Source organism: Bufo bufo, chromosome 2 (genome assembly GCF_905171765.1).
Source record: "Bufo bufo chromosome 2, aBufBuf1.1, whole genome shotgun sequence".
Classification (NCBI taxonomy): domain Eukaryota; kingdom Metazoa; phylum Chordata; class Amphibia; order Anura; family Bufonidae; genus Bufo; species Bufo bufo.
In genome coordinates this window covers 253,643,825-253,715,913 of record NC_053390.1, presented here as the reverse complement: position 1 = coordinate 253,715,913, position 72,089 = coordinate 253,643,825, and the positions used below count along the sequence as shown (strand labels likewise).

Sequence of the window (72,089 nt, the reverse complement as noted above, 5' to 3'; positions counted from 1 at the left end):
GGGGCCACACCGCCTGTAAATGATTCAACCAGCATGCACAGCACTTCGGCTCTTTCCTTTGAGGAACTTTCCAATCTTTCTTACATGCAACAATGCCGTCCCTTACAGAACGAAGAAGAAGATAATAATAATTTTGCACACAATTTTGTTACATCTAACCGTGACTTCTATCCTGTGCAGTCACGGTCTCCTGTGTTAGATCGTTTCCAGGAACTTGTAGAAAGGGACTTGGTCAGCTTAAATAATAAAGTGTCCTCACAGGCTATTGCTCAGAAATGTGACAATTTGTCTCACAAAGAAAATAGGGCTCTCAAAGAGCTGATGCTTCTGAAGGATATTGTCATTAAACAGGCGGACAAGGGTGGGGCTGTGGTGGTCCTAGATAGTTACATTTACAAAAAGCAAAACCTCGCTATGTTAGAGTATAATAGTACCTACCTTGAGCTCGACCACAACCCCACCCCCATTTATCAACAGGAGATGCTGCGACTATTGACTCATGGCTTGGAAGATGGTTTCATTAACCAAAAACAACTGGACTATATATTTATCCCACATCTAGTGGTTCCAATTTTCCATTCCCTACCAAAAATTCATAAGGGAGGTTTCCCTCCAGCCCTGAGGCCCATAGTCGCTGGCATAGGCTCCTTACCTGGCTATCTGTGGGATACTAGAGCAGTGCTGCAAGCATTCTATGATTTTAGATGGGAACAGCACTTCTCTTGGATCACAGCGGATGTTACATCCTTATACACGGTGATCCCTCACAATTTGGCTATGGTTTCCTTAGCTTGGTTTTTGAATGTCTATTCTGACTTTTCTCCTACTTTCCAGGATTTTGTTTGTCGGGTTGTGCTTTTTCTGTTAAAACATAATGTCTTTATGTTCTCGCAACGTTACTTTTTGCCATTGACAGGAGTTTCCATGGGGGCTAAATTTTTGCCCTCCATGGCAAACATTTATATGGCATGGTGGGAATGTCACTTTTTATTTTCAGCTGATAATCCTTGGAGTGGCTCCCTGAGATGGTACGGTCGCTATATCGATGACCTGCTGTTCGTGTGGTCAGGCGATTCTGCGGCCGTGCCATCTTTTGGGACCTTTCTCAATAATAAAATTCACAGAAACGTTAGAAAGGAAGTTTTACGTCCACTAAATGTATAAAACTATCTGCCTGAATAGACGTATGGGAGAAAATAATAAATAATTTATTAATTCATATAATAAAACGGGAAACTGAATATCACATCTGTGATAGGACGACAATTTTAGACAGCAATGGTTATTATTGAGAAAGGTATAAAACTATCTGCCTGAATAGACGTATGGGAGAAAATAATAAATAATTTATTAATTCATATAATAAAACGGGAAACTGAATATCACATCTGTGACTATCAGGCTTCCAGACTCAGGTGAAGTGGTGTAGGAGTGGGATTAAATCCACACCACAACCTAAGAGTCCGGACTAAATCCCTATCCAGCTAGCACGTAGTTGCTAATATATACAGCCATCACAGCGCCGAATGCCTCGACACGCACAAGTGTGAGGCTGTTCTGCTTTACAGGCAAAAAAGTTAAATAGAGATTCTCGCTCCTGATGAATTGTGGCTCATATGCCATAGCGAAACGCGTTGAGCCGGTGATCTTGTCCTCTGACACGGCTCTCCAGGCAGGGTGTCAATATACACCAAGCAGCGCAACAGCTGACTTGGTGGTTTACATATGGTCTGTGATTCTGGCCTATACCTCAGGGTTAAGGCAGGCTGATGGAGATAGCTGAGTGAGCGTCCACAACTTGGCATCTGGTGGATGCTTTACCCTTACAGGGATTTAATTTCACTCGCCAGCTACCTCACATTGCCCAGCCAGGCAGGTCCACATATGATGCACCTGAGTCTGGTTTAATTATATGAACCGTGTCTTGTTCCCTTGCCAGCATATATTAGCAACTACGTGCTAGCTGGATAGGGATTTAGTCCGGACTCCTAGGTTGTGGTGTGGATTTAATCCCACTCCTACACCCCTTCACCTGAGTCTGGAAGCCTGATAGTCACAGATGTGATATTCAGTTTCCCGTTTTATTATATGAATTAATAAATTATTTATTATTTTCTCCCATACGTCTATTCAGGCAGATAGTTTTATACCTTTCTCAATAATAACCATTGCTGTCTAAAATTCACTATTTTACACGACATTACCACCATTGCCTTCCTTGATCTTTCTTTGGAGAGTGACTCTGCGACTCACCAAGTCCACTCCAGCACCTATCGCAAGGACACGTTAGGTAACACAACTCTCATGGCCACATCTTGCCATCCTCCACATGTGGTCCGTAATATCCCTAAAGGGGAATTTATTCGGGCCAAAAGAAATTGTTCTAAAGATGACAAATTAAAAATGGAAATGGAGACAGTGGCCATGAGACTTGCGGAGCGCAGGTACCCTCCTTGGACCCTAGATCGAGCTAGGGCCAACATATTTAATAGACCCAGAGACAGGCTTGTTTTTCCAGAAAAAGCGCAACCCGACACACTCTCATGTATAAATAGACAAACCAATGCAACCGCAAAAAATGTTCCCTGTTTTGTCACCAACTATAGTTTGGAATTTTCACAAATTTGCGCCATAGTCACTAAACATTTATCTGTTCTAAATTGTGACGAACAGTGGTCTGACATCAGCTCAGCAGGTGTCAGATGCATTGCACGTCGCGCACCGACTATTGCGCAAAAAATTTGCCCAAGTCTTTTCACTGATAGTGACACCAGTAAAAAAGAAAAAAGTGCTTGGCTGAGACACAAAGGCACATTTAAATGCGGCCACCGCATTTGTACGTGCTGCAATTACATTAAAACAGGTTCAGTAGTTGTTTCAACAGCAACTCACAACTCCTTTAATAACAAACAATATGTAAATAGCGACACGAACCATGTGGTGTATTGCATTACTTGGTCTATATGTAGTTTGCAATATATTGGATGCACAACCAATAGTTTAAAAGTCAGAATCTGTAAACACCTTTCAGACATTCCACATACCAGAGAGAGAAATGTTTCAGCGGCCAGTCTACATTTCGCGGTCTCCCATCAGGGAGATACCACAGGTTTTCAGGTTCAGGCCCTAGAAAGGGTTAATCCTCCTGCCAGAGGTGGTGACTATAAGCGTAAGCTCCTTGACAGGGAGTCCTACTGGATTTTTTGTATGGGTTCCCGAGTCCCAGCAGGGTTAAATCGCAAACATGATTTAATCCTGCATTACTGATCTTTGCTCAGATATACTTTAAAACAGTTTATGTGTTTTTTGACATATCCAACTTTTTATTTCTATATGTATCTTTGCTCCTATACTCACATGGCATTTGGATAGTAGGCGGAACCCAATTTGTGTGTCCACTCCTGCTAATCCAAACCACCTGCGAGTGCTAGGAAGTTCAGCTATTTAAGTATGTAACCATTCAGCAACCATTGTGTCATGAATAAGGATCAGTATTAGAGCATCCGAAACATGTAGACCTGCTTGCCGTGTTGGATTGTTTTTTATCCTGTGTTATTTTGGAATAAAGAACAACGTCTTTTTTGGAAAGCTGGACATCCCGTCTTATTTTAATACTTTTTTTGCGGACGGTAAACACGGACAGCAGACGCGGAAAAGAAATGGTTGACTACACCTCTATTTTAACGGCTCCATAGAAATGCATGGGTAACCATCCGATCAGCCAAAAGAAATGGAACAGACGCAGAGAAAAACAACTGTCGTGTGCATGTAGCCTTAAAAGCAAAGAGATTCAAATTTAGAAAACAGTGAATTTTTAAAAATTTTCGTTAACTTTAAAAAAAAATATAGGTGAAATATAGTGACTCAATTTTACCATTAGCATGATGTACAATGTGTCACGAGTAGAGTTGAGCGAACACCTGGATGTTCGGGTTCGAGAAGTTCGGCCGAACTTCCCGGAAATGTTCGGGTTCGGGATCCGAACCCGACCCGAACTTCGTCCCGAACCCGAACCCCATTGAAGTCAATGGGGACCCGAACTTTTTGGCACTAAAAAGGCTGTAAAACAGCCCAGGAAACAGTTAGAGGGCTGCAAAAGGCAGCAACATGTAGGTAAATACCCTGCAAACAAATGTGGATAGGGAAATGAATTAAAATAAAAATAAAATAAATACAAATTAACTAATATCAATTGGACAGAGGTCCCATAGCAGAGAATCTGGCTTCATGTCAGCAGAGAATCAGTCTCTTCATGCCATAGCAGAGAATCTGGCTTCACTTCACCCACCACTGGACAGTCCATTGTCATATATTTAGGCCCCGGCACCCAGGCAGAGGAGAGACTTCCCGTAACAGAGAATCTGGCTTCATGTCAGCAGAGAATCATTCAGTATGTCCTAGCAGAGAATCATGCTTTACGTCACCCAACACTGGAACAGTCCATTGTCAGATATTTAGGCCCAGGCACACAGGCAGAGGAGAGAGGTCCTGTAACAGAGAATCTGGCTTCATGTCAGCAGAGAATCAGTCAGCATGTCCTAGCAGAGAATCATGCTTTACGTCACCCAACACTGGAACAGTCCATTGTCAGATATTTAGGCCCAGGCACCCAGGCAGAGGAGAGAGGTCCCGTAACAGAGAATCTGGCTTCATGTCAGCAGAGAATCAGTCTGCATGTCATAGCAGAGAATCATGCTTTACGTCACCCAACACTGGAACAGTCCATTGTCAGATATTTAGGCCCAGGCACCCAGGCAGAGGAGAGAGGTCCCGTAACAGAGAATCTGGCTTCATGTCAGCAGAGAATCAGTCTGCATGTCATAGCAGAGAATCAGGCTTCATGTCACCCACCACTGGAACAGGCCACTGTCAGATATTTTTAGGCCCCGGCACCCAGGCAGAGGAGAGAGGTCCCATAACAGAGATTCAGGCTTCATGTCAGCAGAGAATCAGTCTTCATGTTATAGCAGAGAATCAGGCTTCACGTCACCCACCACTGGAACAGGCCACTGTCACATATTTAGGCCCAGGCACCCAGGCATAAGAGAGAGGTCCCATAACAGAGATTCAGGCTTCATGTCAGCAGAGAATCAGTCTTCGTGTCATAGCAGAGAATCAGGCTTCACGTCACCCACCACTGGAACAGGCCACTGTCACATATTTAGGCCTAGGCACCCAGGCAGAGGAGAGAGGTCCCATAATAGAGATTCAGGCTTCATGTCAGCAGAGAATCAGTCTTCATGTCATAGCAGAGAATCAGGCTTCATGTCACCCACCACTGGAACAGGCCACTGTCAGATATTTTTAGGCCCCGGCACCCAGACAGAGGAGAGGTTCATTCAACTTTGGGTTGCCCCGCAATATAATAGTAAAATGAAAATAAAAATAGGATTGAATGAGGAAGTGCCCTGGAGTACAATAATATATTGTTAAAGGGAGGTAGTTAATGTCTAATCTGCACAAGGGATGGACAGGTCCAGTGGGATCCATGCCTGGTTCATTTTTATGAACATCAGCTTGTCCACATTGGCTGTAGACAGGCGGCTGCGTTTGTCTGTAATGACGCCCCCTGCCATGCTGAATACACGCTCAGACAAAACGCTGGCCGCCGGGCAGGCCAGCACCTCCAAGGCATAAAAGGCTAGCTCTGGCCACGTGGACAATTTGGAGACCCAGAAGTTGAACGGGGCTGAACCATCAGTCAGTACGTGGAGGGGTGTGCACAGGTACTGTTCCACCATGTTATTGAAATGTTGCCTCCTGCTAACACGTTCCGTATCAGGTGGTGGTGCAGTTAGCTGTGGCGTGGTGACAAAACTTTTCCACATCTCTGCCATGCTAACCCTGCCCTCAGAGGAGCTGGCCGTGACACAGCTGCATTGGCGACCTCTTGCTCCTCCTCTGCCTTCGCCTTGGGCTTCCACTTGTTCCCCTGTGACATTTGGGAATGCTCTCAGTAGCGCGTCTACCAACGTGCGCTTGTACTCGCGCATCTTACTATCACGCTCCAGTGCATGAAGTAAGGTGGGCACATTGTCTTTGTACCGTGGATCCAGCAGGGTGGCAACCCAGTAGTCCGCACACGTTAAAATGTGGGCAACTCTGCTGTCGTTGCGCAGGCACTGCAGCATGTAGTCGCTCATGTGTGCCAGGCTGCCCAGAGGTAAGGACAAGCTGTCCTCTGTGGGAGGCGTATCGTCATCGTCCTGCGTTTCCCCCCAGCCACGCACCAGTGATGGGCCCGAGCTGCGTTGGGTGCCAGCCCGCTGTGAACCTGCTCCTGGGCCACCTCCTCTTCCATCATCGCCCTAAGTGTTTTCTCAAGGAGACATAGAAGTGGTATTGTAACGCTGATAACGGCATCATCGCCACTGGCCATGTTGGTGGAGTACTCGAAACAGCGCAACAGGGCACACAGGTCTCGCATGGAGGCCCAGTCATTTGTGGTGAAGTGGTGCTGTTCCGCAGTGCGACTGACCCGTGCGTGCTGCAGCTGAAACTCCACTATGGCCTGCTGCTGCTGAAACTCCACTATGGCCTGCTGCTGCTCACACAGTCTGTCCAGCATGTGCAAGGTGGAGTTCCACCTGGTGGGCACGTCGCATATGAGGCGGTGAGCGGGAAGCCCAAAGTTACGCTGTAGCGCAGACAGGCGAGCAGCGGCAGGATGTGAACGCCGGAAGCGCGAACAGACGGCCCGCACTTTATGCAGCAGCTCTGACATGTCGGGATAGTTGTGAATAAACTTCTGCACCACCAAATTCAGCACATGCGCCAGGCAAGGGATGTGCGTCAAACCGGCTAGTCCCAGAGCTGCAACGAGATTTCGCCCATTATCGCACACCACCAGGCCAGGCTTGAGGCTCACCGGCAGCAACCACTCGTCGGTCTGTTGTTCTATACCCCGCCACAACTCCTGCGCGGTGTGGGGCCTGTCCCCCAAACATATGAGTTTCAGAACGGCCTGCTGACGTTTACCCCGGGCTGTGCTGAAGTTGGTGGTGAAGGTGTGTGGCTGACTGGATGAGCAGGTGGAAGAAGAGGAGGAGGAAGCTGAGTAGGAGGAGGAGGAGACAGGAGGCAAAGAATGTTGCCCTGCGATCCTTGGCAGCGGAAGGACATGCGCCAAACAGCTCTCCGCCTGGGGCCCAGCCGCCACTACATTTACCCAGTGTGCAGTTAGGGAGATATAGCGTCCCTGGCCGTGCTTACTGGTCCACGTATCTGTGGTTAGGTGGACCTTGCCACAGATGGCGTTGCGCAGTGCACACTTGATTTTATCGGATACTTGGTTGTGCAGGGAAGGCACAGCTCTCTTGGAGAAGTAGTGCTGGCTGGGAACAACATACTGTGGGACAGCAAGCGACATGAGCTGTTTGAAGCTGTCTGTGTCCACCAGCCTAAATGACAGCATTTCATAGGCCAGTAGTTTAGAAATGCTGGCATTCAGGGCTAGGGATCGAGGGTGGCTAGGTGGGAATTTACGCTTTCTCTCAAATGTTTGTGAGATGGAGAGCTGAACGCTGCCGTGTGACATGGTTGAGATGCTTGGTGACGCAGGTGGTGGAGTTGGTGGTACATCCCATGTTTGCTGGGCGGCAGGTGCCAACGTTCCTCCAGAGGCGGAAGCGGCGGCAGCAGCAGAAGAGGCCGAGGCGGCAGCAGCAGAAGAGGTAGCAGGGGAAGCCTGAGTGACTTCCTTGTTTTTAAGGTGTTTACTCCACTGCAGTTCATGCTTTGCATGCAGGTGCCTGGTCATGCAGGTTGTGCTAAGGTTCAGAACGTTAATGCCTCGCTTCAGGCTCTGATGGCACAGCGTGCAAACCACTGGGGTCTTGTCGTCAGCACATTGTTTGAAGAAGTGCCATGCCAGGGAACTCCTTGAAGCTGCCTTTGGGGTGCTCGGTCCCAGATGGCGGCGGTCAGTAGCAGGCGGAGTCTCTTGGCGGAGGGTGTTCTGCTTTTGCCCACTGCTCCCTCTTTGTCTTTTGCTACGCTGTTGGCTCGGTCTTACCACTGCCTCTTCCTCCGAACTGTGAAAGTCAGTGGCACGACCTTCATTCCATGTGGGGTCAAGGACCTCATCGTCCCTTGAATCGTCTTCCACCCAGTCTTGATCCCTGACCTCCTGTTCAGTCTGCACACTGCAGAAAGACGCAGCAGTTGGCACCTGTGTTTTGTCATCATCTGAGACGTGCTGAGGTGGTATTCCCATGTCCTCATCATCAGGAAACATAAGTGGTTAGGGCTAGGTGGATGCCCTTGGTAAACCCTGCCAGCAGAGTCTTCAAACAGCATAAGAGACTGCTGCATAACTTGAAGCTCAGACAGTTTCCCTGATATGCATGGGGGTGATGTGACAGACTGATGGGCTTGGTTTTCATGCGCCATCTGTGCGCTTTCTGCAGAAGACTGGGTGGGAGATAATGTGAACGTGCTGGATGCACTGTCGGCCACCCAATTGACTAATGCCTGTACCTGCTCAGGCCTTACCATCCTTAGAACGGCATTGGGCCCCACCAAATATCCCTGTAAATTCTGGCGGCTACTGGAACCTGAGGTAGTTGGTACACTAGGACGTGTGGCTGTGGCAGAACGGCCACGTCCTCTCCCAGCACCAGAGGGTCCACTAACACCACCACGACCATGTCCGCGTCCCTTACTAGATGTTTTCCTCATTGTTACCGTTCACCACAATAAGAAAAATATTATTCGGGCCAATGTATTGAATTAAAATTCAGGCCTTTTTTTACAGACACCTAACACTAAGTCTATCTGGCTATCTATTTAGGTACCGTATTAGGGCTCTTTCACACCTGCGTTCTTGTCTTCCGGCATAGAGTTCTGTCGTCGGGGCTCTATGCCGGAAGAATCCTGATCAGGATTATCCTAATGCATTCTGAATGGAGAGAAATCCGTTCAGGATGCATCAGGATGTCTTCATTTCCGGAACGGAACGTTTTTTGGCCGGAGAAAATACCGCAGCATGCTGCGCTTTTTGCTCCGGCCAAAAATCCGGAACACTTGCCGCAAGGCCGGATCCGGAATTAATGCCCATTGGAAGGCGTTGATCCGGATCCGGCCTTAAGCTAAACGTCGTTTCGGCGCATTGCCGGAGCCGACATTTAGCTTTTTCAGAGTGGTTACCATGGCTGCCGGGACGCTAAAGTCCTGGCAGCCATGGTAAAGTGTAGTGGGGAGCGGGGGAGCAGTATACTTACCGTCCGTGCGGCTCCCCGGGCGCTCCAGAGTGACGTCAGGGCGCCCCAAGCGCATGGATCACGTGATCGCATGGATCACGTCATCCATGCGCATGGGGCGCTCTGACGTCATTCTGGAGCGCCCCTGGAGCCGCACAGACTGTAAGTATACCGCTCCCCCGCTCCCCGTTCCTACTATGGCAACCAGGACTTTAATAGCGTCCTGGGTGCCATAGTAACACTGAAAGCATTTTGAAGACGGATCCGTCTTCAAATGCTTTCAGTACACTTGTGTTTTTCCGGATCCGGCGGGCACCTCCGGCAACGGAAGTGCACGCCGGATCCCAACAACGCAAGTGTGAAAGAGCCCTTACACTAATACACGCACACCAGTAACGACAGATTTAGCTGAATATAAATGTGAGGCATATTTTTAGGCGCTGGGTGACAGGTATACGTTTAATCACAGAATTAGACTTGGATCTGCACTGTAGCGTGTGTGTTAAGTTTTTGAGAATTACCCTATCAGCACCTTGAATCTAATATACCCTTTTAGGGATAGATTTAAAGTAGGCCTGATACAGCAGAAACCACTAATTTTGAGAATTGCAAATTTGGGAATGGTTTTTCAACCCAGAACAAAAACTGTGCTTTGACGGACAGTAAAACTAACTTGACCAGCTAAAACAGTACAGATTTGGATGAATATCAATGTGAGGTCTATTTTTTAGGCGCTGGGTGACATGTATACGTTTAATCACAGAATTAGACTTGGATCTGCACTGTAGCGTGTGTGTGAAGTTCTTGAGAATTACCCTATCAGCACCTTGAATCTAATATACCCGTTTAGGGAAAGATTTAAAGTAGGCCTGATACAGCAGAAACCACTAATTTTGAGAATTGCAAATTTGGGAATTGTTTTTCAACCCAGAACAAAAACTGTGCTTTGACGGACAGTAAAACTAACTTGACCAGCTAAAACAGTACAGATTTGGATGAATATAAATGTGAGGCCTATTATTTAGGCGCTGGGTGACATGTATACGTTTAATCACAGAATTAGACTTGGATCTGCACTGTAGCGTGTGTGTGAAGTTCTTGAGAATTACCCTATCAGCACCTTGAATCTAATATACCCTTTTAGGGATAGATTTAAAGTAGGCCTGATACAGCAGAAACCACTAATTTTGAGAATTGCAAATTCGGGAATTGTTTTTCAACCCAGAACAAAAACTGTGCTTTGACGGACAGTAAAACTAACAGTACAGATTTGGATGAATATCAATGTGAGGCCTATTTTTTAGGCGCTGGGTGACAGGTATACGTTTAATCACAGAATTAGACTTGGATCTGCACAGTAGCGTGTGTGTGAAGTTTTTGAGAATTACCCTATCAGCACCTTGAATCTAATATACCCTTTTAGGGATAGATTTAAAGTAGGCCTGATACAGCAGAAACCACTAATTTTGAGAATTGCAAATTTGGGAATTGTTTTTCAACCCAGAACAAAAACTGTGCTTTGACGGTCACTAAAAATAACTTGACCAGCTAAAGCAGTAATGACAGATTTGGATTAATATAAATGTGAGGCCTATTTTTTAGGCGCTGGGTGACAGGCTCAACTTGCCCCTGATGTAGTATATGGCCAAAAAATAACCACACTATTGATGGTTAAATGCACTTTGTGACAGGCTCAACTTGCCCCTGATGTAGTATATGGCCAAAAAATAACCACACTATTGATGGTTAAATGCACTTGATGAAAGCTTGATCCTGATGTAGGATATAGCAAAAAATAACCACACTATTGATGGTTAAATGCACTTGGGTGACAAGGTCAGCTTGCCCCTGATGTAGTATATGGCCAAAAAATAACCACACTATTGATGGTTAAATGCACTTGATGAAAGCTTGACCCTGATGTAGGATATAGCAAAAAATAACCACACTATTGATGGTTAAATGTACTTGGTGGCAGCTTGTGCTGGCGCACAAGCAAGCCACAAAATGGCCGCCGATCACCCCAGAAAAAAGTGACTGAAAAACGCTCTGGGCAGCCTAAAAACACTGAGCAATTGAATAGCAGCAGTTCAATGATCCACAGCTGTAGATCGATCACTGAATGAAGTCTTTTGGAGGAGTTAATCACTGCCTAATCTCGCCCTAACGTCGCAGCTGCAACCTCTCCCTACACTTGTATCAGCAGAGTGACGTGCAGCGCTACGTGACCCAAGCTTATATAGAGGCTGGGTCACATGCTGCACTGGCCAATCACAGCCATGCCAATAGTAGGCAAGGCTGTGATGGCCTCTTGGGGCAAGTAGTATGACGCTTGTTGATTGGCTGCTTTGCAGCCTTTCAAAAAGCGCCAAGAAAGCGCCGAACACCGAACCCGGACTTTTACGAAAATGGCGTCGGTTGTCCTGGCGTCGGTTGTGCTATGACCCGAAGCGCACATCGTGAGGTCACAGAGTGCCCTCACGCTGTGCGCAGCTACAGCACAGGCGATAGCCGAGGACAAGGAAGCGGTGAGTACAGAGCCCGGGGAGCACTGCATTCACTGCTTCCCGGTCCTCCGGTACTAATGAGCGCTTCCATAATGGAAGCTGTTCTGCTGTGCCAGGTTTGAGAATCATTACAGATCACGTCTGCCTCAGTTTTTGTATTTCTGTAGTAATTAGTGTGGTTATAGCTCCATCTAGTTTGTTAAGTTGTATTACACTTTGTTTTTCCTGTTACAAAGACTACTGCATTGTGGGTGGTGCACTGCATTGTGGGAGTGCAAAGCATTCTGGGTAAAAAGTCTCCAGGACACAGTACAGAACTGTCCTATGCATATCTCCTTCTCAAACTCCACCATCCTTGTAAATGGATATCTGGTGAGAGATCTACCTTTGTTTCAGGGATATTGTATGTTGCAGAGCTGTTCAGCTAGTTGTAACTGTTACTCAGGGAGTTGTTACTACTGTTAGATAGACATGTAATCTTATGTATAGACAGCCATTTTACCATGTGCTTCAGTGTTAATGCAAATGTTATTGTACATGCTATTCTATACTTTATACTCATACATGTTATTTGTATTCTTGTAGTTTTACCAAACAATCCTGTTTTGCCAATCAACAATCCTGTTTTACCAATAAACAAGTTAGACTACAAAGAACAGTCCTCTTATTTGGAAGACAGGAATGGTTTATGCTGAATGTCAGACTGCACACCGTGTGAACATGTATGAAGACAGATCAGAAGCGCTCATTAGTAGTATTCGGCCCATCAGACGCAATCAACATCCCCCCCCCACACTTTGGGACGAAAAATATTAAGAAACAGCAAAGCATTGTTTTACAGAACCCAAAAGTAGAGTGTCAATTGGTTTCATTTTTACAGCATTCAACATGCAGTCTAAATGATATGCTAAAAGGGATTTTCCAAGATTTTTCAACTGATGACCTGTTCCCAGGATAGGTCATCAGTATCTGATCTGTGTGGGCCTGACACCCTGGAGCCGCACCAATCAGCTATTTGAGAAGGCACAGACGCTCCTGCGAGTGCCGTGGCTTTCTCACAGCTTACCAAGCAGTGTGTCGTACATTGTATAGTGGCTGTGCGTGGCATCGCGCTCAGACCTATTCACTTCAATAGGGCTGAGCTGCTCCCAGGTCACATGATCGATGAACACGTCGTCACGGCCTAGGAAAAGCAGCGAGAAGGCTGCGGAGCTTACAGGAGCGCTGATGCTTTCTCAAACAGCTAATCGGTGGGGGTCCCAGGTGTCGTACCACCACCGATCAGATACTGATGACCTATCCCGAGAATAGGTCATCAGTATAAAAATCTCCAAAAACCCTTTTAACTTTATTCTGCGGGTCAGTACTGATTCAAAAGTTTCTGTAGCTCCTACTGACTTCGGGTGTTATGGAAACGGCATAGCATAGTCCGCTCAGCTGTCTCCTGCCTGGCATAATACTGGTTCTCTGGATCACAGCAATGTATGGCTGATATGGAAATACCCTTTTGAATCTGTAACATCATCTGACATTTCAGTTTTACACTGAACAAAAATATAAACACAACACTTTCGATTTTGCTCCCATTTTGCATGAGCTGAACTCAAAGATCTGAAACATTTTCTACATACACAAAAGACTCTAAAATAGACTCTAAAATATTGTTCACAAATCTGTCTAAATCTGTGTTAGTGAGCAATTCTCCTTTGCCGAGATAATCCATCCCACCCAAGATGCTGATTAGACAGCATGAATATTGCACAGGTGTGCCTTAGACTCCCCACATAAAAAGGCCACTCTGAAATGTGCACAGTTTTGCCTTACTGGGGTGGGGGTGGGGGGGTGTTCAGAAAATGTCAGTATTTGGTGTGGCCACCATATGCCTCACGCAGTGCAACACATCTCCGTCGCATAGAGTTGATCAGGTTGTTGATTGTGGCCTGTGGAATGTTGGTCCACTCCTCTTCAATAGCTGTGCAGGAACTGGAACATGCTGTCATATACGCCGATCCAGAGCATCCCAAAAATGCTCAATGGGCGACATGTCCGGTGATTATGCTGGCCATGCAAGAACTAGGATGTTTTCAGCTTCCAAGAATTGTGTACAGATCCTTGCAATATGGGGCTGTGCATTATCATGCTGCAATATAAGGTCATGGTAGTGGATGAATGGCACAACAATGGGCCTCAGGATCTCTTCACGGTATCTTTGTACATTCAAAATGCCATCAATAAAATGCACCTGTGTTCGTTGTCCATAACATACGCTTGCCCATACCATAACCCCACCGCCACCATGAGCCACTCGATCCACAACGTTGACGTCAGCAAACCAACCACCAACCACCCACAGAACGCCACTCACGCTGTTTTCCATCTGCCCTGAACAGTGAAAGCAAGTTGAGGGAAAAAAAGTTAAAAAATGCTAGAAGTTCCCCTAAGTAGCTTTGATGGTGGTCGAGGGAGGATTAGCACTGGGGCACCAGGGAAGTGGTGGAATTACGACAATCTTGTATTAAAATCTTATGTTAAAATCTTATATATCTAAAAAAAGAAAAAATGTATGCGGTTTTAGATGTTTAAAATCGGGAGTGAATAGTATTAAAACAGTATGATATTATAATACTGGAAAATAGTGTAATAAATATTTGCATAAATATAAGGCGGAGATGGGGGACTTACTTCACCAGGGAGGGAGGTATAGGATAAGCATATGACACCTATACCCTCCCCTCCCCGCCGAGATCGCTTGATATGGTGGTATGAACTCGCCTCCACGTCCCAGAAGAATGACACCAGGGTTCCAAGTGGAGAGTTCTTTAATGGTTAATAGCACAACGCATTTCGGGGTATATATGTCCCTTTCTCAAGAGCAAGTAAAATACAATACAAGAGTGTGCATGGCAACATACATCTATAGGGGTGGTAATCAGCCAATTAAGTGTCAAGTGGCGGCAAAATTTGGCGCGGACCGGAAGTGGGCGGGGCTTCACCTCCAGTTCGATCAACCGAGTCATGTGACTCATAGTTATTGAATAATCATGCTGTGCATATATGGTGGCGGCGTGTGTGTGGGCCTCTTTAGAGATTAGGGGCCCTTTAGGAAGATTTCTCTTACTTGCGCTGTATCGTCGGCTGTATGCGTCCATCATGCGTTCCAGAGTGGAACGCATGGGACGACTTCCGGTTCCTACTGCATGCGCTCCAAAGTGGAACGCACGCCCGAACTTCCGGTTCATGGCCGGAAGCCCAGAAGTGCGGAAGCATCTTCGCTCCGCCACCGAGGTGGAGAGCTAGTGTAAGGCACAGTGGTGTTGCGTTACACTGTGGAGCGCAACATGTGAGCAGATTGGTGTAAATAGATTGGTCGAGGGGGGCCATGTTCATGGGGATAAAAAGACAATAAAAGGACAAGTACTAGCATGATATATCTATTGGTCTGAAGAGAAATATGGGGATATAGGGAAACACACATATATATTTGTATAGAAATATAAATATAAATATAGATAATGGATAAAAAAGAGAAAATGAATTAAAATATATATATATATATATATATATATATATATATATATATATATAAATGAGTTTGAATAAGAAAGGGAGGTTAAATGATGGACTATTGGCCCTATACAATGATAAAAAAATATATTGCCATTTGGATAAAATAAACTATATTGTCATATGGATGAAGTGATGGGGCGGGGGTATTATAATGTATAGGGAGTTAGTGAGGGGTGGAGGTAAAAATGGGGACACATCACCAGGCGGGTAGCACTAACATCAGTATCCGGAACCCACTTTCTTTCCTCGGGACCGTATCCCTTCCAGTGCACCAGGTACTGAAGGTGTAATGGTCGCGTACACACACACACAGGGGGAAGGGAAGTGACCACTGTGCTCCACCCTTACCCCTGGCCCTGCCTACTTGCCTCGCGAGTCCTAATGACAGGGGACAACTGGACGGCAATCCCCAACTTGGAATAAGTGCAGGGATGACAGACAGACAAACAACAGGACGTGAATGGACCGAGTCAATACCAGGAAAGCTACAAAGTACAAAGGGAGCAAGCAGAGAATTGTCAGGAGAAGCCGTGGTCATAAATACCAGGAGAGCAGCAAAGTACACAAGGAGCAGGCAGAGGATCGTCAGGAATTCAGCAGGAGGTAAGTACGCCAGGAAAGACCAAATCACAGGTGGAACCTAAATTAACAGGCAACCTGTGGCCAGCAGGCTGCCTGTATTTATAGTGGGGAGTGAGGGTCATGTGACGTGGCCAGCGTCACATGACCGACAGACCAACCAGTCGAGTACCGAGTGATCAGCTCGGCGCTCAAGGCAGACTTAGGAGCAGGGAGCCACCCAGCTAGTAACGCCGTCCTGGGAATGAGGTCAAACACAGATCCTCATTCCCAAAGCTAAGCAACAGGTCTGCGGGTAATGGGGTACCGAGTGCACCTTCGGAACCCCGTTACAGTGCCCCCTCTTTTACGAGGGGCCACCGGACCCAAGACTTCAGACTATGGCTTTTCAGGGTGTTCTAAATGAAATTTTCGAACAAGTCTAGGAGCATGAACCTCCCTGGCAGGTACCCAAGATCTCTCTTCAGGTCCATACCCCTTCCAGTGAATCAGGTACTGCAAGGAATTACGCACCTTCCTGACATCCACTATTTTAGACACCACATACTCGACAGCATCATTAACAAGAACCGGTGGAGGCAAAGCTTTCGATGGTACTACCGGTTTGTTACAAAACTGTTATTTACCCTGTTAGTCTGAATGGATGAAGCACATGGTGAGAACAATGGATGGCGGCCATTTTAACTCACAGACACTGTTCTGACTTTTCAACACGGTGCTATCTTGCCTGTATTTGGTGCACAGCAGGCCCGTCGCTAACGGACAGGCAAAACAAGCAATTGCTTGGGGCCCCGAGCTGGTTGGGGCCCCAAGCTGGCCCAGCGCCAAGCAGAGCCGGTGCTTGCTTTGCTTCCTTTAATAGAGAATAGAATTTACCATCGGATCTGGTTAGAATATACCATCGGATCTGAGTTTTACGAGCTCAGTGAGATCGTAAAAACTCAAATCCGATGGTATATTCTAACCCCCAGGCGTTCCCATGGTGACAGGGACGCTTGCCTGGGGGTTAGAATATACAGGGCCGCTCACAGCAGTATCTTACTTTGTCTTAGCTCCGGTAATAGCAGGCAGTGCGGGGGGCGGCGCTCACTCACTGACGTCACGCGCCTGCTCCTCCCACTAGGCGTGACCTCAGTGAGTGAGCACCGCCTGCACTGCCTGTTATTACCGGAGCTAAGACAAAGTAAGATATCCAAATAATCCAAGTAAAGAGCTCAGCAATGAGCAATGATTAAAGTTAAAGTAGTTACTGATTAGTTTATAAATATACTGCTGTGAGCGTCGGGGAGGGGGATCTGTGGATGGCACTGTAGGGGGATCTGTGGATGGCAGTGCCATCCACAGATCCCCCTACAGTGCCATCCACAGATCCCCCCTCCCCTAAACAGTGCCATCCACAGATCCCCCTACAGTGCCATCCACAGATCCCCCTCCCCTAAACAGTGCCATCCACAGATCTCCCCCCTAAACAGTGCCATCCACAGATCATGGCACTGTTTAGGGGAGGGGGGATCTGTGGATGGCACTGTTTAGGGGGATCTGTGGATGGCACTGTTTAAGGGGGATCTGTGGATGGCACTGTTTAGGCGGGATCTGTGGATGGCACTGTTTAGGGGGGATCTGTGGATGGCACTGTTTAGGGGGATCTGTGGATGGCACTGTTTAGGGGGAGATCTGTGGATGGCACTGTTTAGGGGAGGGGGGATCTGTGGATGGCACTGTTTAAGGGGGATCTGTGGATGGCACTGTTTAGGGGGGGGTCTGTCTATGGCACTGTTTAGGGGGGATCTGTGGATGGCACTGTTTAGGGGGGATCTGTGGATGGCACTGTTTAGGGGGGATCTGTGGATGGCACTCTTTAGGGGGGAGATCTGTGGATGGCACTCTTTAGGGGGGAGATCTGTGGATGGCACTATTTAGGGGAGGGGGGATCTGTGGATGGCACTGTTTAGGGGAGGAGGATCTGTGGATGGCACTTTTTAGGGGAGGGGGGGGATCTGTGGATGGCACTTTTTAGGGGGGGATCTGTGGATGGCACTGTTTAGGGGGGGGATCTGTGGATGGCACTGTTTAGGGGGGGGATCTGTGGATGGCACTGTTTAGGGGGGAGATCTGTGGATGGCACTGTTTAGGGGAGGGGGGGATCTGTGGATGGCACTGTTTAGGGGAGGGGGGATCTGTGGATGGCACTGTTTAGGGGAGGGGGGATCTGTGGATGGCACTGTTTAGGGGAGGGGGGATCTGTGGATGGCACTGTTTAGGGGGGATCTGTGGATGGCACTGTTTAGGGGGAGATCTGTGGATGGCACTGTTTAGGGGGAGATCTGTGGATGGCACTGTTTAGGGGGAGATCTGTGGATGGCACTGTTTAGGGGAGGGGGGATCTGTGGATGGCACTGTTTAGGGGGGGATCTGTGGATGGCACTGTTTAGGGGGGGGATCTGTGGATGGCACTGTTTAGAGGGGGATCTGTGGATGGCACTGTTTAGGGGGGAGATCTGTGGATGGCACTGTTTAGGGAGGGGGATCTGTGGATGGCACTGTTCAAATTTCATGCACATTAAATGCAACAGCAGTATTTGCACTGTAAACCTCCTTTTTTATTTATATAAAGTGTGGGTGAACTTAAACTGTATGGCTATACTGTGGTTCTGTAGGCTTTGCGTGCGTAAGGTGGGGAGGGCGTGCAGGGGGGGGGGCCTCCATGTCTATTTTGCTTGGGGCCCCCAAATTCCTTCAAACGGCCCTGGTGCACAGAGACATCATTCAGTAGTTTGAAACTACCAAGCAGGGGACACATTTATTAGTGACTATTTTCTGTATAACTTGTATATTTTCGGTGTAACTGCCATAAAACTGTATCTTCCAAACTACTGAACGGATCTGGGTGAATTTCGGATATGTGGTTCACCCAGATCCCCCGGTTCAGAGGATATACTTGTTATGGGGTTATTGCATGTTTTGGGGTTCCTGTGATATGTTTTATAAAACTGTATTTCTCTGCCTGTGATAATTATATTAGCCATTGTATTCAGTAATCTTATCACAGGCAGAGAGGAGGATTTTGTGTGGGAGTGTCTGTGTTTATTGTACGGATTGATTGGTTGTATTTCAAACCCCTGTGGGCAGTACTATGTTTGTGGATTGTAAATAAAAGAGGCTGTATGCCCCAGGACAGTCAGTCCTAGCTTGACCCCCAAATCGCAGCCTCGCCTCGTTTTGTGGGGGAAAGATTATCCTAGCTGTAAAATAGCTAGTGGGATTGTTCTACATTTACAGGATCCTTCTGGATATCGAGATGAAGCGGCTCCTCTCTCTCTCCCTAAACAGAGATGCAGACTATCCAAGCGGTCCAGCTTCCAGCTAGCCTGGGAGTAACCGTAACATTTGTATGGGATTGTCCTGGATTTCCTAGGAGAGGTACTGAACGGATGGAGAGCGCTTACGAAAAATTGAACCGTGCGACCCTGAAGGATTTACTCGAAAGCAGAGGGGGGAACGCCAGCAACCGTCCGAGAAGGTAACTGATCGCAGAATTAACCGAACTGGATCAGGGCTTCACCATGGCAGAAACCCTGACCACGAGTAGTGACGAAAAGACCAGGATTGTTCGGGAGAGGCTCTCGCTATACGGGCCGAACCCACCTATGGAACTGGTGCAGCAGTTGATGGCAGAAGCGGACGAGGATATACGGAAGGCTCGAGCCCACGAACTCAGCCTAGTGACCGCACACCGCAATGCCGAAGCACCGCAGGTAATCGTTCCTGTCGAAAACGCCGGGAGGCCAAAGATACCCTATGCGGCTTTTAGACCCTTCCTAGAGAGCGAGACAGGAATCAATGAATATTTGGCGGACTTCGAAAAGCAATGTGCCCTGCACCAGATTCCCAACAGAGAGTGGCCCACGATATTGTCTGGGAAACTATCCGGGCGAGCCCTGGAAGCATTTCGGACTCTGGGTGCTGAGGAAGTGACACAGTATGCGCTGGTCAAAGAGACACTGTTGCGGCGGTACGCTGTAACTCCTGACACGTATCGCCGACAATTTCGTAGCACGAAAAAGAAGCCTAACAATACACATATGGAATGGGCGCACCGAATGCGGAGAGCGGCAAATCACTGGATGAGCGGAAGTAAAGCTATGACTGGTGAGGAAATTTTACAATTATTTCTCTTAGAACATTTTTATAACGGCATGGAGCAGCAGGGGAAGGAATGGCTGCGAGACAGGCGACCTTCTACCTTAGAAGAAGCAGCCAAATTGGCCGATGAACATTACGACTCCCGTCTACACGAACCCACGAACTACCGAACCCCAGCACGGGTCGAACACAAAGATGTTTACCGTACATCGCCACGTACCGAATTCCGAGCCCCGGTGCCCGTACGGTACTCAGGACCACCGAACAACAACTCTGATCGTCCCAGACCAACCTGCTACCGATGCAAGCAACCAGGGCACCTCATGGCTAGCTGCCCCCTTAATGCACACCAGACCCCCTGGAATTATAATTACTCCTCTGGGTCATCTCGTCCTGCCCGGGCGCTCTGTGTTAACCAAGAGGCCCCTATGGAGGAATATTTGGGACCACTTCACGAAGCAGATCCTGTATATGCTGCTTCGGATAACCGCCAGCACCATCGGCAGAAGGTATGGCTCGAGGGGCGATCTACCGAGGGGTTAAGAGACACTGGGGCTACCATTACACTGGTCCAGAGCCATTTGGTGCCGGAGCACAAGCGATCAGGGCAGACTGTGGCCGTTAGAGTGGCGGGGGGGATGTGTACAAAATTCCGACCGCTAAAGTACATCTTGATTGGGGAGCGGGAAAGGGGGCCGTGAACATGGGCATAATGGATAATTTACCTGCCGAAGTACTACTGGGCAATGATTTGGGCCCCATGACTTCTGCCTATGCTCCAGTATACAACAACGAGGCGAACCCAGTTACTACCCGAGCCCAAGCCCGAACGGAGCGAGAACTCTCACCAGTGCGGGAGACACAGGTAAGACCTACCCCGACCTTGACTGACCCGTTAGGTCCCATACCCTGGGACACCCCAGATGCTTTTGAGACAGAGTCTAAGACTGACCCGACATTACAAAAGTACCGGGAACGAGCAGAGACCGGAGGGAGCGGGTCAGATAACGAAACCTTTTTATGGGAAAAGGGAAAGCTATATCGCTTGACGGAGAAAAGGGGGCGGCATAGGCGACAGCTGGTAGTGCCCCACAAATACCGTCGAGAAATACTCAAGATAGGACACGACATTCCCTTGGCAGGCCACCTAGCTGTAACCCGCACACTACACCGCATTACTCACACGTTCTTTTGGCCAGGGGTACACGCTGATGTTAGGACTTATTGTAATACCTGCGATGTGTGTCAACGAGTAGGGAGGAGAGGCGATCACCCTAAAGCTCATCTAGTAAATATGCCCATTGTGGAGGAACCCTTCAGCAGGGTTGCTATTGACCTAGTGGGACCGCTGGCTACCCCTAGTCCCTACATAGGCGCTACATTCTTACCGTAGTGGACTACGCTACCAGGTACCCGGAAGCTGTCGCCCTATCCAACATCCAAGCGGATACGGTAGCGAATGCGGTGGTGCAGGTGTTCTCCCGGGTAGGATTTCCGAAAGAAATCCTGTCCGATCGAGGCACCCAATTTACTGCCGAATTGACTCAGCAACTCTGGCAGGTTTGCAAAATTAAGTCCCTCCTGAGCTCTCCATACCACCCCCAGACGAACGGACTTTGTGAGAGGTTCAATGGGACCCTCAAACAAATGCTCAAGACGTTTACTCAGGAATACCGAGACTGGGAGCGTTTTCTGCCGCACCTCCTATTTGCTTATCGGGAGGTGCCCCAGGAAACGACCGGGTTCTCTCCCTTCGAGTTGCTCTACGGAAGAAAGGTACGGGGACCCCTAAACCTGATCCGGGAGCACTGGGAGGGAGAGATGGAGACTAACGGTGTCCCCATTGTGCCGTACGTGCTGGAACTCCGGGACCGAATGGAGCAATTAGCCAAATCAGTGCAGGCTAACCTCCAATCGGCCCAGAGAAGACAGAAGGTATGGTACGATCGGGGGGCCCGAAAGAGAATCTTTACCATAGGGCAAAAGGTGTTAGTGCTTAAGCCAGTTAAGACAGACAAATTGCAGGCGTCCTGGCAGGGCCCCTACCAGATAGTGGACAAAAGGGGAGACACCACTTACGTAATAGCTAGCTGCCATGACAGCAATCTTAGAAAGACATTCCATGTGAACATGCTCAAGGAATATCTTGAGCGGCCGGAGAACGTGACGGCCGTATGCTACTCGATCGTATAGCCAGGGGAAATTATCTGACCACCATCGACCTCTGCAAGGGTTACTGGCAGATCCCCCTGGCCCAGGAGGCTGTCCCCAAGTCGGCATTCATCACCCCGTTTGGCTTATATCATTTTAAGGTAATGCCGTTTGGGATAAAGAATGCCCCAGCTACATTCCAGCGCTTGGTCGATAGGCTCCTGGATGGCTTCCAGAGTTTTGCTTGCGCATACCTGGATGACATAGCGATCCACAGTGAGTCCTGGGAGGACCACTTAGCTCACATAGGAATGGTTCTGGATCAGATCCGGGCTGCTGGCCTGACTCTGAAGCCAGAAAAATAGCGACCAGAGCCGGCCAAGATAGAAGCTGTCGCCAATTGGCCCACCCCCACCACTAAGACTCAGATCCTAGCATTCCTGGGCACAGCAGGGTACTACAGACGGTTTGTACCAGACTACAGCACACTTGCAAAACCCCTGACTGACCTGACCAAGAAAAACTTACCTCGACAGGTCCTGTGGTCTCCCCACTGTGAAACGGCTTTCCAAGCTCTCAAAAATGCTCTCGTTAACGCTCCTGTCTTGGCGGCCCCAGCCCTTAACAAGCGTTTTATCGTCCATACAGACGCTTCCATGTTCGGGCTGGGAGCTGTCCTCAGCCAAGTAGGCGAAGACGGAGGGGAGTACCCAGTTGCCTACATCAGCCGTAAGCTCCTGCCACGCGAAGTCAGCTATGCAGCGGTAGAAAAAGAGTGTTTGGCTTTGGTGTGGGCACTAAAGAAATTGACTCCCTATTTGTATGGACAAGAGTTCACTCTGGTTACAGACCATAACCCGTTGGTGTGGCTAAACCGGGTCTCTGGGGATAACGGCAGACTTTTACGTTGGAGTTTATCGTTACAACCCTTCAACTTCACCATTACCTACAGACCTGGGAAACAGAATGGCAACGCCGACGGGTTGTCCAGACAAACAGACCTCAGCCCAGCATAACCAGCGGTCTGGACAGCCTTAGTCTGCCCCGAAAAGGGGTCAGACAGTGTCTGCCAGAGTGTTCCACAAAAAGGGAGCACTGTTACAAAACTGTTATTTACCCTGTTAGTCTGAATGGATGAAGCACATGGTGAGAACAATGGATGGCGGCCATTTTAACTCACAGACACTGTTCTGACTTTTCAACACGGTGCTATCTTGCCTGTATTTGGTGCACAGAGAACATCATTCAGTAGTTTGAAACTACCAAACAGGGGACACATTTATTAGTGACTATTTTCTGTATAACTTGTATATTTTCGGTGTAACTGCCATAAAACGGTATCTTCCAAACTACGGAACGGATCTGGGTGAATTTCGGATATGTGGTTCACCCAGATCCCCCGGTTCAGAGGATATACTTGTTATGGGGTTATTGCATGTTTTGGGGTTCCTGTGATATGTTTTATAAAACTGTATTTCTCTGCCTGTGATAATTATATTAGCCATTGTATTCAGTAATCTTATCACAGGCAGAGAGGAGGATTTTGTGTGGGAGTGTCTGTGTTTATTGTACGGATTGATTGGTTGTATTTCAAACCCCTGTGGGCAGTACTATGTTTGTGGATTGTAAATAAAAGAGGCTGTATGCCCCAGGACAGTCAGTCCTAGCTTGACCTCCAAATCGCAGCCTCGCCTCGTTTTGTGGGGGAAAGATTATCCTAGCTGTAAAATCGAGACGAAGCGGCTCCTCTCTCTCCCTAAACAGAGATCCAGACTATCCAAGCGGTCCAGCTTCCAGCTAGCCTGGGAGTAACCGTAAAACACGGTTCAAAATATTTTTTAAGTAGAGACTTATGGAACACATTATGAATGTGGAATGACTCGGGCAGCTCTAACCTAAAAGATACCGGGTTAATCACTTCCGTAATCTTATATGGTCCAATAAAACGAGGAGCAAACTTTTTAGAATCTACCTTAAGAGAGAGATTCTTGGAGGACAACCATACCTTATCCCCAACCTGAAAATTCACCCCCCTTGAACGTCTCCTATCGGCCTTGAGTTTCTGAGAACTTTGAGCCTTTTGTAAGTTCGATTGAACCCGGGCCCAAACTGTGCACAGTTCAGAGGAGAGCCTATCCGCCTCAGGGTTAGAGGAGGAGACGGATGACCCAGAATGAAAACGGGGATGGAAACCATGGTTACAAAAGAAAGGTGAAACCCCAGCAGAAGAATTGACACGGGTATTCAAAGCAAATTCAGCCAATGGAAGAAATTTCACCCATAATTGCTGGTCATCAGCAACATACGACCTCAAGAATTGTTCGACAGACTGATTAAGGCGTTCATTACGGTCTGCCCATTACTCTCAGGGTGGTAGGCAGAGGAAAAAGACAATTAAATTTTACATTTTTGACAGAAGGCCCTTCAGAATTTGGACACAAACTGCACACCCCTGTCAGAAACAATATTTTCCGGGATACCATGCAATCAAACAATTTCTTTCACAAAAATAGACGCCAAGGTTTTGGCATTCGGGAGTTTAGACAGGGGAATGAAATGGACCATCTTGCTAAACCTATCGACCACTACCCAAACTACAGTCTTACCCTCCGCCGGCGGTAGGTCAGTTATAAAGTCCATCGAGATATGGGACCAGGGTCTACTGGGAATGGGTAGGGGTCGTAGGTTACCAGCAGGGCGAGTCCTAGGTGTCTTGGACCTGGCACAAACCTCACAGGCTGACACGTAGGACTTGACATCCCTAGTTAGAGTGGGCCACCAATAAGATCTAGAAACCAGATCCTTAGTGCCCTCAACACCCGGATTTCCACAAAAGGCAGAATCGTGACACTCACCCAACAGCTGGAGACAAAATTGTACGGGAACAAACAACTTATCTGTTGGGGTGGATACCGGTGCCAGATGTTGTTCAGACCTAATGCGAGCCGAGATATCCTGGGTAAGAGCTGCTAAGAAGATTTTTGCTGGCAGGATGGATTCAGGTGGTACCTCAGTAGGTTGAAAAGCCTGGAAGCTCCGAGATAATGCGTCCGCCTTCACATTTTTACTTCCCTGAACGTAATGGAAAAATCAAAACGAGTAAAAAACAGAGCCCATCTGGCTTGACGGGGATTCAACCTCTTAGCAGACTCGAGAAACATAAGGTTTTTATGGTCAGTGACAACAGTTACACAATGCCTTGCCCCCTCCAGAAAATGCCTCCACTCCTCAAATGCCCATTTAATGGCCAGCAGCTCCCTATTCCCTATGTCGTAGTTTCTCTCTGTGGGAGATAATTTCCTGGAGAAGAAGGCACATGGTCTCAGATTAGTGAGGCTAGCAGGACCTTGTGAAAGGACTGCTCCTGCGCCGTCCTCGGACGCATCCACCTCCACAATAAAAGGTTTCTCCTGATCAGGCCGGATCAGAATGGGAGCGCTACTGAATGCCTTTTTTAATTTTTCAAATGAAGAAATGGCCTCAGTAGATCAATTCTCCAAATCCGCCCCTTTCTTAGTAAGGTCGGTCAACGGTTTAGCAATTACGGAAAAATTCATAATAAATTTACGATAGTAATTGGAGAAACCTAAGAACCGTTGTAAGGCCTTTAAGGATGAAGGTCTTACCCATTCCTTAATTGCTAGTACCTTACCAGGATCCATCTTGAAGGCGTGATGAGTCAGAACATGCCCTAGAAACAGAATCTCTTGTACACCAAAGACACATTTCTCTTGTTTAGCGGATAGCTGATTCTCCCTCAACACCTCTAATACTTGTTTAACATGAGACACATGGGATTCGAAGTCAGGAGAGAATATCAAAATGTCGTCAAGATAGACAATAAGAAATTTACCTAAGAACTCCCTAAGAATGTCATTCATGAAGTTTTGGAACACAGCTGGGGCATTGCTGAGTCCAAAAGGCATCACCTGATATTCAAAGTGTCCTACCGGAGTATTGAACGCCGCCTTCCATTCGTCTCCCTCCTTGATTCGGATTAGATTGTATGCCCCTTTCAGGTCAATTTTGGAAAACCAGGTTGCCCCCAGAACCTGGTTAAATAAATCCGGAATCAATGGGAGGGAGTATCTATTCTGGACAGTGATTTTATCTAATCTCCGGTAATCGATACATGGCCTAAGACCACCATCTTTTTTCTTAACAAAGAAAAACCCCGCCCCCATAGGAGAGACAGAAGGTCTAATATGCCCTTTACCAAGGCTCTCCTTAATATAATCTTCCATGGCCTTGCGTTCGGGCATAGAAAGATTATAAATTCGTCCTTTAGGAAACTTGGCCCCCTCTACTAGCTCTATGGTACAATCATAAGGTCTATGGGGGGGTAGAACCTCCGGGGTTGGGGATGAGAATACATCAGAATATTCCATAACAGTGGGTAAAGTATCAGACTTTACTGAGACCCCAGCCTGTACCACGGACAAGCATGAGTCACACTTAGGCCCCCATCTCACCAACTCCCCCCTGGACCAATCTATAGTGGGGTTATGTAGTCGGAGCCAAGGCAACCCTAGTACCACCTCAGCCGGTAGGTTCTCCAGGACTAAAAGCGAACATCTCTCTGAGTGGCACACACGCACGGTTACAGAAATCTCTGAGGTACATAATCTCACCGTACCACCAATATGAGGAGTAGCATCAATAGCCATGACATGGATAGGAGTTGGTAAGGCAAACATAGGAATACCCAATCTTACAGCATACTCAGAGTCAATAAAGCTAGCCGCTGAGCCAGAATCAATAAAGGACTTACCCGGCCATTTATCTACTCCCAGAGAAATCGTAATGGGTACCGAAAGCTTACATTTAGAAAATTCAGGGTGTACCTGGTCTTTAGGTTGCCTTGCCTTAGGTTACTTGACAGAGAGGACCTTCTTAGGACACTGGTTGATCCAATGGTCAGGATCTCCACAGTAAAAGCATTCTCCACGTCTGCGGCGAAGATTCCCTCGGGTCATGCCAACCTGCATGGGTTCCTCGGTGGAGACCTCAGCATTGTCTCTGGGATAGTCCTCTGGCTGGACCACCATCTGGGAAGATAACTGTTGTTCCTGTCGTCTCTCTCTAACCCGTCGGTCGAGTCGGACAACAAGGGTCATCATCTCCTCTAAGGTCTCTGGAAGTTGATAACTGACCAGAAGATCCTTTAATTTATCAGACAGACCTGACCTGAACTGACTCTTCAGGGCTGGTTCGTTCCATCCTGAGGGGACACACCACCTTCTAAATTGGGTGCAATAATCCTCCGCTGGTAGATTGCCCTGAACCAGTGCCTTTAGAGCCGTCTCGGCTACTAGAGCCCTGTCTGGTTCATCATAGAGGGTACCCAGGGCCTGAAAGAACCCCTCCACAGAATATAAACAACTGGCGCCAGCAGGTAAAGAGAACGCCCAGTCCTGGGGATCACCCTGTAATCGGGAAATGATAATGCCCACACGTTGACTCTCGGGGCCAGAGGACACGGGGCGCAAACGGAAGTAAAGTTTACAATTCTCCTTAAAAGAGAGAAACTTCTTCCGGTCTCCAGAAAAGGGTTCTGGGAGCTTAATCTGGGGCTCAAAATGCGGACTGGAGGCCTGAGGAGTGGAAGAACCTTGCCCTAACTCAAAAGAACCGAGTTTTTCCCCTAACTCCTGCACCCTCTGCGTCAGATTAGAGACATGGTCAGTCAGGGTCACCAGAGGATTCATAATACAGTGGTTATTGGGCCTGTTAATCTGTAACGGTCGCGTACACACACACACACACACACACACAGGGGGAAGGGAAGTGACCACTGCGCTCCACCCTTACCCCTGGCCCTGCCTACTTGCCTCGCGAGTCCTAATGACAGGGGACAACTGGACGGCAATCCCTAACTTGGAATAAGTGCAGGGATGACAGACAGACAAACAACAGGACGTGAACGGACCGAGTCAATACCAGGAAAGCTACAAAGTACAAAGGGAGCAAGCAGAGAATTGTCAGGAGAAGCCGGGGTCATAAATACCAGGAGAGCAGCAAAGTACACAAGGAGCAGGCAGAGGATCGTCAGGAATTCAGTAGGAGGTAAGTACGCCAGGAAAGACCAAATCACAGGTGGAACCTAAATTAACAGGCAACCTGTGGCCAGCAGGCTGCCTGTATTTATAGTGGGGAGTGAGGGTCATGTGACGTGGCCAGCGTCACATGACCGACAGACCAACCAGTCGAGTACCGAGTGATCAGCTCGGCGCTCAAGGCAGACTTAGGAGCAGGGAGCCACCCAGCTAGTAACGCCGCCCTGGGAATGAGGTCAAACACAGATCCTCATTCCCAAAGATAAGCAACAGGTCTGCGGGTAATGGGGGACCGAGTGCACCTTCGGAACCCCGTTACAGAAGGGAACCCGGAGAACACGAGTTTATTGCGGACAAGAATTGGACATGCAATACTTTTTTTGTGGACGGGAAACACGGACAGCAGACACGGAAAAGAAATGGTTGACTACACCTCTATTTTAACGGCTCCATAGAAATGCATGGGTAACCATCCGATCAGCCAAAAAAAATGGAACGGACGCAGAGAAAAACAACTGTTGTGTGCATGTAGCCTTAAAAGCAATGTTGAATTAGACAATAGGGGTGGGCGTATATCAGACATTAGGCGAACATCCATTGGATAAAACATGTTTGGTATGGAATTTGTACAAATAAATAAGTAAATAGTATGAAAACATATATGCATATATACAACTACATACATGTATAGAGACACATGCATGTATAAAAAAGGTTTGAATAAGCTAAGTGAATATACTGATGCACCCTATTATATCGAGCCAAGGATCAAAAGATTCGGATCATTTTACTTGTGGGGTGATAGTAGTTGATCATTAGTATTTATTGTGTTCTAAGGATTCGTTGAGGCCGAACGGGATGAAAGAGTTGAAACGGAAAATCCAGTACATTTCTTTTTGACATAATTGTCGAAAGGAATTCGGAATCCATTCTATAGGGGTCAAACTCAATAAGGATGCATTGCCAGAGTGGACTTGTGCGAAGTGTCTTGAGACACTATGTTTCATGTAGTTTTTTGTTATAGTTGGGCGGTGGGAATTAATACGGTCTCTAAGGCTCTGGGTGGTGCGGCCCACGTATTGTGGCTACGTAGTGTGATTTTTTTCACCTGAGGTAGTGACTTCTACTTCTTTTAGCCCGCCTTTTATCGAGAGGCAACATTTACAGCGGTTGTGTCTGCCCCCGACCGGTCGAAACTACAGAAGCTGGACTACGTACATATCTACTAGAGGATCTACCGAATTTATTCAAAAGAATACACGATTAACTAATAAGACAAAGAATTCCTTTGGACCTAAAGAACTTGGAAAGCGGGACCCAATCCACCTGGCCCCAACAACCCAAGACCACCCCGGTACCATCTATCAATAGCTTAAACCTCAACAAGAACACATAGGACTTTCTACATTATGAAATAGACTGGTACTTTCTCAACATCTACCTATGTTTAAACATGATCCCAAGAGGGCTGCATTTGCCCCTAAAATCCACCTTCATTAATGATGAGGATTTCACATCCAATTGGCTCAAAATGTCAGATGATTGCTCCAGGAATACGATCACACTACTCATCAATAAACAAAAATCCCTTTGTAGAACACTGTGCCATACCATGTTAGCACAGACAACCCCACGATCATCAATACATCCATTTACAGTGCCCACCACCATCTCCCCAGGGAGAATTTTCTTCTGCAAACTAGAATACACGTTGGTAAGGAAGAAATGCCATAAGTTACTTAGGGACATTTCAGACTATAACTACAGTCACATCCGTACATGAGACAGGAGAAGAAGCCACATCTCCCCATCCCATCAATCCAATCCACATCATGCCCAAGAACACTATAACCATCCATCATTGATCCCCACTGAGACAACCATCAAAAATAGGACCTTCTACAACAGCCAGTTTAATCGCTCTAAACACTCCACATCCCATTTTGACCGCACCATCATCCCACCTACACTCAACAACCAATTGCCCCCACCCACCGCTGCTCTTTGAAACCACCCGGTGTCCAGGGGAGCCCCCCCACATCAGATCATACGCAGTTGCCTCACCCAGCAGGACCGACCACCGAGGTCCACGTCAACATCAATACCCGTAGTACGCCACTGCCACCCCTCCCCCTTACTCCTTCAGGCACACCCACTCCATCCCCTTCAACCATTCAGGAAGCCAACACCAACAATAGCATACTCCACTTTGATACCACCCACCCTCCACCACACACACACAGACAGCCCACCACCTATTCATCACACCACCAATACCTCTACCCGTTCCAGTCGGAATGATCTTCCATCCCCATCCGCCACCCCCCTCCAATCTGGTAGCCACAACATCTCCACTCACTATGGGTTGGACCACCTACCCCACAACACTAATGTCAACCACATTTCCCCATCCCTCCTTCATCCACAGTGATTCAGACTCCAACTCCGAACCAGAGCTTTTTTTAGCCCTACCTCCCAACCTATCCGACAACCCCCCGTTAAACCACCTCTCCTACACATCCACCCCTCTGCGATCTGTCATGACCAGCATCCAACTTTTAACACCCCTACTATCACAAAGGATAGTCCAATCCAAAATACCTATCCCATCATATGTCCATCCACAAGGGAAAATCACTCACTTCTACAGCCCAATAACTACATCAAAACAGACCAAGAGAAAAGCAAGATCAAACGGAGGAGACGGGGGATGCCGAAGAGGCCAGAAACTATCACACTTCCAAAAAAGCCAAACCCTGCCTGACCTAAACACCATCAATTCCCCTAAGACTTTAAAATCCAAAGGTATTTTCAATATATCCAACCATAAACTTTTAAGAGAGGAAATAGAAGTCGATAGCAAAGGCCTCTCATTCTGCCCTACAAATGGACCAGATTTATTTGAATTATTTGTGGACCTCAATCATTTCATTCGCAACCTCACCCTCCAACAACACTATACTGCAAAACACCATCGCCACCCCCCATTATGCCCACCACCACACCTTCTGATAACTTTAAAACGCTGATAACTTTAAAACGCTTTTACTTACCCAGGCCGTTCTGAGATTGTTTTTTCTTCTCATATTGTACTTCATGACACTGCTAAAATTGGGTCAAAAAAAGTTAATTTTTTTGCATAAAAAATACCAAATTTACAAAAAATATTGAAAAATTAGCAAATTTCAAAGATTCAGTTTCTCTACTTCTGTAATACATAGTAATACCCCCAGAAATTATGATGACTTTACATTCCTCATATGTCTACTTCATGTTTGTATCACTTTGGGAATGATATTTTATTTTTTGGGCATGTTACATAGCTTAGAGGTTTAGAAGCAAATTTTGAAATTTTTCAGACATTTTCCAAATCCCACTTTTTATGGACCAGTTCAGGTCTGAAGTCACTTTGTGAGGCTTACGTAATAGAAACCATCCAAAAATGACCCCATTTTAGAAACTACACCCCTCAAGGTACTCAAAACTGATTTTACAAACTTTGTTAACCCTTTAGGTCTTCCACAAGACTTCATGGCAAATGGACATAAAATTTAAGAATTTTGTTTTTTTGGAAAATTTTCCAATATAATAAATTTTTTCCAAACGGGAGGACATAAAAGGAGGGGAACGCCATATGGTTTTTGCAAGGCAGATTTTGCAGGACTGGTTTTGTTTATACCATGTCCCATTTTAAGCCCCCCGTTACACCCCTAAAATAGAAATTTCAAAAAAGTGACTCCATCTAAGAAAGTACACCCCTCAAGGTAGTCAAAACTGGGTTTACAAACTTTGTTAACCCTTTAGGTGTTCTACAAGAGTTAATGGCAGATGGAGAAACAATTTAGGAATTTAAATTTTTGGGAAATTTTTCAATTTTAACCGATTTTTTCCAGTAATAAAAGTAAGGGTTAACTGCTAAACAAAACTCAATATGGGTTGCCCTGATTCTGTAGTTTTCAAAAACACCCCATATGTGGTCGTAAACTACTGTTTGGCCAAACGGGAGGACATAGAAGGAGGGGAACGCCATATGGGTTTTGGAAGGCAGATTTTGCAGGACTGGTTTTGTTTATACCATGTCCCATTTCAAGCCCCCCGTTGCACCCCTAGAATAGAAATTCCAAAAAAGTGACTCCATCTAAGAAAGTACACCCCTCAAGGTATTCAAAACTGGGTTTACAAACTTTGTTAACCCTTTAGGTGTTCTACAAGAGATAATGGCAGATGGAGAAACAATTTTGGAATTTCTATTTTTTGGAAAATTTTCCATTTTAACCATTACTTTATTACTGGAAAAAATGGGTTAACAGCCAAACAAAACTCAATATGAGTTGCCCTGATTTTGTAGTTTGCAGAAACTCCCCATATGTGGTCGTAAACTACTATTTGGCTAAACGGCAGGACATAAAAGAAGGGGAACGCCATATGGTTTTTGGAAGGCAGATTTTGCTGGACTGGTTTATTTACACCATGTACCCTTTCAAGCCCCCTGATGCACCCCTAGAGTAGAAACTCCATAAAAGTGACCCCATCTAGGAAACTACGGGATAAGGTGGTTGTTGTTTTGGGACTATTTTAGGGGTAAATATGATTTTTGGTTGCTCTATATATATATTTAAGGCAAGGTAACAAAAAATTTAAATTCTAAAATTGTTTCTACATTTGCTATTTAGTTTTGTGGAACACCTAAAGGGTTAACAAAGTTTGTAAAGTAACTTTTGAATACCATGAGGGGTGCAGTTTCTTAGATGGGGTCACTTTTTTGGAGTTTCTAGGCTACATCAGGGGGGGCTTCTAATGGGACATGGTGTAAATAAACCAGTCCATCAAAATCTGCCGTCCAGAAACCATATGGCGTTCTCTTCGTTCTATGCCCTGCTGTGTGGCTATATAGCCATTTACGACCACATATGGGGTGTTTCTGCAAACTACAGAATCAGGGCAATAAATATTTAGTTTTGTTTGGCTGTTAACCCTTGCTTTATTACCGGAAAAAAAGGATTCAAATGGAAATTTTGCCCAAAAAATTGGTGTTTTGGCACCGTTTTTATTTTATAATTTTAACGCTGTTCATCCGAGGGGTTTGGTAAAATGTTATTTTTATAGGGCAGATTCTTACGGACGCGGCGATACCTAATATGTCTACATTTTAAAATTTATTTAGATTTTACACTATATTATCATTTTAGGAACCCCAAAAAATTATTTTAGTATCTCCATAGCCTGGGAGCTGCATTTTTTTTTTTTTTTTTTGTGGGCGACTATCTAATGTAGGGGCTCATTTTTTGCGGGATGAGATGGCGGTTTTATTGGCACTAATTGGGGGTGCATATGACATTTTGATCGCTCGCTATTACACTTTTTGTGATGTTAGGTGACAAAAAAAATTTACGCTGTTCATCCGGGGGGGTTGGGTTACATGTTATTTTTATAGAGAAGATTTTTACGGACGCGGCGATGCCCAATATGTATGGCTCTCAGACTTTGGAGACACCAAGCAGGCATTCTCAAACTGCGGCCCTCCAGATGTTGTAAAACTACAATTCCCACCAGTTTGAGGATGCCTGCACTAAAACTAATATTTGTGGGGAAAAAATTTGATTCCGTGTCTCCAAAGTCTGAGAGCCATAGTTTCTTATGTTCTCTAGGGGACTGTTGGGGATTAGAAAAATGTTGTACTCCATGGAAGTGTGATACTCCCTGAAGCAATCGATAACGCAGAGGCCCGGATGATCGGGGCAAGTGTCACATTGAGTGGACGGAGGTGAGTGGACGGAGCCTCTAGGTGCTGAAAAGACGCCCCCATAGCACCTAGAGGCTCATTAGCATAGCAATAAAACTACGTTATTTAGGGTAACCGCTGCACAGAAAGGAATTACAATAGCATGGTTAGGTACAGCAGACACTAGCAGATCGCTAGTGCCTGACAGCTAATTAGGTCAAAATGTGGTGGTAGAAACCCTTTAAGGTGAAATAGGGCTGAGTCCTTAAAGAGGACCTTTCACTTGTAAAAACAATGTGAACTAAGTATGCTGACATATAGAGCGGCGCCCGGGGATCTCACTGCACTTACTATTATCCCCGGGCGCCGCTCCGTTCTCCCGTTATGCCCTCCGGTACCTTTGCTCTGTAAGTTATAGTAGGCGGTGTCTTCCCTTGTCCTGTGGGCGTCTCCTTCTCCTAGGCTGCAGCGCTGGCCAATCGCAGCACACAGCTCACAGCCTGGGAGAAAAAAAACTCCTAGGCTGTGAGCTCTGCTCTACGATTGGCCAGCGCTACAGCCTAGGAGAAGGAGACGCCCACAGGACAAGGGAAGACACCGTCTACTATAACTTACAGAGCAAAGGTACCGGAGGGCATAACGGGAGAACGGAGCGGCACCCGGGGATAATAGTAAGTGCAGTGAGATCCCCTGGCGCCGCTCTATATGTCAGCATACTTAGTTCACATTGTTTTTACAAGTGAAAGGTCCTCTTTATCGGGTTAAGGACTCGGGAAACATGCCGTACCGGTACGTCATGCGTCACTAAGGGGTTAAGTAGACTGTGATTGTCTATTGTTGTGACTTAGATGAAGATCAGATCACATTTTATGACCAATTTGTGCAGAAATCCATATCATTCCAAAGGGTTCACAACTGTATGTAGTTGTATATACGCATATATGTTTTCATACTATTTACTTATTTATTTATACAAATTCCATACCAAACATGTTTTATCCAATGGATGTTCGCCTAACGTCTGATATACGCCCACCCCTATTGTCTAATTCAACATTGAATACGTCTCATTTTATGGATGTGCTCCCATTTTTACCTCCACCCCTCACTAACTCCCTATACATTATAATACCCCACCCCCATCACTTCATCCATATGACAATATAGTTTATTTTATCCAAATGGCAATATATTTTTTTATCATTGTATATGGCAAATAGTCCATCATTTAACCTCCCTCTCTTATTCAAACTCATTTTTATATATATTTTTTTTTTTTATTCTTTTCTCTTTTTTATCCATTATCTATATTTATATACAAATATATGTGTGTGTCCCTATATCCCCATATTTCTCTTCAGACCAATAGATATGTCATGCTAGTACTTGTCCTTTTATCCCCATGAACATGGCCCCCCTCGACCAATCTATTTACACCAATCTACCCACAGTGGAACGCAACACCACTGTGCCTTACACTAGCGCTCCACCTCGGTGGCGGAGCGAAGATGCGTCCGCACTTCTGGGCTTCCGGCCATGAACCGGAAGTTTGGGCGTGCGTTCCACTTTGGAGCGCATGCAGTAAGAACTGAAAGTCGTCCCATGCGTTCCAGTGTATCACTGTACAGCAGCGGCGGCATGAAGCGCACGGCGCCATAGCAACCAATGACGCCGTGCGCTCCTGCTGTCAGAAGGAATCCCGGCTGGGTTACCACGGACCGCTCTCGGCCGCGTGCATGAGGCCTTAGACAGATTTGTGAACAATATTTGAGAGTAATGGGTCTTTTGTGTATGTAGAAAATGTTTCAGATCTTTGAGTTCAGCTCATGCAAAATGGGAGCAAAACCGAAAGTGTTGCGTTTACATATTTTTGTTCAGTGTATTAACTACCAGGCCGTGACCAAGGTCTAGTGTTGACCGAAATGTTTGCGAGTAAATTTGTATTCACCTTCTGGACAAATGCCATAATGATCAACTAATTAAAAAAAATATATATATACCGTATTTTTCGCTCCATAAGACGCACCCCCCCCCCCCCCCAAAAAAAAATGGGGGGAAAATGCCACTGCGTCTTATGGGGCGAATGCTAACATTTTTACATCGCAGGGTGCGATGTATGAGCGAGCGGGGAGAGACTGGGAGGAGGAGCTGGGGGCCGGCAATTGCGGCGGGGCCGGTGCAGTCACTGTACTCCGGCCCCGCCGCTCCAGTGCTGCACTATACAAATATAAAAGGTCTCATTCAATTAAAAGTGATTAAAGAAGCCCCCCCACTTTTAATATTACCGTACACCCCAACAGCTTCTGTAGAATGCAGGCAGGCAGCAGCGTAACTCCCTGATGTCACATGCCTGCGCCACCTACTTTATGAATGAAGCAGGCGGCGCATGGACATGACGTCGGTGAGACGCACCGGCCGCCCGGCCTGCCTTGTACAGAAGCTGTTAGGGTGTACGGTAATATTAGTAATGAGGCATGTTTAATCACTTTTAATTGAATGAGACATTTTATATTTGTATACTGCAGCACTGGAGCGGTGGGGGGGGGGAATAAAAATTGGTGGATTACAGTTTTATGGGGGACATCTGTGGATGGCACTGTTATGGGGTGGGGGGGGGGGGGGGTCTGTGAATGGCACATATATAACAGTGCCATCCACAGATCCCCCATAACAGTATCCTTCACAGACCCCCCCCCCCATAACAGTATCCTTCACAGACCCCCCCCCCCATAACAGTATCCTTCACAGACCCCCCCCCCATAACAGTATCCTTCACAGACCCCCCCCCCATAACAGTGTCCATCACAGATCACCCCATAACAGTGCGTCATCCCCAGATCCCCCCCATAACAGTGTCCTTCACAGATCCCCCCCATAACAGTGTCCTTCACAGATCCCCCCCATAACAGTGTCCTTCACAGATCCCCCCCATAACAGTGTCCTTCACAGATCCCCCCCATAACAGTGTCCTTCACAGATCCCCCCCATAACAGTGTCCTTCACAGATCCCCCCCCATAACAGTGTCCTTCACAGATCCCCCCCATAACAGTGTCCTTCACAGATCCCCCCCATAACAGTGTCCTTCACAGATCCCCCCCATAACAGTGTCCTTCACAGATCCCCCCCATAACAGTGTCCTTCACAGATCCCCCCCATAACAGTGTCCTTCACAGATCCCCCCCATAACAGTGTCCTTCACAGATCCCCCCCATAACAGTGTCCTTCACAGATCCCCCCCATAACAGTGTCATCCACAGACCACCATTAGTTCCAAACCCACCAAAAGCACACCTTTTGGTTAATATTTATTTTCAAATTTTCCTCCCCAAAAACCTAGGTCCGTCTTATGGGCCGGTGCGTCCTATAATGCGAAAAATACGGTATTTGATACACCAGCAACTGAGTGCTGTGGTCTATCTTCTACTATATGAACGTCAAAAATTACCACTGAGCACCAACCGCACAAAAAGAAGAAGAGGTGTGCCGTTCAACTTCTTCTTTCACTATTAACTACTTGCATTCCCAATGTAATAATTCTGGAACATCTATTCTTATGTTGTACCATTCTTTTATTATTCCTGCTAGAATTTCTGAATGAATTACTAGGAGTTTGCAATGAAGGTCCAGATGGGTGTTAACAATTGAAAGTTTTGTCCCTGCACAGTCTGACACTATCAAATCAGTGCCACCAGTGTCAGACTGTTCAGACACCCACCTCCCCACCCCCAACTGGTAATACCCATCTGGACCTTCATTGCAAACTGCTAGTAATTAATTCATAACTTCTAGCAGGAATAATAAAGGAATGCTACAAAATAGGGTTATATAAGCCAAAAGGAGAAAAAAAACTGGAACTGCAAATAGCATTTGCTTCTGGGCGCTGCTCGGCTGAATATATATCGCAGGAGGTAAATTAAAAAGGTATTCGACAAATAAATACCTTTTTAATTTACCTCCTGCGTTATATATTCAGCCGAGCAGCGCCCAGAAGCAAATGCTATTTGCAGTTCCAGTTTTTTTCTCCTTTTGGCTTATCTCACTTTGTTTTCACATTTAATCCCTAAATGCGCCCTGGAACCTAGGCTGCAGCAAGGCACCTCTGGCCGCAGGTCCATTTACCAGCCAGGCTCATCAAAGGCGTTGTGACTCTTCACAACAGACTCTGGTAAGCGCATTACTTTTTCATTACTGTAACCATTTTATACTTTACTACACATTTGGCGCTGCCTCTCTCTTCTCCCCTCCCCTTTAAGATAGGGTTATAAGAATAGATGCTCCAGAATTATTATTACGTGGGGAATACAAGTAGTTGGAAAAATAGACATGTCAGGAAAGGTGACGGGCCCTCTTTGAGCAATGTAACATTACTGGGGCATGGTGAACCATAGAAAATCAGAGCCCCAATCACCATGAAACTAGGTAATAAAGAATGACACAATGACCTTTTATTTACCAAGTTTATTTAGTACGGAATGTAATACACAGGTAAATCACATTATACTGCTGTGGTTCTCAGTTCATCTGCTGGCCATCGAGCACTAAGGGCATGGTTAGGCAAAGGTCGATTTGTTCCAGCCCACATTACTTGGATTCAAGTCCACAAAATTGAAGTAAACCCTGTAAAAGAAGAGACGGACCGTTCAAATACCCACAAAATGAAAAGTAGCCAAAACTAAAAGTACCCCATCTGCAACTAAAAATCTATGGCTGAGGCATGAGGAGATATAAGGGGCACAATGCAAGATTTTGAGAAATTCCAGCAGACCGCATACTTGCACTGCACATCCAACAATTCTAATAATACAATTCAACTCAAATTCCCATTGAATTTCCTGCCAAACCAGGTGGATGCTGAAGTCTGCTGCTGCATGGATATGGGTGACTATGCATGGTCTATTAAATGCAGTAGGAATCTCGAGAGGTTACTAGCCAACTAGTACAACTCAACAGCCAACCCATAGAAAAAAGTAGTGTGTTCTGCATTAAAAATGTTTTTCTATTCACGACCTATGGGCCATCAGGATGGGTCATCAATATCAGGTCGGCGGGGGTCCGGCACCCCCACCGATCAGCAGGATACGGCCTGCGCATGAGCCGTCTCACTTCTCTGTCAGCTGATGCTGTCCCATAGACGTACAGCAGCGGACATAAAGAGAGAAGGGAGACGGCACAGGCACACAGAGCGCGCCGAGTCCTCAAACAGCTGATCGGCAGGGGTGCCGGTTGTCAGACCCCCGCCGATCTGATATTGATTACCTAACCTGAGGATAGGTCATCAATATTAAAAGCTCGGAGAGCCTCTTTAACACAGCACCTTTACTATAGTGACAGCACTATGCTATATGCTAAGAACCCTCGTATGGCTTCAGACATCAGCAATTTGTTTTATGCTCAGTTGTTGCTGGATCCAATAAAGATGCTGTTTTAATCCTCTCGAATGCTACACATTTTGCTTTGGTAAGGTTGGGTTCACATCACGTTTTTGCCATCTGTTTAATGGATACATTGCAATAAAAAAAGGATACAAAAGCGCAGCACACCATGCTTTTGTATCCTGCAGAGTCTGTTAAAAAAAATGTATACGTTAACGTATACTTTTTTTTTTTTTTTTACAATGGAACTCTATGGTGAACAGATCCCACTGTATGGCATGCATCTGAGGCATCCGTTAACGTATACGTTTTTTCTATACAAAAAAAGGATGGCAAAAACGTGAAGTGAACCCAGCCTTAGACGTGTTGAGATGAAAGTGCCAATCGCCTAGGATAGATACCCAACAGTTGCAATTTGGAAAACAGGTAAAATATGACTTAGGCCTCTTTTTGGCCATTGTCCAATCCAGAGCTCCCATAGAGAATGAATGGAGTGGCAGTGCACATGCACGACCTGCTTCTCTATCAGAACGTGGGAACGGGACCCATGTTCTCACGATCTGTGGGGGTCCCAGCAGTCGGACGCCCCAGTGGTCAGCTAGTTATCCCCTACCCTGTGAATAGGGGGATAACGTACAGACTTGGCACAACCCCTTTAAAATCACAGCTTTTTCTGGGGTCAGGAGTCCAGTGGGCAGTCACCTCTGTTTGACAGTTTATATATCTGCATCTACAGACACAATTAGGAGTGAGCAAATCAAGCTTTGGATCATAGATCCAAAGTCAATGTATTCAAACATTTCGTTTTAATGCTGTCCGGAAACCTGTCTCTCTACAGCATTAAATGTATCGTCTCCGTGGAGGCAAAATTCGTTTTACCCGAAGTCAGTAAATTAATTCAGTATTTATTTCTGCATCTTTAAAAACGTTTGAAATTCAGAATCTGGCCTCGGTACCAAACCCGAATTCGGATTGCTATTTTAAAATGTTTGTAAAGATGTAGAAGTGATTACCGAATTCATTCAAAGTCTCGCGCAACTTCAGCTGTAACGAATTTTGCCTCCGACATTTGAATGCTCTACGGAGACAGGTCTCTCTGTACAGCATTAAAATGAAGTGTTTGAACGAATGGACTTCATCTATGATCCAAAAGCTCCATTCGCTCAACACTAGAAACAGCACAAGTTGTATGAAATAATCAAGTCAATACAGCAGTGCTGGGAGTCCTGAGCGAGGCAGCTGCATGTCCATACGTACAGCCAGCAATGTTCAATGTGTCTGTGCAGAACCTAGCTGGTTACATTGACCCTCCCAGGTCCAGCGCAGCAGCACTAGGAGGACACGAAAAAGGGCAAGCTGTCTGTGGAGCCTGTACAGACTAATGACGCTCAGCAATGCTCGCTGTCAGTGTTCCCTCTAAGCCTTTATAGCTAGTGAGTGGGGCAGTTAGGGACCTGGGCAATACAGAACTGTTTAAAATAAATATTAACCCCTTAGTGACCAAGCAATTTTTTTCATTGTCACATTCCAAGAGCTATACTTTATTTTTCCATTGATGTAGTTGTCGGAGTTTTTTTTTTTACGAGACAAATTGTAATTTTTAATGGCGCTATTTTGGGGTAAATATAACTTATTTATTAACACTATTACAATACCTACACTGTGTTTTTACGTTATTCATTTTGTGGCGTCAATTTTTTGGTACAAATGACTTTATTCCCTGGGTCAGAATGATCACAGCGATACCAAATACATGTAGGGGGAGATGTATCAAACTTGTGTAAAACAGAACTGGCTTAGTTGCCCATAGCAACCAATCAGGTTCAACCTTTTGCCCAAAGGAGGTGTCAAAATGAAAGGTGGAATCTGGTTGCTATGGGCAACTAAGCCAGTTCTACTTTACACCAGTTTGATAAATGACCCCCTTAATGTCTGTATTTTGGGTGGTCTAGACCAAAGAATTCAACAGCATCCAAACGGGTTGGAAAAAAATTAAAGTAGCTTAGTTTCTTCAACATGACCCATGCAATGTCTTGACCGCAGGCTGTCATTTGTTTTGCATTTCAAGACTTAGGCTTACATGCACACGACAGTGAAAAATGGCCGTGTGACGGCAGTTTAAGTAACGGCCATCACACGGCCATTTTTAGCACCAGTGAAAGTCTATGGGGCTATTCACATGGCCGTTCTTTTAACGGCCAGTGAATAGCGTCTATCCAAAAATAGGACATGTCCTATTTTTGGCCATTTTCACGGCCGGACGGACCCCATTGAAATCAATGGGACCGTTTTTAATAGCCGATTGAAAGGAGTGCACCCGTCTAACGGCCGTTAAAAACGGGTACACAGGCCATTTAGGGGTAAAAAAATAAAATAAAAACTCACCTCATCCACTTGCTCGCGGTGCGGCTGTCTCTTCTCTCTTCATTGAGCAGGACCTGCGATATGCGTGGTGACAAACACGTGGGAGCGCGCAGTGACATCCTCACGCACCTTTAGCAGGTCCCGTTCTGTGAAGACAGAAGAGACTGCTGCAGCGCGAGCAAGTGGATAAGGACACTATGGGGGCATTATATAAACCATGGGGGACATTATAAAGCAGTGGGCCCTAAAAAAAAAAAGAAACACTATGGGGGACATTAAGATGGGGCCCTACATTGGGGGCATTATTAAAGCTAGGGGTGGTTAAAAAAAATTATATACAGTGTGTGGGCAATTTATTTAGCTGGGGGCATTATTAAAGCTGGGGGCAGCAAAAAAAATATAAAAAAATAATTCCTACAGTATGGGGGACATTATTTTAGCTGGGGGCCTACTATCCTGTGGGTGTTCTCAGAAGGGTGGGTCAAATTCATCCATTTTTCATGTCTGTTTTTAACGGACATGAAAAACTGATGCAAAACGGACATTAAAAATGGACACGGCCAGAAAACTAATGCACACACTGATGCAAAATGGCTATGAAAAACTGACAGTGTGTCCGTTTTTAACAGATGTTTTTTTTCACTGTCGTTTGCATGAGGCCTTATGGTCCAAGTGGATTCCTGGACTTTGTAACTCCCATCACCTTATCATATTTTTTTTTATTTAATGTACTGCAGATTTCTATTTTGTAATTTACTGTGGCCCAAAGTACTGAAAAGATTAATGCTTATTTGCTTGGTGATCTACAGCACTAAATGTGTTAGTGTCAAGATCTCTGGTGATCTATGGCAGTTAAAAGGTTAATCTTAATACTCCTGGTACGTATTTTAGGTTATTTCAGCATCCTTGGTGGTCTACGCAAGTGTCAGTTTACTAGGTGGTCCATGAGAGTGTAAGGGTTAATGTCAGTATAGGAGAAAAAGGAAAAAGTTGTTCAGCACTGAGATGAAAATAAAATCTTCAGTCTTATCTTCAGTTATTCAGTCTTATTTAGCTTCTTTTAAAAATACACCTCCACATGGGAAGCGGTAACAAACCAACGCGTTTTGATCTTAGTCATGGTTGAAGTATAAGGTGCACGGACACCTCACTTTAATGTATTAAAACATTGCATATGATCGTGGCAGCAGTATATTAGTGTAAGCTAATGTCAGAGTATTTCTAAATGTATCATACTATCAATTATTTTCTCCCCAAGAAGTAACCCTGCTGCGGCACAGGCTTGTTACCACCTGATTATTAGTGTGCCAATAATTCATCTGTATTACATTATATATGCATCTGTTTCATTAAATATGGGCATTTTTATAGATGTCTTTCCGTAAATGGATTTTAACTTTGACTTGTATTACAAATTGTTTTTATATGCTCTCACAAGTTGCAAGGGTAAAATGCAGGCAACATGCTTTAAATTCTAACCGCCTGTATGGTAATGACAGCTCCAGCCTGATTGGTATAATCATGCCTTATTTTGATATAAATCCAGTATGCCTGCATCCAACTTGTACCATGACTAAGATCTGTTAGATCGAAACGCGTTGGTTTTACCGCTTTACATGTGAAGATGTATTTTTACATGAAGCTAAATAAAGACTGAAGATTTTATTTTCATCTCAATGCTGGACATTTTTTTTTTTTTCGCCTGGATTGTTTACGGACTGGACCGGGTCCTTGCACAAGAGGCTGTACTGGTAGTGCTGGCTTGATCCATGATTTACACAGTGAGGCCGAGTTCACACAAACGTGTGTGACCCGTGCCTGTGCTGCGGCTCGCAAATTGCGGGCCGCAATGCACGATCGCCGGCCGTAGGTCAGCCGCATCAGATCGCGGACCCATTCACTTTAATGGGTCCTCGATCCACCCGTTCCGCAAAAAGATAGAACATGTGCTATCTTTTTGCAGAACGGAAGTACGGGACGCAACCCCACTGATGCACTCCGTAGTGCTTCCGAGGGGTCCCGTTCCGTGCGGCCGTTCCGCAATTCCGGATTTGCGGACCCATTGAAGTGAATGGGTCCGCATCCGTGATGCGGAATGCACATGGAACTGTGGCCGTGTATTGCGGCCCGCAATACGGCCACGGATCACACACGTTTGTGTGAACTAGGCCTTAAAGAGGACCTGTCACCTCTCCTGATCCTAATTCCCCATGTAATAACTATTCTGGAGCATCTATTCTTACGACTATGTTGTGCTATTCCTTTATTATTTATACTAGAAGTTATGAGTGAATTGCTAGCAGTCTGCAGTAAGGGTACAGAGGGGAGGTATCCAGTTGGGGGGGTGTGTACCTGCACAGTCTGAAAATGGCAGCACTGATTGGATAGAGTGAGTCTGTGCAGGTACACCCCCCCCCCCCCCCCAACTGGTTACCTCCCCTCTGTACCCTTACTGCAGACTGCAAGCAATTCATTCACAACTTCTAGTAGTAATAATAAAGGAATGACACAACATAGAGCCATAGGAATAGATGCTCCAGAATAGTTATTACATGGGGAATCCATGAAGCTATTAAATCAGACATGTCAGAAGCAGTGAAAGTTCCTCTTTAATGTCAGTATACCTGGTCATCTAGAGCAGTGAATGGGGTTAAGGTCTGTGAATGAGGCTGGGCTACAATACCAAACACAGCCACTGTACAAGGTAGGCACTGTGCTTGGGAGAGAAGCCGGGAGCCAGCTGCGCTCACCAGGTCCCCTGGAATTTTATGGATGGCCTATCCCGTCAAGTGATCAAAAAAAAATAAAAAATCACCCCCAAATGGTACCAATAGAAACATTGACTATTCCCGCCAAAAATTAGCCTCTACGTAAGATGATCAGAAAAAAAAAAAAAAAAAGGGAAGAAGAAGCTTTTATTGTGTAAAACGGAAACAAATAAAAAAAAAAAAAGACATATTTGCTACTGTCGCCTCCGTAACAACTGGCTCTATAAAAATATCACATGATCTATCCTGTCAGGTGAACACAATAAAAAACAAAAAATAAAGGCGGTGACAGATCAGCTATTTTTTGTTACCTTCCCTTGCACAAAATATCATGCAATCAAAAAAATCATATGTACCCCAAAATAATACCAAAAAAAACTGACCTTATCCTGTACTTTCCAAAATGGGGTCACTTTTTGGGAGTTTCCACTGTAGGGTTGCATCAGGGGTTCTTTAAAAATGAGACATGGTACCTGAAAATTATCCCTGTTAAATCTGCTCTCCAAAATCCATGTATTGCTCCTTCCCTTCTATGCCCTGCCATATGCCCATACAGCAATTTACGAGCACATATGGGGAGTTTTGGTAAACTGCAGATCCAGGTAAAAAATACTGAGTTTTGTTTGGCTGTTGAAGAGGTTGTCCGAGCTTTTACTATTGATGACCTATCCTCAGGATAGATCATCGATATCAGATTGGTGGGGGTCTGACACCTGGCACTCCCGCCGATCAGCTGTATGAGGACCATAGACAGCAGCTGCGGACAGGAAGAGAGAAGGCAAGTGCACACTGCGCGCGCGGTTTCCTCATACGGCTGATCAGCAGGGATGCAGAGTATCGGACCCCCAACAATCTGATATTGATGACCTATCCTGAGTAAAAGCCCAGACAACACCTTTAACCCTTTCTGCCTTACAGGAAAAAATTGATTATAATGGAAAATCTGAAGGAAAAAAAATAATAATTTAATTTAACTTTTGTGGAACACCTAAAGGGTTAACAAAGTTTTCTAAAATCATATATGAATAATTTTGGGGGTGTGGTTCCTAAAATATGTAAGCCCCAAAAAGTGACTTCATAACTGAATTGGTTAAGTGGTTTTTGGAAAATTTTATTAATTTCTAAAATTGCATCCAAATTTTTAATCCATCTAACATCCCCAAAAAATATAAAATAAAATGGCATTTACAAAATGATGCCAACATAAAGTAGACATATGGGGAATGTAAAGTAATAACTATTTTTGAGCCATCACTATAAAAAAGCACTATAAAAGCAGAGACATTCAAATTTTGAAGATTGCGGTGAAATATAGCGGCTCAAATTTACCACTAACATGAAGTACGAGGTGTTGCGGGAAAACAAATCTCAGAATGGCTTGGATAAGGCTACTTTCACATCTGCATTTGGTTTCCGTTTTTGAGATACGGCAGAGGATCTCAAAATCGGACCAAAATCACGAGGGGCATCTCTTTTTAGTTTCTCTATGAATTAAAATTCAAAGTGAGCTGGAAGGCTGACTGATGTTCCATATCGAACTAAGTACCTGTACAAAAGAGAGAAAACATGGTGTCCGAGCAGGCGGTGTGCTACAGCTGTTGCAGTGCCACAATGATGGCTTCACAAAAAGAGAATTCATTTGTTCTAAATCAGGGGTGCACAACCTTGGCCCCCAAACATCTGGTAACAGACATGTACGTCTTGCAGCTGTTCATGTATTTTCCCATTAGATGGGAGTCCTGGAGGTGTAACCAGACATTTGGGGTGTATAGTATGTGTGTCTGTGCACAGCATAGTATCCAAGGCCACATGTGGCCCCTGAGCCGCAGGTTGTGCACCCACTGTTCTAGATGATATATAAAGAACCTCAGTTATACCTGTTAGCAGAGATATGCAATTGCTTGGACAAAATATCACTCAGCAGAGTAGTGTAATTTTTGTTTTGTGGACCTCCAATCTTGCCAATGCTCTTCAGGCTGCAGAGGGCACAGGGCTCTGTGGTGCCCCCAAAGCTCATCATCTGATCGGGCATGATGTGCACAGCGATGTACTGTTAACACAAAAAGCACAGTAACTTAGAGAAAAAGAAGGAAAAATAATACATTACAAAACACAGGCATATACGATATGGACTGTAAATCAGAAAGCTGCCCCTTTCATCAACTAGTAATAAAAAAATGTTTATTCCGATTACTTAAAGGGAACCTGTCATCACCTTTGTGCTGCCCATACTAACAGCCGAATAAAGTAGAGACAGGTGAGTTGATTTCAGCAGTCTGTCATTTATAAGTTAAAAGTAAGGCTACTTTCACACTTGCGGCAGAGTGATCCGGCAAAACGTATGCCAACTGATGGCATTTGTAAGACTGATCAGGATCCTGATCAGTCTGAAAAATGCCTGATCAGTCAGAAAAATGCATTGCAATACCGGATCCGTCTTTCCGGTGTCATCCGGAAAAACAGATCTGGCATTTATTTTTTTCTGTCTGCGCATGTGCAGACCGGAAGGACGGATCCGGCACTCCGAATGCCGGATCTAGCACTAATACATTCCTACGGAAAAAAATGCCGGCATTCAGGCAAGTGTTCAGTTTTTTGGGGCCGGAGATAAAACCATAGCATGCAGCGGTTTTATTTCTGTCCTGATCAGTCAAAAAGACTGAACTGAAGACATCCTGATCGTATTTCTCTCCATTCAGAATGCATGGGGACAAAACCGATCAGTTCTATTCCGGTATAGAGCCCCTAGGACGGAACTCTGTGTCGGAAAAGAAAAACGCTAGTGTGAACGTACCCTAAGTGGTTGCCGAGAATGAACATCACAATCATTGCAGACGGGGCCTGGAAAAAGAGTCACGGCCACCTGAGAAGAGTCCTGGTTATTCATGAATTCCTGCTCTCCCTGCCACCTGCTGATGACTGACAGTCTTCTACCTAGTTTTCCCGCTTTCTCTCTAGGAGAGAACTGGCAATCATCAGCAGATGCGAGGAGAGCAGGAGATTATGAATAACCAGGACTCTTCTCAAGTAGATTTGACTCTTTTCAGGGCCTGGTCTCCAGTGATTATGATGCTGATTCTCAGCAACCACTTACTTTTAGCTCATGAGTGACACACCACTGAAATCAGCATTTCTGTCACTATTTTATGCTGCCCCCAGTGAGGTCAGCATAAAGTTGATGACAGGTTCCCTTTAAAGGAGATGTCTCACTTCAGTAAGTTGCATTTATCAAGTAGAGGAAGTTAATACAAGCCATTTACTAATGTATTGCGATTGTCCATACTGCTTCCTTTGCTGGCTGAATTCATTTTTCCATCACATTATACATGGTTACGACCATGTGCAATCCATCAGTGGTGGTCGTGCTTGCACACTATAGGAAAAAGCATCAGCCTCACTGGTGGCCGGAACCATGGGAGCGCACATAGGCCGATGCCATCTTCTATATTGTGCAAGCACTAGGGTTGTTGCAATACCAAAATTTTGATTCGGTTTCAATACCATAAAAAAGTATTGCGATACTCGATACCACGCAAAAAAAATAAAACGCCAAAAAAGCCTTGTGCATTCCGCATTTTATGGAACGTCCAGCCCATAATCGAACAGTCCTCTTCTATTTTTTGGGGGGACAAGGTGACTAAAAAGAAAAATTGCGAATCGTGCGGTTTTTATTTACTTATTTTTCTGTTACGGCGTTAACCGCATAGGAGATTTTTTAAATATTTTAATAGTTTGGACTTTTCAAATGTGGCGATATGTAATATGTTTATTTATTGTTTATATATTATATATGTAAAATTGGGAAAGGGGGCAATTTATACTTAATATTTTGGTTTTTATTATTTGTAACGGACCGTTTCAGCAGACAAGGGGTTAAAATCCGTTCAGGCGATAAGCCCCTTTCTGAGAAACAGGCAAAGCTACTGCAGGATACACCAAACTCCCGAACTGGATACAAAGTAGCACTCCAAACTGGAACCTCACGAATAGCTGCTAGCAGACGAACAGGAATCAGCTTACACTCCTGGCAATCAGTCTCTAACAGCATACAGCGGATCCCCCCAATAACGAGACAAGGCTCCGTGTTGAGGGTCAAGCAGTGGTCTGACTGTACTTCACGTACAGCCTCTTTTATTCATCAACCACAAACATAGTACTGCCCACAGGGGTTTGAAATACAACCAATCAGTAATTTACAACACATACAATGTAAGTACAGCCCATCTGGTGTACACGCCCCTAGGGGACCAGAATGAAGACTGTGACATAAGACAGATAAACAGCACTTAGGACACACAGACACAACACATCCCCACAATGCATCATGGTTTCCTCCTCTCTGCCCTCGAGACAACCTGAGGAGCAATCCAATTATCTCTGAGGACAAAGGGAGATCGCCAATACACATGCGCAGACAACAGGACAGACATCACCCTTTAAACACACAATGGGACAATGGCACAATAGAAACACACCCAGCATTTTCCTCCCAAGCTGACAAGTTACACTTATTATAAATTGTTACAACTTTGTGAGTTTACATTGGCCATACATATAACTTACATTAATTCAAACAGTATAACGTGGGGACAAACCTATCCAAAATTCCCTTGAATCGGTTCAGGGGTTTAAAAGTTAGTATATGGCCCATAATCCTGGGGCAAGAGGCCAGCAGCCAGTCCTCTCCAAAACCCAGTGGCGAGTTTGGTTTCGCAACATTATTTTTTTCTACTTTTTATTTAAATAACTATTTGCCCCCTTAGGGTACTTTCACACTAGCATTTTTGTTTTCCGGTATCGAGTTCCGTCCTAGGAGCTCAATATCGGAAAAAGAACTGATCAGATTTATCCTAATGCATTCTGAATGGAGAGCATTCCGTTCAGGATGCATCAGTTCAGTCCCTATTACGTTTTTTTGGACGAAGAAAATACCACAGCATGCTGCAGTTTTTTCTCCGGCCAAAAATAGTGAACACTTACCGGAATGCCGGATCCGGCATTAATTTACATTGAAGTGTATTAGTGCTGGATCCGGCATTAAGTGTTCCGGCAAAACTGATCCGGCTTTCCGGTCTGCGCATGCACAGACCTTTAAAAATGCAAAACAAATAAAAAATACCGGATCCGTTTTTCCTGATGACACCGGAGAGACGGATTCGGTATTTCAATGCATTTGTCAGACGGATCAGCATCCGGATCTGTCTAAGAGGAAGAGGCTGCCGTTTACAGATTTCACTAGCTCAGACGGGGCAGCAGTTTATTACCTCCCCCGTCCCGCCTCCTGCTTTAATTAGCCACACATTCATTGGTGGCAGTAGTGCGGGCAGCTTCAGAGCCCGCTCACAACATCAGGCTCAGCGGCGGCCGTGTCATAGGAGGGAGGGATTCCCTCCCTCCTTCTCTATTGTCTGGATGGAGAGAACATGCCATGTTGTCTTATAAGAGGAGATACTAGACTCCGCAGTAGCGTACCCTAGTATCGAAAAAAGGAACATCCCGGTACCGAATCGATACTGGCATAAAAGTATTGATTGGGTATCGAAATTTCGACACCCAAAATAACCCTAGCAAGCACGACCACCACTGATGGATTGCAGGGGGATCGTAACCATGGAAACAAGCCGTGTATAATTTGATGGAAAAATGAATCCAGCCAGCAAAGGAGGCAATATGGGTAATAACAATACATTAGTAAGTGCCCTGTATTAACTTTCTCTACATGATAAATGCCACTTACTGAAGTAAGACAACACCTTTAAAAGGGGTATTCTCATCTGAGACAATAGGGGCATATTGCTAGGATATGCCCCCACTGTCTAATAGTTACAGGTCCCAGCGCTGGAGCCCCGAAAGCGATGGAGGGCACACTGCGCATGCGCAGCCACCCTCCATTCAGTCCTACGGCTTGGCTATTTCCGTCGGGCAAAATAAGTGAACGGGAGCGGTGGCCGCTCATGCGTGGTGCGCTCTTATTCACTTCTATGAGGAGAGCACTTGGTGGTGGCCAGACCTGGGATCCTCCAGCCACCGCTTTCAGGGCTCTGTTCTCGATATAGGTGCAGGTCCTAGCAGTGGGACCCGCACCTATAAGACAATGGGGGCATATCCTAGAGACGAGACAACCCCTTTAAAGAATAACTAAACTTTTCTACAACATTCCTTTAATATGTTCTAAATTGCCTAAAAGGGTTTTTGTAATGTACTTTATTTAATCAGAAATACAGTTTTTCTGCTCAAATAGGCACCCAAAGTCCTGGGTGTCTATCGCATCTTAAGTCATTATTCTAGTACAGATATGTCAGCACTGTACAGATTTCACAGGGGGCGTGCTCCTGCCTGTGCCCCCTCAAACTTGTTTAAACTCTGGCATAGCACCAGTACCCTGCTCAGCAAAACGTGTAGCAATGTGCTTAAAAGGGATTCTGCAATTTGTTTAAACTGATGATCTACCCTCTGGATAGATCATCAGCATCTGATCGGTGGGGGTCCGACACCCGGGACCCCCGCCGATCAGCTGTTTGAGAAGGCACTGGCGCTCCAGCAGCGCCGCGGCCTTCTCACTGTTTACCGCTGGCCCAGTGACGTCACGACTAGTATCAACTAGCCTGGGCAGGGCTAAGCTCTGTTCACTTGAATGGATCTTAGCCCTGCCCAGTTGATACTAGTTGTGACGTCACTGGGCCTGCGGTAAACAGCGAGAAGGCCGTGGCACTGCTGCCTTCTCAAACAGCTGATCGGCGGGGGTCCTGGGTGTTGGACCCCCACCGATCAGATGCTGATGATCTATCCAGAGGATAGATCAACAGTTTAAAGAAACTGCAGAACCCCTTTAAGAGAGCCTTGAGCTGAGCTGAGCTAAATCCTGCCATAGCATATCTCTACAGGGCCTAGCCAAGTTTGAGGGTGGCACAGGCAGGAGCACGGCCCCCGGTGGAATCTGTATGTTGTTTTTTTTAAATAATTTTAAAAAAATATGATTTAATATAATGTAAATATAATTATTTTGGGTGCCTATTTGAGCAGGAAAACTGTATTTCTGATTAATAAAGCATATTATAAAAAAACTTTTTTAGTCGATTTAAAATATTTTAAAGGAAAGTTGTAGATTACTCTTTGGTTCACCTCAACCGCAGTCACTTGGGGGCTACTCTCATGTACATCAGACTGGCATCAACAGGATCTGCTACCAATAAATATCTAACGTATGTCCAGCATAGGTCTCTCACGCATTTTATGATGCCGCCTTTGGGCAAAGGGGCCTCCACACACCAAAATTCTCCCCTATATTTACGTACACTTTGATATCCCTGTGCACATCAATAACCATTTCACGGACATAAATCTCACTGTGGTTACGCTGGCATTGCACATTTTCCAAATTCCACTGCCCCCAATGTCTCTGACCCCCCCTTCCGGCGTCTAGGTCCTCGGTCGACAACATCATCTAGTCTACTGTAAATCCAAATGCTTTATCCTGACTTCTATATAATACATGCTGTTCACACTACAGCGGTCTCCACACTGTAGGGGCAGCCGAGGGGCGTCTGAATAGAAAAGTTATAGCAGCATCAGCGGAGCGGACCCCAATTGTAAGGGTAAATGCACACGTTCAGGATTTACGTGCAGACAATCCGCACTGAAATCTGAAAATCCGCGCAGAAAATCCACATGCAATCCTGATCGTGTGCATGGAACCTAAAAGGTACTTAGTTTAACAAAAGAAAAAAAAAATATATATATATATATGGTCCTCTCTGTATATAGTAATCAAACACTGACTGCAGCACAGCCTTACATCGTGCTTTTAAAGTTAACTATTTACATGCTAGAAATACCTAATGCGCTAAATGGCATATCTATGTGGTTGCCGTTACAAAAGGGGCAGGTTTACTACAAGCCTGGTACCGTGGACATGGCAGCCATGCCAGGGCTCTGCCCCTCTGGATGCAGGAGCGGCCTGCCACTACACCTGCCCGCCATTCAGTCCGCGCACCTCAGAAGGCTTGCCTGTCGCCTTAGCCAGTTGCTCAGTCAAGCTGAAGAGGAGATTTTCAGGGATGGCATCCCGGGCCACGTTGGTAAAGAGCTCAAAAGTGGGCATGATGTTTCCGAGTAGAGCGTATTAGCAGCTATGGCAGCAGGCCGATACAGAACACGTGTGCCCAGCAAACCCTGCCTTACAAAGGGGACAGCCAATCCGCAGCCGCTGCTCCCCCTGCTGGGGAAAGCGGAGTATTCCATCCCTGTTCTTATGCAGCAGGCCCCTGACAGCGCTGTGTGAGTACGTATGTGCGCATGTCCGGTAATCAGACTCGGTCTGTGTCCTTATCAATGTTTATCATCCCCTCAGGAATGGGCCACACCTACCAAGAGTGCTTTATGATCATAAAGAGGAGGGTGGAGAATACTTTGTGATTATGATTGCTAGATATCTATATATGTGATCTGTAAGAAAGAACTAGCTCATAAAGTACAATATGGAGCCTTCTGGAGTAGTCCTTTAATGCTATAAAATGGTATAGTATTTAAAGGGGTTGTTCATCTTCTGGTTCTTAACGACTTGCCGTCACGGTAACGCCGATAGGCGTCCGGACGGCAGCGCTCTCAGGTCTCAGTGACTCCTATTGGCGTCATCTCGTGAGACCTGAGATTTTCTGTGAACGCGCACTCACAGGAGCGCGCGTTCACAGGATTGCGCAATATTCAAGTTTAACTGCAGCCTGCCGGCCGCGATCATTGGCTGGTAGGCTGTAGATTTTTAAAAGAACCAGTCAAATAGGTATATCAGACGCTATTTTGTTAACAGCATCTAATATACCTGCTACCTGGTCCTCTGGTGGTCCCTTTTGCTTGGATCGACCACCAGAGGACACAGGCAGCTCTGTAAGTAGCACCAATCACCACTACACTACACTACACCCCCCCTGTCACTTATTAACCCCTTATTAACCCCTGATCACCCCATATAGACTCCCTGATAACCCCCCTGTCATTGATCACCCCCCTGTAAGGGTCCCTTATCACCGCCAGTTAGTTAGCTACTTGTTAGGTAGTTTAGCGCCAAGCCCACCGCACCGCAGTCACTGATTAGTCGCTGATTAGCGTCATCGCTGTCGCTAATCAGCACTAGTACTATATACACTGCTCAAAAAAATAAAGGGAACACTTAAACAACACAATGTAACTCCAAGTCAATCACACTTCTGTGAAATCAAACTGTCCACTTAGGAAGCAACACTGAGTGACAATCAATTTCACATGCTGTTGTGCAAATGGGATAGACAACAGGGGGAAATTATAGGCAATTAGCAAGAAACCCCCAATAAAGGAGTGGTTCTGCAGGTGGTGACCACAGACTACTTCTCAGTTCCTATGCTTCCTGGCTGATGTTTTAGTCACTTTTGAATGCTGGCGGTGCTTTCACTCTAGTGGTAGCATGAGACGGAGTCTACAACCCACACAAGTGGCTCAGGTAGTGCAGCTTATCCAGGATGGCACATCAATGCGAGCTGTGGCAAGAAGGTTTGCTGTGTCTGTCAGCATAGTGTCCAGAGCATGGAGGCGCTACCAGGAGACAGGCCAGTACATCAAGAGACGTGGAGGAGGCCGTAGGAGGGCAACAACCCAGCAGCAGGACCGCTACCTCCGCCTTTGTGCAAGGAGGAACAGGAGGAGCACTGCCAGAGCCCTGCAAAATGACCTCCAGCAGGCCACAAATGTGCATGTGTCTGCTCAAACGGTCAGAAACAGACTCCATGAGGGTGATATGAGGACCCGACGTCCAGAGGTGGGGTTGTGCTTACAGCCCAACACCGTGCAGGACGTTTGGCATTTGCCAGAGAACACCAAGATTGGCAAATTCGCCACTGGCGCCCTGTGCTCTTCACAGATGAAAGCAGGTTCACACTGAGCACATGTGACAGACGTGACAGAGTCTTGAGACGCCGTGGAGAACGTTCTGCTGCCTGCAACATCCTCCAGCATGACCGGTTTGGCATTGGGTCAGTAATGGTGTGGGGTGGCATTTCTTTGGAGGGCCGCACAGCCCTCCATGTGCTCGCCAGAGGTAGCCTGACTGCCATTAGGTACCGAGATGAGATCCTCAGACCCCTTGTGAGACCATATGCTGGTGTGGTTGGCCCTGGGTTCCTCCTAATGCAAGACAATGCTAGACCTCACGTGGCTGGAGTGTGTCAGCAGTTCCTGCAAGACGAAGGCATTGATGCTATGGACTGGCCTGCCCGTTCCCCAGACCTGAATCCAATTGAGCACATCTGGGACATCATGTCCCGCTCTATCCACCAACGTCACGTTGCACCACAGACTGTCCAGGAGTTGGCAGATGCTTTAGGTCTGAAAGGAGATCCCTCAGGAGACCGTCCGCCACCTCATCAGGAGCATGCACAGGCGTTGTAGGGAGGTCATACAGGCACGTGGAGGCCACACACACTACTGAGCCTCATTTTGACTTGTTTTAAGGACATTACATCAAAGTTGGATCAGCCTGTAGTGTGTTTTTCCACTTTAATTTTGAGTGTGACTCCAAATCCAGACCTCCATGGGTTGAAAAATTTGATTTAGATTTTTTAATTTTTGTGTGATTTTGTTGTCAGCACATTCAACTATGTAAAGAACAAAGTATTTCAGAAGAATATTTAATTAATTCAGATCTAGGATGTGTTATTTTTGTGTTCCCTTTATTTTTTTGAGCAGTGTAGTATCTGTAAGTGATCAAGACTGATCGCAATCAGATCTATATCAGTACACAGGGGCGGATTAAGTGCATGATAGGCCCGGGGCTGTATACCCAACTTGGGCCCCTCCCTCCATTTTAGTTTAGTTTTTCTTTCGTATGAAGAGGCTGCGGTGCTTCATGAGCGCCACAGTCTCTTCCTAAGCCATATGACATCTTCAGACTAAAAAAAATACCCCAAATTGGGTCCTAAACTGAAAAATGTGGTCGCCAAATTTAAAATACATATAATTGTAATAAAAAAGACATGGAGGAGAATACAGCACCACATACCTCTTACATCCAGTGACATCTCCTGTCATGTAGACCATCTCTTTCCTCTTCTCCTCTATTTGACCCGGACCACCATGGCAAATTCTTTCAGCCACATCTCGTCTCTATAGTTTGTAACACAGACACGTTAGATTTCTCAATTTTTCCATCAACCTCCTCATCCTGGTGACCCCACAGTGTCATCCTGCTGCCACCCCCAATACTGTGCCCGTTTTGCTCCCCAATGTCCAAGGTACTATACTGCTGAAATAATTGTGACCCTAGTAGACAGAGTCATTTATCAAACTGGTGTAAAGTAGAACTGGATTTCCAAAAGAGCTGTCAAATATGAAAGGTGGAATCTGATTGGCTGCTATGGGCAACTAAGCCAGTTCTACTTTACACCAGTTTGATAAATTACCCCAAATGTTCCTATAGTGTCCACAGCAGCTATAATGTCCCCTAGAGTGCCCCGAGTAATAATACCACCCTCTATTGTGCTCCAGGCAATAATCCCTGTATAGTGCCTCCCCAATAGCAACACCCCCATATAGTAATTTCCACCACACTGCCCCATATAGTAATCCCCCCATAGTAATTTGCCCCCAAACTGCTCCATATAGTAGTCTGCCCCCACACAGTAATTTTCCCTACATAGTAATTTCCACCACACTGCCCCCACAAAGTAATTTCCCCCACACTGTCCCCACATAGCAATTTCCCCCACACTGTCCCCACATAGCAATTTCCCCACACTGTCCCCACATAGAAATTACCCCACACTGTCCCCACATAGAAATTACCCCACTGTCCCCACATAGAAATTACCCCACACTGTCCCCACATAGAAATTACCCCACACTGTCCCCACATAGAAATTACCCCACACTGTCCCCACATAGAAATTAACCCACACTGTCCCCACATAGCAATTACCCCACTGTCCCCACATAGCAATTACCCCACTGTCCCCACATAGCAATTACCCCACTGTCCCCACATAGCAATTACCCCACTGTCCCCACATAGCAATTACCCCACAATGTCCCTACATAGCAATTACCCCACACTGTCCCCACATAGCAATTACCCGACACTGTCCCCACATAGCAATTTCCCCCACACAATAGTTTCCCCCACACTGCCCCCACATAGTAATTTGCCCCCACACTGCACCATATAGTAATTTGCCCCCACATAGTAGTCCCTCCCATAATAATTTGCCCCACACTGCCCCATATAGTAATTTGCCCCCACATAGTAGTCCCTCCCATAATAATTTGCCCCCACACTGCCCCATATAGTAATTTGCCCCCACATAGTAATTTGCCCCCTCATAGTAATTTGCCCCCTCACACTGCACCATATAGTAATTTGCCCCCACATAGTAGTCCCTCCCATAATAATTTACCCCACACTGCCCCATATAGTAATTTGCCCCCACATAGTAATTTGCCCCCACACTGCACCATATAGTAATTTGCCCCCACATAGTAGTCCCTCCCATAATAATTATGCCCCACACAGTAATTTGTCCCCACATAGTATTCCCTCCCATAATAATTTGGCCCCACAGCCCCCACATTCTCCACACCCATGTACTCGATGTCTCTTAATATGTCCTGCTGTTTGTCCCCCACCCCCCACATGTCCCCCAAAGTAGGCACATGAAATAAAAAAATAAAAAATTAAAAAAAATTAAAAGCTAAATACTCACCTACATCCAGGGACAGGCGCTTGCTCACAGAGGAAGGCGGGATGAGGCAGTGCTGCGTCCCGTCACAGGCGCGTGATGACGTCATCACGCACGCCTGCGCCGGGATTTCACTACCGCATAGGCCTCAGGCCTATGCGGCCTGAAGCCTATGGCGGTCATCGGCGATGGGACAGGGAGCTATGCGCTCCCGTGCCCCGCCGCAGTATGTGGGCGTTCGGGTCGGCGCTGGGCCCGGGGCTGCCGACCCGAACGTCCCTATTGTAATCTGCTAATGTCAGTACATTAGGGTCACCTTAGGCTCTACAAAAAACGCAGTGTTCGCCCGATCAGGCCTGATCTTGTGCGCACACTTGCGTTCAGTCTGCCCCACCGCGGTGCCAGAATTTTTTTTTTTATGATCACTGCAAAAACACAGTAAAATCGCTGCGGCGCGATAAAGATCACTTTTGAGCTTTTTGGATCTTTATTAGCGATCGCAGCTTTACTTCGCAAGCACTCCTTTTTACTAGGCAGGTTTGCTCTTTTTCCTGGGTAGTCTCAAAGGAATACCCCCTAAATTTAGTTAACCCAAAATGTCAAAAAATGGGTATTCCGCTGAAGAGGCCTACAGGATTCTGTCCCTGATGGATGAAAGCGATGGGGACTCCTCACCCGCTGAATCCAGTGGTTCAGAATATGAACCTGTAGACAGCAGTGGCACTTTAACCGCTAGTGAAGATGACGAGGTTGAGGTCCCTGCTATGGTCAGGCGTACCCGACCCCATGTCAGTGTTCTGCATACCCCGCGTGATGAGCCTCATTTGCAGCAGAGTGGTGCTAGCGCTGATCTTTTTTATGGTGCGGCATACACCAGCAGCGCAGCACATCCTGGACCTTCTACCAGCACTGCCGTATTCCCTGGTCAAGTGGCGAGCACCAGAAGGGCAGTTCAAGCTGGTACGGTGGCACGTGCAGTAACTCCCCCGTCGCAGCCACCATGTTCACAGGCCCGTAGAGCCCTTAGTCTCCCAGAGGTGCTGGCAAGTAGAGATGTCGCGAACATAAAATTTTCAGTTCGCGAACGGCGAACGAGAATTTTCGCAAATGTTCGCGAACGGGCGAACCGCCATAGACTTCAATAGGCAGGCGAATTTTAAAACCCACAGGGACTCTTTACTGGCCACAATAGTGATGGAAAAGTTGTTTCAAGGGGACTAACACCTGGACTGTGGCATGCCGGAGGGGGATCCATGGCAAAACTCCCATGGAAAATTACGTAGTTGACGCAGAGTCGGGTTTTAATCCATAAAGGGCATAAATCACCTAACATTCCTAAATTGTTTGGAATAACGTGCTTGAAAACATCAGGTATGATGTTGTATCGATCAGGTAGTGTAAAGGTTACGCCCGCTTCACAGTGACAGACCAAACTCCCCGTTTAACGCACCGCAAACAGTCCATTTGCACAACCGCAAACTCCCCATTTGCACAAGGTTGGATACCAAGCTAGCCATGTCCCGTTCCTTGTCCTCACTGACGTCATTGAAGGTCTCTTCCTCCACCCAGCCACGTACAACACCAAGGGTCCCCGAAAGGTGACAACAAGCCCCCTAGGACGCCTGCTGTGGTTGGTCTTCCACCTCCTGAAAGCCACCTTCCTCCTCTGACTCCTCTTCTTCAGACTCCTCTCTCTGCGTTGCCGCAGGTCCAGCAATCGACGACGACAAGGCTTGGGTTTGACTGACCAGGTTTGTCACCTCCGCAAAAGGACGCATGAGCCTACAGCCATTGTGCATGAGCGTTCAGTAACGCGGCCAAAAAATACCCAGCTCCGCAGAGGCTGTCCTCTTTTGTTTAAATTTAAAAAATTCTGTTCTTAACAGTTTAATCTCTGTTTTGTCCCCTATCAGGAGCCGGTGTATGGAATAGATTTTAGGAACCGGGAGATGGAAAAAGATGCTTGTTCGGTCCTCTTACTTCCAATTTGGGGCACTGCGCATACGCCTTGCAATGTACTGTGCCACCAGATATGAGTGGTATGTTTAAGTAGTACTATTCCTATCAGTTTAATCCCTGTTCTGTCCCCTGTCAGGGGACGTGTATGGAATAGATTTTAGGAACCGGGAGATGGAAAAAGATGCTTGGTCGGTCCTCTTACTTCCAATTTGGGGCACTGCGCGTGCGCTGTGTAATGTGCTGTGCAATCCCAATATGAGTGGTATGTTAAGTAGTACTATTCCTATCAGTTTAATCCCTGTTACGTCCCCTATCAGGGGACATGTATGGAATAGATTTTAGGAACCGGGAGATGGAAAAAGATGCTTGGTTGGTCCTCCTACTTCCAATTTGGGGCACTGTGTGTGCGCTGTGCAATGTACTGTGCCACCAGATATGAGTGATGTGTTAAGTAGTACTATTCCTATCAGTTTAATCCCTGTTACGTCCCCTATCAGGGGACGTGTATGGAATAGATTTTAGACAACCGCAAAGAGTTGTCAATAGTTGACACACTCATTACATAAATTTTATTCCTCTATGCATCAATCTTGGTGTAGTGATGACTGTGCTCGTGAGCATGTTTGGGAGATTGCAGGCGATGGGGGTTTTTCAAAGCCTATGGTCGTGCTGAGGTAGTTCAGTGACAGTTAAGTGACCCAGAAAACAATGATTCTGCAGTGTGGGCCCATTGTTGGCCGAGTAGGCTTTAATGATCACCTTAGATGATCACAAAGAAAATTAATGTTTTTTCTATGCAAAATTATCCAGCCGATCGCTTTTGGTCTGTTCACAATGAAGCAACGACCTTATCATCTGGGGTGTGCCAACATTTCCAACACACTCATAGAGATGATCGCTTAATTGTGATACGCAAGCCCCTTCACCACAACAAGGCAACGATCACGAAGGGGAATTGACACATGTATGTGCCTTTTTTTTTGTTTTGTTTTCGCAGCCACAGTGCAGCACCAGAGGCCAGAAAAATTAGGCATATACACATGCCAGAAAAATTAGGTATTGTTGCAGCAGCGGCCATAAAAATTTATGTTTTTCAGGCAGAAAGTGCACTAAAACATTGCGGCTTGAACCCTAGTTGGTGGCGGATAAGTCATGCAAGTCATCCGGCATGCAGAGAGAAAATACAGCACCGTGTGGACCATTTTTAGCCCAAAGCAGCTCATCTCATCACCAGGCCTTTTTTAGTCAAATATATCGCCCACTGTCAGTCCCTTCGGGATCCATGCCTTCGGGATCCATGGTGCAATACTGCGTGGTGGCCTTTGTTTTTGTGGTGCTGTGCTGGTGGGTTGGTGGGACCCAGTGCCATGGGTGGCATTGTCATACAGCAGAGGTGCTGTTTGACTCCTGGGTCCCACCGCCTTGTCACGACTGTGACTGATCCAGACAGGTCTGGGAGGAGAAGGTCGCAGCGACTTGCTACTCGCGATAGCTTGTGAGTTTGCTCCGTGGTTCAGGGTATGTCATCCGGGTTTTGCCTTGTGAACCTTTTTGTCCTGACTGGGAGTTTGTAGGCATCCTTCTCAGGTGAGTCCTGTCTGCCACTCCCAGCTACTATATTAGTTTCAGTTTCACTTGCAGTCATTGCCATATATAGTCCTTATTTCCAGTGCTATTCTGACCTTTGAAGGAGATCATTTGACGGTGTTGCTGTGGAGCTCTTGTCCGGCGTGGACTGTCGTGTTTGGGATCGCCTTCTCTGCTCGTGACTGGATAAGTCTATCTCTGCTATAGATTGTTTGTTTGTTGCTGTCTTCCCCTGTTGTTCTCCTAGACGTGAGTGATGGTGACTAGTGCTCCCATCGGCCTTTCCCCAGTCTAGTCTTGTTAGGGTGACTGAGGGTTTAGGCATCCTGCTCGCCGCACGGGTTCACACCCCGTCTAGGGTATCAGGGCAGACAGGTGCCAGCATAGGGTTAGTCAGGGGTGGCCATTCTATTTCCCATCCGTAGATAAGGGTCCCCCTTCCCCTCCGTCTGCTGCGACACGACTGCTGCTGGGATAGCGGTCGTGACACGCCTACTAGGGCAGTGCCGCTTTGTCACCGCATTGTCGCTGCGCCTCTTTGTCAGACTAGGTCCCACTCAAAGAGGCGACCTTGGCGTGGTGAGTGGGCTTATGCCTTTTGATCAAAATGTACACTAATGCCGCTTGTACAGCATGCAGTATGGGGGGCTGTACACTTTAATATAGCGCTGAGAAGCGAGTTAGATCAAAGCATAGCATTGTGGATGTGCGATCCAGTTCTGTTCTTCTCCCCCAGATAACTGAAGGTCCTTTCTGACAGGACACTTGAAGCGGGGCAGGCCAGAAGTTCTATCGCAAATTGGGATAGCTCAGGCCACAGGTCAAGCCTGCACACCCAGTAGTTAAGGGGTTCATCGCTCCTCAGAGTGTCGATATCTGCAGTTAAGGCAAAGTAGTCTGCTACCTGTCGGTCGAGTCGTTCTCTGAGGGTGGACCCCGAAGGGCTGTGGCGATGCGTACGACTTAAAAAGCTCTGCATGTCCTCCATCAACAACACGTCTGTAAAGCATCCTGTCCTTGACGGTGTGGTCGTAGTAGGAGGAGGATTACTTTCACCTCTTCCCCTGTTAGATTCCCGTTGTGCTGTGACATCACCCTTATACGCTGTGTAAAGCATACTTTTTAATTTATTTTTGATCTGCTGCATCCTTTCCAACTTCTGGTAATTCGGTAACATTACAGGCACTTTCTGCTTATACCGGGGCCACCCAGTACAGGTCGTTCTCCTTCAGCCTTTTTATACGAGGGTCCCTCAACAGGCACGACAGCATGAAAGACCCCATTTGCACAAGGTTGGATGCCGAGCTACTCATGTCCCGTTTCTCGTCCTCACTAATCTCACTGAAGGTCTGTTCTTCCCCCCAGCCACGTACAACACCACGGGTACCAGATAGGTGACAATGAGCACCCTGGGATGCCTGCTGTGGTTGGTCTTCCTCCTCCTCCTCAAAACCACATTCCTCCTCTGACTCCTCTTCCTCAGACTCCTCTTCCAGCGTTGCCGCAGGTCCAGTAAGCGATGCTGATACGGCTGTTTCTGGTGGTGATGGTGACCACAACTCTTTCTCTTCACGCTCATCTACGGCCTGATCCAGCACTCTTCGCAGGGCACGCTCCAGGAAGAAAACAAATGGGATGATGTCGGTGATGGTGCCTTCAGTGCGACTGACTAGGTTTGTCACCTCCTCAAAAAGACGCATGAGCCTACAGGCATTGCGCATGAGCCTCCAGTAACGTGGCAAAAAAATTCCCAGCTCCGCAGAGGCTGTCCTAGCACCCCGGTCATTCAAATACTCGTTGACGGATTTTTCTTGTTGGAGCAGGCGGTCGAACATTAGGAGTGTTGAATTCCAACGCGTCGGGCTTTCGCAAATCAAGCGCCTCACTGGCATGTTGTTTAGCTGCTGGATATCTGAAAAGTGTGCCATGGCCGTGTAGGAACGCCTGAAATGGCCACACCTTCCTGGCCTGCTTGAGGACGTCCTGTAAGCCTGGGTACTTATGCACAAATCGTTGTACAATCAGATTCAACACATGTGCCATGCACGGCACATGTGTCAACTTGCCCAAATTCAATGCCGCCAACAAATTGCTTCCGTTGTCACACACCACTTTGCCGATCTCCAGTTGGTGTGGAGTCAGCCACTGATCCACCTGTGCGTTCAGGGCAGACAGGAGTGCTGGTCCGGTGTGACTCTCTGCTTTCAGGCAAGTCAACCCCAAGACGGCATGACACTGTCGAATCCGGGATGTGGAATAGCCCCTGGGGAGCTGCGGGGGGTGCAGTTGATGTGGAGCAAGATGCAGCAGCAGAAGAGGACTCAGCCGAGGAGGTTTTCGAAGAGGCTGGAGTAGGAGGAGTAGAGGAGGTGGCAGCAGGCCTGCCTGCAAGTCGTGGCGGTGTCACCACCTCCTCTGCAGAGCCACGCATTACATGCTTGGCAGCCGTCAGCAGGTTTACCCAATGCGCAGTGATATACCTGCCCTGACCGTGCTTTGCAGACCAGGTATCAGTGGTCAGATGGACCCTTGCCCCAACACTGTGTGCCAGACATGCCATGACTTCCTTTTGCACAATCAAGTACAGGTTGGGGATTGCCTTTTGTGCAAAGAAATTTCGGCCGGGTACCTTCCACTGCGGTGTCCCAATAGCTACAAATTTTTTGAAGGCCTCAGACTCCACCAGCTTGTATGGTAAAAGCTGGCGGGCTAAGAGTTCCGACAAGCCAGCTGTCAGACGCCGGCCAAGGCTGTGACTTTGTGACATTGGCTTCTTACGCTCAAACATGTCCTTGACAGACACCTGACTGTGGGCAGATGAGCAGGAACTGCTCAAGGCGAGAGACGGAGTGGCGGATGGTTGAGAGGGGGCAAGGAGGACAGAAGTGGTTGACGTGGCTGAAGATGCTGGACCCGGAGGAGGATGGCGGCTTTGAGTTTGTGTGCTGCTTGTACTCATGTGTTGATCCCATAGATGTTTGTGATTTGAGATCATGTGCCTTCGCAAAGCAGTTGTACCTAGGTGGGTGTTGGACTTCCCACGACTCAGTTTCTTTTGGCACAGGTTGCAAATGGCATCGCTGTTGTCAGTGGCAGACACACAAAAAAAATGCCACACTGCTGAGCTCTGCAATGACGGCATTCTGGTGGTGGCAACAGCATGCGTTGATTGGCGTGCTGTCTGGCTGACCCCGGGTGCTGATGCATGCTGTCTGACTGTGCCACTAGCTTTTTGCGACGACCTCCCCCTGCTTCCAACTCGTCTCCTCTGTCTCCTCATCTGAACTTTCCCCCTGTTCTTCTTCTCTTCGAGCGGGCACCCACGTGACATCCACGGACACATCGTCATCATCAACCGCTTCACTTGTATCTGACAACTCAGCAAAGGAAGCAGCAGCGGGTACAACATCATCATCATCACACCGTACGTCCATATGTGTAATGCTGCCTGACTGAGACATATCCCTGTTATCTACATCCTCTGGCAATAATGGTTGCGCATCACTCATTTCTTCCAACTGATGTGTAAATAACTCCTCTGACAGATCAAGTGAAGCAGCTGTGGTGCTAGTGTTGGTGGTGGCGGCAGGCTGGCGAGTGGTAACTTGAGAAGTGCCCTAAGCTGGAGGAGGATGGTGCGTCTAGGTTCCAAGTGGAAGCTGTAGAAGATTGGGTGTCCTGTGTTAGCCAGTCAACTATGTCCTCAGAACTTTTCGAGTTCAGGGTACGTGGCCTCTGAACACTGGGCATTATTCTAGGGCCAAAGGGAATCACAGCACCACAACCACGACGGCCCCTGCGGAGTGGCCTGCCTCTGCCGGTCATTTTTTTTTAGATTAGTTTAGTTGTACTATGCGTGCAAGCTACTGTGACACCAGATATGAGTGGCACTGTGCACTGGCAGAAGTTGGCAGAGTAGACGCTGTAGGCCTGACGCACACGCTTGCAGACAACTAACTGCTATTCAATCTATTACAGTCCAAAAAATTTTTTTTTTATGTAATCTACTGTGACACCAGATATGAGTTGCGCTGGTGACACTATGCACTTGCAGGGCCTGAAACACACAGCATGCAGGCAACTGACTGCTATTATATTACAGTCAAAAAAGTTTTTTGTTTTTTTTTAAATGCAAGCTCCTGTGACACCAGATATGAGTGGTGGCACTGGGCAAGTGGGCACAGTATACGCTGTGAGCCTGACACACACGCTGGCAGGCAACTGCAATTAGATTACACAGGAAAAAAAAAAAAAGCAGACTGATGTACTAGCCCTAAAAAGGGCTTTTTGGGGTGCTGTCAGGACGCTGTCCTTACAACAGAGATCAGATGAGTCTTTCAGGACTGGAGTGGACACTGAATACACTAGCCTAGCTATCGATTTTCCTATTAAATCAGCACCCTATTAAATCCCTATTAAATCAGCAGACGAATAGGGGGAGGACCGAACATCGCATATGTTCGCCCGCCGCGGCGAACGCAAACAAGCGATGTTCGCTGGCGAATAGTTCGGGACATCTCTACTGGCAAACCCAAATTGGCAATCCCCTGCTTCCGCCGCACCCGTATTGCCCCCTTTTACCGCCCAGTCTGGAGTTCTCGTGGAGACAGCTCATTTAGGATCAGCCCTTGAGTTTTTTGAGCTGTTCTTCACCGCGGATCTCTATGACTTAGTTGTGGCAGAAACCAACCGCTACGCCACACAGTATATAACCGCCAATCCGGAAAGCTTCTATGCCCAGCCTTTCCGGTGGAAACCAGTCACAGTTTCCGAATTTAAAATATTTTTGGGCCTTATCCTCAGCATGGGTCTAACTAAAAAAAATGTATTGCGGTCCTATTGGTCTAAAGACCCAATACATTACATCCCCATGTTCTCTGCTGCTATGTTCAGGGCACGTTTTGAGGTAATCATGCGCTTTATGCATTTCACTGACAATAAAACCTGTCATCCAAGAGGCCACCCTGCTTATGACCGGCTCCACAAAATTCGGCCCCTTATAGACCATTTGTCATCCAAATGCGCGCCCGGTATGGGGTCAAACTGTATAAGCTCTGTGAAAGGGCCACAGGCTATACATATCATTTTAGGGTCTGAGGGAAAAGACTCAAAACTGGAGCCGGTCGGATGCCCTGACTACCTGGGGAGCAGTGGCAAGATTGTCTGGGACTTGGTGTCACCCTTACTCCACAAGGGGTACCACTTATACGTGGACAATTTTTACACAAGCGTGGCCCTCTTTCGGCACTTACATAGTCGGAATTCAATGCTGTGGCACCGCGCGACCTAGTCGCCAGGGCTTCCCCCAACAGCTTGTTAATACTCGACTTGCACGGGGGGAGAGGGCTGCCTTGTGTGACCAAGAACTGCTCGCGGTGAAGTGGAGGGACAAGAGGGACGTTTACCTTCTGTCCACCATTCATGCAGACACGACTGTACAAATTGAAAGGGCAACTGGAGTCATTGAGAAACCCCTCTCTGTCCACGACTATAACCTTCACATGGGAGGGGTGGACTTCAATGACCAGATGTTGGCTCCCTATTTAGTGTCCCGCCGCACCAGGCGCTCTTATAAGAAGGTGTCTGTTTATTTAATTCAATTGGCTGTCTATAATAGTTTTGTTCTCTACAGTAAGGCTGAGAGAACGGGATCCTTCCTAAAATTCCAGGAAGAGATCATTTCGGAACTCCTGTATCCAGGAGGGTCCGTGCCCCAAGTCCCTGATGTAGTTAGCCGGCTACATGACAGACACTTCCCGAGTGTCTATCCTGGTACCCCAACTCACCATTCCCCAAGAAAAAGATGTTGTGTCAGTAGCAGGGCTGGAATAAGGCGTGACACCACCGTTTTTTGTCCTGACTGTCCTGACCAGCCTGCCCTATGCATAGGGGAGTGTTTCCGCAAGTACCACACACAGGTACACTATTAGTGTAGGAATCGCGTGACACAGGACAGGCACACAGGGGTCTTAGGGCCCGTATGCTCAATATAAGGAGAATAGCAGAAACTCCTAATGCTGGCCATACATGTAATGATTGTGGAGACCCTCAAATGCCAGTGCAGTACAAACACCCCACAAATGACCCCATTTTGGAAAGAAGACACCCCAAGGTATTCGCTGAGGGGCATATTGAGTCCATGAAAGATTGAACTTTTTGTCACAAGTTAACGGAAAGGGAGACTTTGTGAGAAAAAATAAAAGAAAATCAATTTCCGCTAACTTGTGCCAAAAAAAAAAAATCTTCTATGAACTCGCCATGTCCCTCACGGAATACCTTGGGGTGTCTTCTTTCCAAAATGGGGTCACATGTGGGGTATTTATACTGCCATGGCATTTTAGGGGCCCTAAAGCCTGAGAAGAAGTCTGGAATCCAAATGTCTAAAAATGCCCTCCTAAAAGGTACACATTGGAATTTGTGCCCCTTTGTGCACCTAGGCTGCAAAAAAGTGTCACACGTGGTATCGCTGTACTCAGGAGAAGTAGGGCAATGTGTTTTGGGGTGTCTTTTCACACATACCCATCCTGTGTGTGAGAAATATCTCTGTAAATGACAACTTTTTCCATTTTTTTATACAAAGTTGTCAATTTACAGAGATATTTCTCTCACCCAGCATGGGTATATGTAAAAATACACCCCAAAACACATTGCCCTACTTCTCCTAAGTACAGCGATATCACATGAGTGACACTTTTTTGCAGCCAAGATGCACAAAGGGGCCCAAATTCCAATGAGTACTTTTAGGATTTCACAGGGCATTTTTACGCATTTGGATTCCAAACTACTTCTCACGCTTTAGGGCCCCTAAAATGTCAGGGCAGTATAAATACCCCACAAGTGACCCCATTTTAGAAAAGACACCCCAAGGTATTCCGTGAGGGGTATGGTGTTTTCCGTGAGGATAAGTAGGGCAATGTGTTTTGGGGTGTATTTTTACATATACCCATGCTGGGTGAGAGAAATTAACAACTTTGTATAAAAAAATGGAAAAAGTTGTCATTTACAGAGATATTTCTCACACACAGGATGGGTATATGCAAAAATACACCCCAAAACACATTGCTCTACTTCTCCTGAGTACGGCGATACCACATGTGTGACACTTTTTTTTTGCAGCCTAGGTGCGCAAAGGGGCCCAAATTCCAATGAGTACCTTTAGGATTTCACAGGGCATTTTTACGCATTTGGATTCCAAACTACTTCTCACGCTTTAGGGCCCCTAAAATGCCAGGGTATTCCGTGAGGGGCATGGCGAGTTCATAGAAGATTATTGTTTTTTGGCACAAGTTAGCGGAAATTGATTGATTTTTTTCTTTTTTTTTTCTTACAAAGTCTCATATTCCACTAACTTGTGACAAAAAATGTAATCTTACATGAACTCACCATACCCCTCACGGAATACCTTGGGGTGTCTTCTTTCCAAAATGGGGCCACTTGTGGGGTATTTATACTGCCCTGGCATTTTGGGGGCCCTAAAGCGTGAGGAAGTAGTTTGGAATCCAAATGCGTAAAAATGCCCTGTGAAATCCTAAAGGTACTCATTGGAATTTGGGCCCCTTTGTGCACCTAGGCTGCAAAAGTGTCACACATGTGGTATCGCCGTACTCAGAAGAAGTAGGGCAATGTGTATTGGGGTGTATTTTTTTTACATATACCCATACTGTGTGTGAGAAATATCTCTGTAAATGACAACTTTTTTAAAAAAAATTATACAAAGTTGTCAATTTACAGAGATATTTCTCTCACCCAGCATGGGTATATGTAAAAATACACCCCAAAACACATTGCCCTACTTCTTCTGAGTACGGCGATACCACATGTGTGACACTTTTCTGCAGCCTAGGTGCGTAAAGGGGCCGAAAGTCCAACGAGTACCTTTGGTCTTTACACCTAATTACACCTTTTGACCCCATTTCGGAAAGTAGACACCCCAAGGTATTCACTGAGGGGCATAGTGAGTCCGTGGGAGATTTATTTATTTTTTGCCAGAAGTTAGCAGAAATGGAAACTTTATTATTATTTTTTTCCCCTCAAAGTGTCATTTTCCGCTAACTTGTGGAAAAAAAAAAATCATACATGAACTCACCATGCCCCTCCGCGAATTCTTTGGGGTGTCTTCTTTCTTAAATGGGGTCATTTGGGGGGTATTTATACTATCCTGGCATTCTAGCACCTCAAGAAACATGACAGGTGCTTAGAAAGTCAGAGCTGCTTCAAAATGCAGAAATTCACATTTTTGTACCATAGTTTGTAAACGCTATAACTTTTGCGCAAACCAATAAATATACACTTATTGGATTTTTTTTAATCAAAGATATGTAGCACAATAAATTCTGACACAAACTTGTATAGAAATGTAATTATATTTGAACAATCTTACCAGAAAAAGTTAAAAATACACTTTTTTTTGGAGAAAATTGCGGTCTTTTTTGATTAATATCAGAAAAATGAAAAATCTCAGCAGCAATCAAATACCACCAAAAGAAAGCTGTATTTGTGAGAAGAAAAGGAGGTAAAATTCATTTGGGTGCCAAGTTGCAAACCGTTAAATTTGTGAAGTGCCGATTTGTAAAAAAGGGCCTGGTCACTAGGGGGGTATAAACCTGTGGTCCTTAAGTGGTTAAAGCAGACGCCTTCTCGTAGCCAGACCTGAGGAAGCACCTACCTGTTCACCGCCGCTTGGTCCTTTCTGCTTCACCCCCAGTGACCTTCTCACCCCCCTCCCTTGCGTCACGTCAATTGGCCATGGTACACAAGGGGGGCAAATTACCACTGTGGTCAGTCATTGTATGTTCACATGATTAACATGTTAGTGATCGCCAATTTGTCTTTTTAACGTCAAAATGGTGACCCTAAATGACGGCTCCCCATATTGCTATACCGACAGAAAATTAAGCAAGTTACAGCTCTTGGAATGCGACAATGATTGCTTGGTCATTAAAGGGTTTTTCCGAGACTTTACTACTGATGACCTATTCTGTGGATAGGTCATCAGTATCTGAAAAGAATCATCATTAGTGCCGCAACATGTCAGATTGCCCAAACTGTTAACATATGAAAGTATTTTTCCTGTTACGACATTTACCGTCCTAACGGCCAATGGCCGCTGCTGCATCTCTGCTCACCTACTATTGGTTGCCCCCCTCCCTTTGCCGCATGTTTTTATCCGTGCGACGAGGAGATGCAGCCACGGCCGTGCGGGCATCAGGAGCGACACAGGTTCCGGGGAGCGGAGAAAGTATAGCTAGTATGAGGTGCCTGGTCATTTTGGAGGGCATTATAGGTTGGATAACAGAGTACAGTATTCAAATGTAGGGGCTCCAGCGATGCGAAAGTGAATTATCACTGAAGTCTCATGATATTTTGGTGAATAACTTCGGCCATTGATTTTTCAACTTTAAAACCATTCAAAAACATGTATCCAAAGTCGGCTTAGACACCAGCTGGTACCTCTGGTGTCAAAACCGTTTATGGATCCATGTTTTAAAATGGTTTTAAAGTTGAAAAATCAAATCCCGAAGTTATTCACCGAAGTCCCACGAGACTTTGGTGATAACTCACTTTCGCCTCGCAGGAGCCAATACATTTGAATGCTGTATGGAGACGGATCTCCGTACATCATTCAAAAGAAGCTTTGGGATCTAGGATCCGAAGCGTGATTCGCTAAACACTACCTGCTGCCCCATGCAGCACTCTGGGCAGAAACATTGATGATCACATGATCATCTGTGTTTGTCCTGCAAGCCTGGGGCCGCAAAACATGAACACTGATGGATTGCAGGGTGGTTGTAACCATGTAAACAAGCACTGTGTAATGCAATGGAAAAAAATCCTGCCAGCAAAGGAAGCAATATGGACAATAATAATACATTAGTAAGTGGCTTGTATTAACTATGTCTACACAATAGATGCCACTTGCTGAAGTGACACAAACCCTCCACTACAGCCAGGTGGGTGATGGAAGATTTTTTCAGGAGCAGGAGTGAGATAAAGGCATTGGTATACCGTATACCCTATGGATGAGACATCTCTAACCAGTAGAAACACACATTACAGTGGCTCAAAGGACAAACCGGTATGATTATTAAACCTGCTGATAGGCGGGGATTCCACAATATCATATTAGAGTAAATTAGAACCCCTTTTGAAACAATCTGTGGAACAGGGGGTCATTTCCAAGAAAGTGGGTGAGAAACATAATCCTGTTAACTCTCAAAACTGTTTTGGTATTTCCTTCACAAAATACATGTCCCTTGTTGAACCTCCAGGTCAACCTATAGTCTAAGGACTCAATTCAGTCACTGAGCCTCTGTCTCGGTACCTGGATGGTTTCCTGAGACCACTATTGGATGGGATACCATCATGTTTGGTGGATACTAAAGATTTATTGAATTCCTTGGGGTCCTTTACATAGAGGAAAGAGTTTACGTTGGATACTATTGATGTAGAAGTCTGTATACCTGGATCTCACAAGATTTGAGTATACAAAGGATTAGACATTTGGGACCCTATAGACAGGGAGGAAAAATACAAGCAATTTATTTGTGATGCACTGGGGTTTGTTTTATCTAACAATGCAGTTCAATTTGGTAATAAATGGTATCGTCAGCGGTCAGGGGCGGCAATGAGGATGCGGATGGCCGGTTTTGAAGAAGATTACCATTTATACCAATAATAATCAATTTCTGAGTCATTTGAAACTATTTCTGCGGTATATTGATGACATCATCATGTGGGATGTTAAGAAATCTACATTTGCTGTATTTGTTAATTACATTAATCGTAATCAATATAACATGAAATTTATGGCATGCTGGGGAGAATACAGAGCTGAATTTCTGGATGTATTGATTGAGAGATGAGCTTTTAACTAGTGGCTTTAGGAAGCTATCTGGAATTTCTCTGTGGAGTGACCTGGAGTGAACTGTTAAACAGTTAATGCTATAATATGTTATGGTTCACGTCTGAAGTTTTTAGGATGTTCACTGAGATGCTAACCATACACTTTCAATGGGATAAATGGCAAATGTGACAAGCTGAAGCAAGAGAAAAGAATCCTTCACCAGGTAGACACCATCCCTGTGAATGAAATCTTCCAGAAAAGCAACTTTGATAAGAACCAACCTCTGAGGGAAAGAAGAATTGACATATTTCAGAAGGTTGAAGACCATTAAAGGGACAGTGTGTGGACATTTAAGGTAATGTACTCTTACAGATTTAGAATTTACTGCATGCGGTTAGGGCTAATTGCTTCTGGCACCTGCCACACTCCTGAGATGGACTGGCCATCCATTGTAGAACTGTAGCCCCCCCCCCCCCCTCCTCTTAAGGAAGCTGACTGCATTGTTATTAATCCTATATGGGTCTCTGTATGGTTTTCTGTTTCAATTTATGTAGTTATTTTTACTTACTTTA

At 46.1% G+C, this 72,089-nt stretch overlaps 1 protein-coding gene across 1 annotated transcript; it reads right to left on the bottom strand.

Moving 5' to 3' along the window:
- Positions 1 to 38,369: 38,369 nt before the first annotated feature.
- MIF (macrophage migration inhibitory factor) lies at positions 38,370 to 52,608 on the bottom strand. The gene is made up of 3 exons (XM_040420242.1): positions 52,424 to 52,608; positions 46,308 to 46,480; positions 38,370 to 38,543 (listed from the first exon to the last, which is right to left on the bottom strand). Exons 1-3 carry the CDS (start codon positions 52,529 to 52,531, stop codon positions 38,477 to 38,479), a joined length of 348 nt encoding a protein of 115 aa, XP_040276176.1. The 5' UTR covers positions 52,532 to 52,608; the 3' UTR covers positions 38,370 to 38,476.
- Between the last annotated feature and the right edge of the window lie 19,481 nt (positions 52,609 to 72,089).

What these genes read in the sequence shown, in the direction of transcription:
- MIF (XM_040420242.1), bottom strand. Translation starts at nt 52,531, where the DNA reads ATGCCCACTTTTGAGCTCTTTACCAACGTGGCCCGGGATGCCATCCCT. An exon ending in CGACAGGCAAGCCTTCTGAG is followed by an intron (nt 46,481 to 52,423) that starts GTGCGCGGACTG and finishes TTGTGTTAACAG; the next exon opens with TACATCGCTGTGCACATCAT. An exon ending in TTGCATATCTCTGCTAACAG is followed by an intron (nt 38,544 to 46,307) that starts GTATAACTGAGG and finishes CTTCTTTTACAG; the next exon opens with GGTTTACTTCAATTTTGTGG.